The sequence below is a fragment of the Sceloporus undulatus genome, chromosome 3 (genome assembly GCF_019175285.1).
Source record: "Sceloporus undulatus isolate JIND9_A2432 ecotype Alabama chromosome 3, SceUnd_v1.1, whole genome shotgun sequence".
Taxonomy (NCBI): domain Eukaryota; kingdom Metazoa; phylum Chordata; class Lepidosauria; order Squamata; family Phrynosomatidae; genus Sceloporus; species Sceloporus undulatus.
In genome coordinates this window covers 271,403,596-271,475,507 of record NC_056524.1, presented here as the reverse complement: position 1 = coordinate 271,475,507, position 71,912 = coordinate 271,403,596, and the positions used below count along the sequence as shown (strand labels likewise).

At 43.7% G+C, this 71,912-nt stretch overlaps 2 protein-coding genes and 1 non-coding gene across 3 annotated transcripts; 2 read left to right on the top strand and 1 right to left on the bottom strand.

Moving 5' to 3' along the window:
* The first annotated feature begins 9,309 nt into the window (after window positions 1-9,309).
* Window positions 9,310-19,472, top strand: NCL (nucleolin). Its single transcript, XM_042459454.1, has 14 exons — window positions 9,310-9,457; window positions 10,915-11,185; window positions 12,308-12,448; window positions 12,883-13,059; window positions 13,295-13,381; window positions 14,409-14,538; window positions 15,240-15,376; window positions 15,721-15,844; window positions 17,320-17,465; window positions 17,693-17,819; window positions 17,970-18,121; window positions 18,211-18,337; window positions 18,661-18,878; window positions 18,988-19,472. The coding sequence occupies exons 1-14, from the start codon at window positions 9,374-9,376 to the stop codon at window positions 19,074-19,076; spliced, it is 2,010 nt and encodes a 669-aa protein (XP_042315388.1). The 5' UTR covers window positions 9,310-9,373; the 3' UTR covers window positions 19,077-19,472.
* LOC121927454 lies at window positions 12,731-12,795 on the top strand. Its single transcript, XR_006103220.1, has one exon. It is a non-coding gene; the product is annotated as a small nucleolar RNA SNORD82 (small nucleolar RNA).
* Window positions 19,473-38,094: 18,622 nt separating the features above from the next.
* On the bottom strand, window positions 38,095-65,887 carry B3GNT7 (UDP-GlcNAc:betaGal beta-1,3-N-acetylglucosaminyltransferase 7). The gene is made up of 2 exons (XM_042459300.1): window positions 65,788-65,887; window positions 38,095-41,890 (listed from the first exon to the last, which is right to left on the bottom strand). The coding sequence occupies exons 1-2, from the start codon at window positions 65,796-65,798 to the stop codon at window positions 40,699-40,701; spliced, it is 1,203 nt and encodes a 400-aa protein (XP_042315234.1). The 5' UTR covers window positions 65,799-65,887; the 3' UTR covers window positions 38,095-40,698.
* Window positions 65,888-71,912: the final 6,025 nt, after the last annotated feature.

Here is a 71,912-nt window from a genome sequence, read left to right as displayed (position 1 = left end):
AATCATAGAGTTGGAAGAGACCCAAGGGCCATCCAGTCTAACCCCCTTCTGCCAATGCAGGAAACCAATCAAAGCATCCCCATTAACAGACGTCCACAAGCCTCTGTTTAAAGACCTCTAAGGAAGGATACTACACAACACTCTGAGGAAGGAGTGTGTTCCACTGTCGAAAGCTTACTTCCAATTGCTGCAAATCTGAGCTCAAATTCAGAAGAAATGTGCATTTATCTCAGTGGGACGGGGTGGCATTTTGCCCTTCTCAATAGGCAGTAGAAACAAACTGCAACAGCCTGTTCCTAGTGTTTGTGTCATTATTAATTTTGCCATCATGGCCACACTCTGATGTCACTTGGCTGCACATGTCCCAGGTTTTCAACCCTTCAAGGCCAGCTGACAGCAGATTCTCTAACCACCCCTTAGCTGGCCAAAAAGTAAAAGGTGAATGGCCACTCATGGAAACCTCCAGGAAGGACCAAGCACTATATAAACCTTTAAACAGGTTACAGAAGGCTACCTTTAATCATTGGGTAGCCATGGCGGACCCCAAGAACAGAAGAGGTAGGGGTCTGAAATGCCTTAGTTGTCCACTCTTTGTTGTTGTTTGCTATCAAAATCTTTTCCAGTGTATGGTGACCCTAAGGAATTTATCACACAGGTTTATCCCATGCAGAAACTGGATTTAAAATGGGAAAATCCCCGCAAAAGCAGGGTTGTTCTCACATGACACCATGCATTAATGCAAAAGTGGGCAGATTTTCACACGATACCGGGAGCATTGACATAATAAACCAGCATTAACTCACACAGAGTGGACAAAATCAGCTGCTTTTTATTACTTTCAGGATGTCCCCGAAAGTAAAAGCAGCCATATTTGTTCTACTTTCTCTGTTGGGTTATTTTTGGTGTTAATGCTCAATGACCCTGAGAGTCTGAAAATGATCCTGCTTTTGTGGGATTTTCCCGGGGTTTAGATCCCGTTCTGCACTTAGTCTCCAGTGTGAGAAACTCCTAAGGCTAACCTACAGCCTGCATGACTGAGTGTTGGACTTATAATTATATTATTATTATTATCATTATTATTGATGTTATTATTTTAGCCCCATAAATTTGCATGGCACTTTACAAGGCATCATCAAAACAGCATATAATCGGCCAACGGAATACAATCTAAAAGTCATAAAAATAAACTATGCAAAATAAGCAGTTATGTAATTAAAATACAAAAACTGTTTTTAAACTTTGGTCTATTTTATGTATTTTTATACGGGATGTAGAGGTTTGTAATTGTTTGTGAATTTCACTGAGATTTTAAATGTTTCATCTGTGAGCTGCCTTGGGTCCCTCTGGGAGAAAGGCGGCAAATAAATAAAACAGATAATACGCAGAGTAAAATCAAATTATAAAACAATATAAACAGAGTAATGAATGCTTCTGAGAACAAGTCTTTAATGCTGAATTCAAAGCTAGCAGAGAAGAGAAATCCACTAGCTTTGATGACTGGTGCAAAACAGACCTGGCCCCAGAACAAACTCCAACTCCCAAAATTCCATAGCCTTGAGCCAGGGCAGTTAAAGCGGTGCCAAACTGGGTTATTCTCCAGTGTGGATGCAACCAAAGAGAACAACAAAAGCAGTCGCATGGGAATAGTGCCGCTTTTCCCTATGCGTATGAAGACAGTTGTGAGTGCTATGGAGACCTGACTTATTGTTTTTTGCTGTACTTTAATGCCATTGCCCCTTGGAGAGGAGGAGATGAAAACAAGGCATGTTTGGTGTAGTGGTTTGAATGCTGGACTATGACTCTGGAGACTGGGTTTCAATTCCCAGCTGGGCCATGAAACTTTGGGCAAGTCACACCTCTCTCAGCCTCAGGGGAAGACAATGGCAAGCCTCTTCTCACAAATCTTAACCAAAACTCCACAATAGGCTTGGCTTGGGGTCACCATAACTCAGAAACGACTGGAAGGCACACAAAAACAACAACAACAATCAGTAAGTGATAAGGGGGATAGAAATTCAGTCCCAAGACACTGAGGACTGAACCTCTCCGTACCAGTTTATGCTGAAAAAGAAATAACTTTGAGACAGTTTCAGCAAGCCAAATTGGTATTTGTATGTGTTGTGTGTGTGTGTGTGATTATGTTCCGACCTATGGAGGGCACCCCAAAATGGTGAAAGGACTGGAAACGGCCGTCCAAACTACAGTGATGTGAACCTTTTTGCAGACCGAGTGCCCCCAACTGCCAACCAAACTCCACTTATTTATTGCAAAGTGCCACGTCCCTCTGGCTTTCTAGTAAGAAACTCTGGCAAACTCTGTGCTGGGGTGTCATCATGCGTGCCCACAGAAAGGCTCTCCTGAGTGCCACACTGGCACCCTGCCATAGAAGTTCACCACCACTGCCCTACGAGGAGCAACCTAGGGAGCTGGGTAGGCTTAGCCTGGAGAAGAGAAGGTTAAGGGGTGATATGATAGCCCGGTTAAATATGAAGGGGTGACACTGAGGGATGGATAAAGCTGTTTCTGCTGCCCCAGAGAATAGACCCAAAGCAATGGAGGCAACCGACAGGAAAAAGGATTCCAGCCAACATTAGGAGGAACTCTGAGATGTAAGGGCGTTTGACAGTGGAAAAACCTTCCTTGGAGATTTTGGTGGAGTCTCCTCTTGGAGGTCTTTAAGCAAGGCTGGATGGCCACTGTCAATGGGGGAGCTTTGATTGAAGGTCCTGCATGGCAGAAGAAGGGGTTGGACGGGATCAGGGCCCTTGCGGTCTCTCCAACTTTATGATTCGTGATTCTAAATGGCTCTCTTAAGATTTAGTTACAGGCAGGACAACTTTAGAGCCAAAACGTGCCGGTGTTTTTGGCCTGCCCACCACATCTGGGCTTCCTTCCTGGACCTTCAACAACAACAACAACAACAACAATAATATTTTATTTCTATAACCGCTATTCTAGCGATCACAGCAGTGTACATCAAAGAGTAAGACAATTAAAACATCAGCATGACAATAATACAAAGTAACAATTAAAACAGTAAAAACTAACAACACCATAACAAGTGGCTGTGTAGAATGGAAACACAAAAACATTGCCAAGGGGAAGAGAATGACCACAAGGCTCACGGGGGGGAAAGCTGGCGGAACAAAAAAATCTTCAAGTTCTCTTGAAAGCATCGAGGGAGGTGGAAGACGGAGCTCATTGGGAGGGAGTTCCAGAGCTGAGGGGCGGAAATAGAGAAAAGCCAATGAAAGTAAGTTGGCCAACAGATGGGCAAAAAAGTTCCCAGTCTGTTGGATTAGCCTCAATGTGGCATCCTCAAATATTTAAACAGGGCTATCATGATCACCTCTTAACCTTCTCTTCTCCAAGACTAACATCCCCAGCTCCCTAAAGCATTCCTTATAAGGCTTTTATGGCTTCCAGACCCCTGCAACCTCCTTTGGACGCCCGTCAGCTTATCTCAACACCTTTTGAATTGTGGCCCCAGAACTGAATGTAATTCAACCTTTTTATAACACTGAAGGAAACCACCAACCAATGGCACCCACTAAGGAAGAAGCGAAGCCAACTTGAAATGTGGCAGAAAAGCACATTCAATCCCGTGGCCTAAGGTTCCCCAGCCCCCGCTCTTCTGCCCTTATCTTTCAACACAATTCACAACCTGAGTTACTCAGACACTCCACTCAGCCAAAAATAAAAGCAAAAGGAAGTAAGTGGGAAAGAAAAAAGAAATGCGGCAGCACTTGAAGCCTCACTGTTTTTATTTTTGCACAAGCTCCATGAAACATAACCCACTTCCTGTAGTGGCATATAAGCAGTGGGTTTACATCCATGAAAGCATGTGAAAATAAAAGCCAGTTAAGACTTCAAGGCAATGCTACGTTGCTTTTTTAGCCCCTTTTCCTTCTTTTAATGCTTCAACAACACAGCTACTCCGTTGAATCAACCCAGCCATATTTAAGATCGGCATTCAGCATACCAACACATCAGGGTGGGTTTTATGGAGCATGAGTGTTTTAGTTATGTCTTTGGTCATAGAATGTAATTTTATAAGTGTTTTAGATGATTTTTAACTGTTTTAGGGTTTACTGAATGTTTGTGTAACATGGTTTTTTTGTCTGAGAGCCGCCTTGGGTCCCTTCTGGCAGAAATTCAGCACACAAATGAAATGAACAAGTGGCTGTTGTTGCAGGAAGGGATTAGGGCCCATCCTACATTTCATCCCTTCTGTCCAGGAGGAATTTCAGTGTCCTCCATGTTGAGCATGCGCTAAGAAGCAGAATTAAATTTACATTAGTGTTTCGAGCTTGTAATTTGCCATGCCACTCCGTTTTTTTCTGAATGTCCTTCATTTGAGCATGACTAAGAAGAGTGGATTTATATTTATATGAGTGTTTTTAGCTTTTGCCACATCCACTTTTTTTCCTCGAACCGCCTCCATTTGTGGGGGCCTTGCCTTCTTTCTTGGTTAAAGGCCATCTGGCCACCCTACCCTTCCCCCCATAAGGGTTTCATGCCTTTCTCTTTGATTCCCAAACTGTCGCTCCTACGAATGGTTTGAACTTGAACTCCCAGAATCCCCAACAAAGCTGGGCCAGAGTCAGGGATCGGGACCTTGAGTCCAAAGCACCTGGAGGCCCAAAAGGAGAGCCACTGCAGTTTAAGGCAACCCTGCAACTTGCCTCCCATGAAACCCACCAGCCATGCTTCCCTTGTTTTTGTTATGAGCCTCCTTCCTTCCAGAGCAGAGGCCCTGCTCCCAGGCAAATTGAAGTGAGGTCCAACTAAAAAACGCAGAACAACCACTGGAGGCCGCTTTAAACTGCCGGCTCAGTGCAGGGAATCGGGAATGCAGCAGCATCCAAAGAATAGCCGTGTTAGTCTGCAGAATCACTTTGTAGAGAGCTCTTGCAGCACCTTTGAGACTGACCCAAGAAAGAAGTTGGCAGCAGGAGCTTTCCTAGTAGATTTCAGTCCTACTTCCTTCCAAATGCATTTAGCTCCGCGTGCCAACTTCTTTCTTTAAACACTGGAAATATAGTTTACTACTCCCACTTTTAACTCTTGTCTGGCTCAAGGGAGATGGAATCTGGGAGTTGGAGTTTGTTGTGGGGCCCAGAGAGGAGTCTGCTCCGCTCTCTGGGCCACAACAAACCCAACTCCAGAATTCCATAGCCCTTGAGCCAGACAAAGAGTAAAGTGGTGACAACAAACGGGTTATTCCTGCATCCGTGTTTGGGACTCGAGCAGCAGCCATTAGGCGATGCCCGACTTCAGGGCCATAAAATGGTCAGGACACGTGGTTGCAGCGCCAGGTGCTCCCTTCCTCCTTCGGCCTCTTCCGCCCCGTCGGCGTTGACCAATCACAGACCGCGGATCTCCCAACCCTGCCCTCTATTGGCTAGTTGCTCTTCGTCCCCCCTCTCGCTGCAGGAGCGCGTTCCCATTGGTCGGGGCCGGGCCAGCCTTCGCGTTCGGAGAGCGCCTGTCCATCTTGGGCGAATGGGCGGGGCCAAGGGGCCGACGAGCTTCTGATTGAGGCGGATCTCAGCGTGGGGCGTGAGGTAGAGTTAAGCGAGCCCGCGACCTCGCTCCTTTTCGGCTCAGGCAGAGACCCGAGCGAGGCGCGTGTGACGGGCGTTTTCTTTATTTTCCCTACTCTCCACATCCGGACAACTCCGCCGCCGCCATCAGGGTGAAGCTGAGCCAAGGTGAGGCTCGAGGCCTAGTCCGAGAAAGAAAGCCTTGCTTTCCTTTCCTTTTTTTTTTCTCCTTTTTTCCTTAAAAGGATTTTTAAAGCCTGTGCGCATGCGCGGCAGTTTCTAACCCCCCCCCCCTTTCCTTCTCCTCTGCTGTGAGGAGACTGGAACGAGCGGCGGTCAAGGCTTCCCTTTCCTTCTTTCTTTCCTCACACATATTCGGCCTTTATTATGGGCTCGCTTTGGGAACCGCGCATGCGCGGTTGGGGATAGAAGCTCGACGGTTTCTAGGCCCCCCTCCGTCCACGTTCTCTTTAGAAGCAAAGGGCGGTCGATGGGAGCGAGGGGGGTTTCTAGGTGCCCCCTTTTCGATCTCGGCGGCGCGCGCATCGTCTTTTTTCTCTTTCTCCGTTTCGATACGCGCATGCGCGTGACGTCACTCGGAGAGAAACGGAGGGAGGGAGGGAAAACCGTTGGTTGTCGTCGGCCGTGCGCGCGTTCTTTTTACTTCCTCTGAGGGCAACCACGTGACCCCGGCCGCGTGAGGCCGACTAGGGAAGCCCACGTGGGAGGGGCGGAAGTGGGCCCCACGTGGGAGATGGCGCGTGTGCCACCTTTCTTTCTTTCGCGGCAGCATTGGAGGGAGAGACTGGGGCCGAGGGTCTTGGGCGTGGGCCCAAGCCACTCTCTCACAAGAGCCACCCGGGGAGCTCATGGGCGAAGCGAAAGGCGCAATGGCTTCTTCCTAAGGCAAGAGGCTACAAACCGAAACAGGAGGTTAGATGCTCCAGTCCTAGTCAAGATGTTATGCTGGGAAGGACCTCATTGAGAGGCTCCTTGGGCCAGGTGGCGGTGGGGATTGGTTGAGGGACCCCTCTTCTGCAGCCCAGTCTGCCTCCATTCCAAGGAGGTCGCAGGCCGCTTTGTGGGCAGGAGAAAGAACAGTGGATTCCTCAGGAAGCCTCCCTGGTTTTGCATGAGGCCCATGGAGCTTCAATAAAGGGCATTGTGCGTTTTCGGTTGGCCAATAAGAACAAGGTATGACTGCTGGGGTTTTTAGTTTGCCCATTGAACAGTTGCACCCCAGCCTGGCATCCTTCCATAGGTTGCTAAAATGAGTTCCCAGCTGTGAAGCCAAAGAGTGGATACAGGCGCATTGATGTGGAGGAAGAAGGGACCTTCTCTGGCTGAGGAGGCTGCCTGGCACAGCTCCTGCCCAGCAAAGGGCTTGCAGACAGAGGCTTGCGTCTAGGCCAGTGGTTCCCAACCTTTGGGCCCCCAGATGTTTGGACTTTCAATTCCCAGAAGTCCTGTCAGTAGGCTCATTGTTCAGGAATTCTGGGAGTTGAATCTAAATCTAGGGGTCCAAAGGTCGAGACCTGCGTCCGTAGGGCCTCTTGTTCCGGCGCTCTCACCGCCTGGCCTTGAGGGAAGTCCCGCCCTCCTGCCCTCTCGCCTCATGGCGAAAGGGGCTCTCCTGCTTCTGCCCAGCACTGCATTGACCCACTGACCTCCTGGATTAGTTAAAGGGGCAGGAGTCCCCTGGGCCAGGCCTTACAGAGACCGCAAGGGCCCGATATCCAGTCCAACCCCGTTCTGCCATGCAAGAATCAGAATCAAAGCACCCAAACAGATGGCCATCAGCCGCTGTTTAAAGATCTCTAAGCTGGCGATTGGCTTTCCTGCAGAGGAAAGCAGTTTGCCCTGTTTCCATCGCCCAACTTCCTCCGTTAAAACACAAAATGGGCCACCTTTGTCAAATGCAGGTCTTCCCCAGTGTGTGGTTTATACACTCTTTTGCTACCTCTTGAAATGTTGGCAGACTAACATAAGGCAGGGAGGAGTCTGGTGCCCACAATAATGCATGTAATCATTAAATGTCCATTACGTATCCTGCAGTGGTAATTTGCGTGGGTGGCCCGCAAAGGTACCAAAGGCACCAGATCTCATATTATCTTTGATGCTAAGCAGGGCCAGCCCTGGGTTAATACTTGGATGAGAGGCCGTCAATGGAACCAAGTGCTGAAAGCTCTATTTGAGAGGCAGGAGCTGGCAAACCCACCTCTGGGGATCCGTGCCTAAGAAAACCCTGTGAAATTCATGAGGTTGACGGGAGGCTTGAAGATATCAAGCTCCTTGCAGTGGGTTTTCACACTTTCAGTTGTTTTGTGATGCTAAGGGCAAAGCAGAATGCTGGGGGGGGGGTCAGGGGCAGCTAAGCACCCAGACGGTACTTCTTGGGGATGGATCGCAACTGAGATTTGTGTAAGAAAAGCCTAAAGTGAAGTCAGAGGCTTTCATGGCTGGCATCCAAGTTTTCTGTGGGTTTTTCGGGCTATTTGGCCATATTCGAGAAAGTTTTATCCTGACAAAAAGCCTAAAGGTTTGGGTGATGCAGACGCATCGCTTTACAATGTGGCCAATGAGAATGAAGTAGTAAAATGTGCTTCCTTTTCAGCGACTGGAGGTAGAGAAGCTGTCTGCTGGTCCCATTTCATGAAATCTTTACAAATCTGTTTTTCCTCCGCACAAGAACCATGTGGAAATTGAGTCCAATAAAAAAATGTTTCAGGTGTCTTTCAGTGAATCTTCACAGGCGTTCCTTCTGTTGGTTTGTGATCCTAAGGACCAAGCAACAGTGCTGGGGGGGGGGTCTCATGTTGGGCAGCTAGGCACCCAGGTGTTGGCACTTGTGTGGGGTTGAGAGGTCTGAAGTGAAACCTAAATAAATGATGTGGGGTGATGCAGACACATGTGCTTTACAGTCGTGGCCCATTCAAATGAATACTGCAAGTGTGGCTTTCTGTCCAGTGGGCTGGAGGTAGAGAAGCCATCAGACTAGTTCCATTTCTTAAAATCTTGTCATTCAGCCCCCCCCACACACACACACAATTATTTAAACATTTATTGTCTCTTGATCCACCAGGAATCCAAAGCAATGTTCATTCATATGTTTGTGTTAGTAACTGATGGAGGACCTGCAAATTGGGGGGGGGGAGGGCGACTTACAGCCGTAAACAAATCCCACTCATCTGCTCAGTCACTGGAGTTAGGGTTACAGGCCCCCCATGAATGTGGAAAACCGCAAATAACAAAACACTATGTTTACCTGAGAGAACACCTCTCTGGAATCGTCAGGTTATTCCATGTGGACTTTTGGTTAAAGTTGACCATAGAGTTGTGTTGGAGGGCCTAGATATTCCTAGAGAGAACGTATTTATAAAATCTGAATAATCACATCCTCAAAAGTCAGAGCCGCAGATGTGGAGGGGGGGGGGCGAATGTATTCTTGCTAACTGGAATCGATGGCAAATAGTTGTCATTTACTTTCAAGATTATTTTGTTGGTACTTTACAGTGTGTTTGAAATTGACGAGGAGCCAGATAACACAATTTCTCCTTTGTCCTTAAATCCTAGCAAGGTACATCTACTACAGTTCTGTCTCTAAAAGGGCTTGAAAGTTGCAAAGTGAATGACATGTATGTGTATGTACGCAAAACTATTTTCAGAGTTGTGTTGCAGAGTTAGAAATAGTTTGACCAAACTGCAGCTCTATCCTTGCTATCAGGATTCCTTCCTTAACCATAGCACAATGAGCACTGCCAAAAGCATATGCCTTACGTGTGGTTTTTATCCCCTAGAACGTTAAAACTCAGCCGAAACAGAAAAAAATGGCTCCCCTTCCTGCAAAGGAAGTCGATGACAGTGAAGAAGAAGACGACTCTTCTGAAGAGGATGAGAGCAGTGAGGAAGAGGTCAGAATTGTTTACTTAACTGTTTGTACTTTAGTTACTGTAAGCCAGTTTTATATTTAATAGCATAACTGCTGTTGGCACAGGAGCAGCAAGAGCTTGTGTGGGGTAGGAGTTTGAATTTTGAAGGACTCTGGGAGACCAGGGTTCAGTTACCTGCTGAGCTGAGGAAACCCACTGGCCACCCTGGGACAAGCCTCAGCCGCAGAAGATGGCAGTGGCAAACCTCCACTGAATAAATCTTGTCAAGAAAGCCCTATGTAGGGTTGCAATATGTTGTCTTGAATCACAACAAAAATATGAAACGGTGTCTTGAGTGCATCATTGTGACCAGTGATTTCTGTAAAATATCCACACAAGTAGCATGGATACTTCTAACCATGATCCAAAACACTGCAGAAATAATCCAGTTTGAGATTGCTTTAACTTCTCTGACTCAGTGTTAGGGAATCGAATCCTGGGAATTGTAGTTTATTGTGGCACCAGAGCTCTCTGGCAGAGAAGGCTCAATGTTTCACAAAACGACAGTTCCCAGAATTCCCTAGCATTGAGCCAGGGCATTTCAAGCAGTCTCAAACTTAATTATTTGTGCAGTGTGTATTTTAGACATATGCTAGCAGAGGACCCCGCCACCACCCATAAAACAGGGAGGCATAAATGAAAATGTGAACCATGTATGAAGCTGGTTTATGCAAACAATTTCCCATACAGATCAGCCACCATTACCTCACTCATGTGACACATTTAGTCTTGTTATTGGCATAAGAGGGGGTTTAAACATAAAAGTGAATGCCTAAAGCCATTTTGGCTCCCCACTATTCAGATTTGACACTGAAAGTGTGTAGGACCCTAGTAGGAATAATTCCTGTTTCTCAGGATGGATTGTAACAGGGCTGGGGGAATACATGTTGTTGTAGCTGTTGCTGGACTATAGTTTCCATCAGCTGTAGCAACAGCTAATGATGAGGGACGATGGTTATTACAGTCCAACAATATCTGCAGGACCACACATTTTCACCACTAGCCATAAAATAAAGGCAGGCTGAAGCTTGAAGATTGTCATCATTGTTAGGCTGGAAATGGGTCACATGTATGAAAGTGTGGATAGAATTGCTCATGTGCAGAAAAATCATGTTTAGGGAGATGGAAAAAAGAAAGATCCCAGGAGAAGCAAGATGGACTATTGGCAAAAAGAAAGATTTCCCAATAAATTTGTCATATTAAACATCATACTCATTACTTGGTCTTTTCATCTAATGATGCTTTGCAACAGAATTTGGTATTTATGCTATACAACAAAAAACTAGTATGTGAGGATCTTAAGTCCTAAGTATGCTTCCTCAGAAACAGATTCTGCTGTTTTGGCTCAGACAAGGAGACATGGATTGCCTCTGTATTCTCCATTTTCCTACTTGATCACGTTTGCTTACTGTAAATAGTAATAAATTCTCTTTCTGCAGATGATTCCTCAGAAGAAAGCAGTCACCCCGGCAAAAGTAGCAGCAGTTACACCCAACAAAAAGGCAGCAACTCCTGGCAAGAAAGCAACGCCTACCCCAGCCAAAAAGGCAGTTGTTATTCCAGCAAAGAAAGGAGCTGTTACTCCAGCAAAGAAGACTCCAGTCCCTGCCAAAGGAGCAAAAAATGGAAAAAACGCCAAGAAAGAGGAAAGTGAAGATGAGGAAGAGGATGAAGATGATGATGAGGAGGAGGAAGATAGTGAGGAGGAAGGTGAGTTGGGTTGGGTAGCCAGTACAGTTGTGTGCACTCAAAATAGAGTTGGAAGAGACCCCAAGAAGGGCCCTGATCCAGTCCAACCCTATTCTGCCATGCAGGAAACCTCAATCAAAGCATTCCCAACAGATGGCCATCCAGCCTCTGTTTAAAGACCTCTAAGGAAGGAGACTCCACTACACTCCGAGGGAGTTTGTTCCACTGCCAAACAGCCCTTACTGTCAGGAAGTTCCTCCTAATGTTGAGCTGGAATCTCTTTTCCTGCAGCTTGCATCCATTGTTCCGGGTCCTGTTCTCTGGAGCAGCAGAAAACAAGCTTGATCCCTCCTCAACATGACATCCATTCAAGTATTTAAACAGGGCTATCATATCACCTCTTAACCTTCTCTTCTCCAGGCTAAACATCCCCAGCTCCCTAAGTCATTCCTCATAGGGCATGGTTTCCAGACCCTTCACCATTTTTGTCGCCCTCCTTTGGACACAGTCCAGTTTCTCAATGTCCTTTTTGAATTGTGGTGCCCAGAACTGGGCACAATATTCCAGGTAGGGCCTGACCAAAGCAGAATAGAGTGGCACTATTACTTCCCTTGATCAGACACTATACTTCTATTGATGCAGCCTAGAATTATATTGGCCTTGTTAGCTGCCGCACTGCACTGTTGACTCATGTTTAACTTGTAGTCTACTTGGACTTCAAGATCGCTTTCACATGTATTTTCATTCAGCCAGGGGTCACCCATCCTATATCTGTGCATTTCATTTTTCCACCCTAAGTGCAGTACCTTACATTTCTGATTCATTTTGAAACCTCGGCTTTTGGAGTAGAAAACAGTTAACTCATAGCTAGAATGCTTGGCAGAAGTGAATGTTTCTGAAATTTATGTAAGGGGCTCTGTGCTGGATTGGAGGGGTCTTCCCCTCTCCAAACTCTTCTCTGGAGAAACCACATTTATGTCTCTTGATAGTCCTCAAATGGGTGATGGGGTCTGTGAGGCCCATCATATTTCATTACCTACAGATTTTCAAAATGAGCAAGAAGGGATGCAGTAGGCATTTTAGATGTAGCCACTCCAATACTAGTTTGCTAATAAACAGTGGTGCATTTTTCATTTGCTACAGATGAATCTGAGGAGGAGCCTGCTGTACCAATAAAAAAACCTGCCAAAAAACCTGTGGCTACTGTGGTTGCCAAAGCAGCCAAGCAAGAGTCTGAAGACGAGGAGGATGACGATGAAGAGGAGGATGACGATGAAGAGGATGGTAAGTCAGCATCATGCCAAGAGAAATGCATAGGAACCTAAGCCTTAGGTCTTAACATTTTAAAAAATAAAAACACTGGGCTGAAAAAGCAGAACCTGCACTTCAAAAGTGGTGTGGTCTCGTAGGCACTCTTTGCTGGTGTAGGACCGGACATACAAAATAGGGCCTCATGAGTTCATAGCATGTTTTAACCCAAGGGTATGTCCAAATCCTGTGAAGATTTTAGAACTGCTCTGGGAAGGAGCTATACGGGGAGACATTGCTGACACAAATGTGTAGAACAACACAAATGATGATTATTGGGACTTAATACTGATCTGTGATGTCTCTAATATGAGCTGATGTGTTGGGCCCCATAGCCAGTTTAACCATTGGTCACCTGGGGCTGTAGGTTGTGAACAGTGTGTCAGATGATGGTCTTATTGTTGCTTCAGAGTCAGATGATGAACCCATGGACACTACACCAGCAAAAGGAAAGAAAGCTGTGCTTACAAAACCTACACCCAAAAAGGTTACGCCAGCAAAGGTTGCCAAGGAAGAGTCTGAGGATGAGGAAGATGATGATGAGGATGAAGACGATGAAGAAGAGGAAGAAGAAGAAGAGGAAGAAGGTGAGTTGGACGTGGCTACCCCTTCCTGTCTCAGGTTACAGTTAAACATCGGTACTCATCCTTGGTCCTAATGCTGGAAATGATGATTTCTCGCTGAGCTGATGTGATATAAATCACAGATGAACACATCCAAAGATAGTCAAGTCCTGATCCAGCTGCCCCCTCCTGGCATTCTCTGTGTCTTCCCTGGGGGCATTTTTCTGACCTTTTTTGTTTTATTTTTTCTTCTACACAGAAAATGTGCAAGAAATGCCTGGGAAACGAAAGAAGGAGATGGCAATGCAAAAAGGCACTCCAGATGCCAAGAAAAAGAAAACAGAAGGTGAATAGCCCTTGAGAGAGCCACATATTTTCCTTTTAATTTTTAAAAAATTCAGGATTGTAACCAAATAACTATTTTGTCAACATAGGAATTATCTCAAAGCTTTCACATCTTCTTTGCCCCACAATTGAATTCAGATCACCCTGCAAGTATGTGTAGAAATTATCTAGATTTCAGCATTCCACAAAATTGCTAACACAGTCCGGAGTCCTTAGGATGTGGCTTTGCAGATAGGAAGAGACCAGTTCTTGGGGATAAGAGTACAAATCTAGTTTCCACTTCAACCATCTGTGTAGAACAGTTAGACTGAAGCATGAACATGTCAAAATTGGGAATTAAGAGTTGTGGCAGAGGGAAATTAGTGGGACAGTTAGATTCAGGTAGCAGATGTGGTTCAAGGGCAATGGTGTCTATCTATGGGATTATAGGAAGAACACATCACATATATGTCCACAAGAATGTAGAAGGTCCTCACAAGTGGTATTGGTAGCAATAGGTCAGGTGGAGATCTCCATGTTTGATGCCATAGTGGTGGCATAAGTAGAAATCCTCACATATTTTGTAGGCAGTAGGCTCTTTATTGGGAATTCAGCAGGGTCACTCTGCTCCAGTGATCCTTGCTAAATATGTTCTCACAACACATGTTTATGAAGGGTATTTGCCAGCCCTTTCTAAAAGGTGCTGTCACTTTGTGTGTGTCCCTTCAAATTGTCTGTCAACCTATGGCAATGAACACTCATAGATGGTTTTACCAGTTCCATTCTCTGAAACACAGAGGGAAGATTGAGGCCAAATGAGTTGTAAAAAAGGTAGGTAGCAAAAGGCTGAAGCAGGTTCTATCCCTGTTATAAAGCTGAAGGAATTGCACTGCACCCCTCCAGACACTGTTTCTTTCATCTGGGAAGTGTGACATTCATAAATAGGCAAGTTAGGACAAGTGTTGACTGAAAGCAATACCAGAGGCTTTTCCCAAACCTTCAGTCATTTGAGTTGTTGGCATAGCTCAAATCTTCTTCTAAATTTCTAGAACCTGCCTTCTCCCTCTTCTTGGGCAATCTGAACTCAAACAAGGATTTTGAAGAACTGAAGTCGGCAATCAGGGATTTCTTTGCCAAAAAGGACCTTGAAGTCCAAGATGTCAGAATTGGCAACTCAAAGTAAGAACCTTCCTTTTTCAGTTGGATGTGATAGGCAGTGTTTTGGGTTTTTTAAAACATAGTTCTGCTGATTACAAGAGACAAATTCTTGGTGATTGTTTTTTGTGGGCTTTTTGGGCTCTGTGGCCATGTTCTAGAAGAGTTTCTTCCTGACGTTTCGCCAGCATCTGTGGCTGGCATCTTCAGAGAATCAATCTGTAGCTTTTTGGTACTGGGAAAACTGTTTTGAAGAATAGGTTGTGTAACTTTGCTTTAAAGGGAAACATATTGAACAAGAGTCCATTGAAATTACAGATACATGGAGACCAATGGGGGCTTGGGCTAGAGTGTGGATTATAATGTTAAAATGCTTCCCCTTCATCTTTTAAAGAAAATATGGTCCTCCCTCTATTTTCGCAGACTTCAAGTCCGTGGTCTTGGTCTTTTGCGGGGAGGGTTAAAATGGCATGCGTGCCCATTCAAGCCAACGGGGCTTGAATGTGCGAATTTCTATTTTTGCAGGGGGGGAGTAGAACGGATCTCTCACAAAAATGGAGAAATAACTTTATGTGGTTGTGTAGTTTAGCTCTTTAATCCAACAAACTTATCCATTGTAAGCTGTTCCTTTAAGTGAATCATGTATATTCCCCTTGACTAGAATTTGTGGCATTTATTTTGAGATGAGGGTTGGACTTCCAAACAATTCTCTCTTGGTGTTTCAGGAAGTTTGGCTATGCAGATTTCTCCTCAGAAGCTGAACGGGAGAAAGCACTGAAATTCAATGGAAAGAAGTTAATGGGCTTGGAAATAAAACTGGAAAAGGCAAAAACTAGAGAGAGCATTCAAGAGAATAAGAAAGGTGAGTTAACAATGCAATCCAAGTCTTACTGGGTACAGTTACTTCCAGGGAAGTATGTATTGCCAGAGGAGGGAAAGTGCCAGTCTCCAGATGTTGTTGGACTGTGACTCCCAGCATTCCTCACCACTGGTTGTGCTGGCAGGGTCTCAAGGGAGCTTGTTACCTAGTACAGGATAAGTGTTTTTAGAGCCTCTGTTCCTTTCCTAAAGCTGGAGGGCTTGAAAATATTACCTGTAGATCATTTTTATTGATAAGAGTTCAGTGGTGCGGCTTTCCAGAAATGCACCATTGATTTTTAAAAGCCCTGAATGTTCACAGAACTTGTAAATTTCTTCCCCTTGTAGAAAGAGATGCAAGAACTATTTTTGTGAAGAACCTTCCATACAATGTAACCCAGGAAGAACTGAAAGAAGAATTTGACACCGCTTTGGAGGTCAGACTGCTGTCCAAGGATGGAAGTAGTAAAGGGTCAGTAGCTAAATCAAATGTATTGTGCATTACCCTTGTTGAAATCAGCAGTGTTGTCAAACTTTTCTTTAGTAAGCCTATGTTTGCATATTAGACCATTTCGTTTCGGGAGAGGAATCTTAAATGTTCTGACCCTTAGCCCTAAGATACTTTGACTGAAATCCTGTTACCTGCACAGAGCCAAGGATAAAATAGCTGTGCTGTTACAACAAACGGAGTATGAAGTGAGGTACTGAAATTATTCTGGATGAAAAATGTGAGTGTGGATCATATTTTCCTTGAACCAGAGGATGGTATCCTAGGAGAGGAACCCTTATTTTAAGGACCACTTATCTTAGATTAGCTAATTATCATTAATAAAGAAGAGTTGTTCTATACATACCCTAGCGCAAGGTTGGAGAAAGTGTAGTGGATACAACCTCTCAGTATCCAAAAAAATTGAACAATATTTTTGGCCCCCACCACACTCTCCAGAGGGCTTGCAGGAAAAATTTGCCATGTTTTTGGTCCTCCTTGGGCCATTTTAGGCCCCTAGGAGGGTTTTTTTTTTTTCTTTCAGGAAGTGAACTGGAAGTCTTGGTCACTTCCTGTTGTTAAAGAAAAGACTTCTTGCTCTAAAACCAGACTAAGCCAAAAATATAGCTAAATTGCCTGAACTCCCTTAGAAAGCATTTGACACTGGGAGGGCCAACAGATTTGAATCTTTGCTTCCACTGGGCTGCAGCCCCCTCTAATATCCCCAGCAGGGCATCTCAGCCCCTAGGGCCTGAACATCATTTCCTCTACTCTAGATAAATGGATTTGGAGGGAATTGATGGCAATGTAGTAGCCTTGGGAAGAATGTGTGGGTTTAAAGTAGGATAGATGGAGACTTGGATTGCAGGCACTGCAGGGCTGGAAAATGGCTTCAGTGCCCTCTGGATGTTTTTCACACCCTTGGCCTCAAACATACTTTAATACACACTTCTAAGTAGGGAAAAGACTTTCCGTTTTTGAGCATGCTAAACAAAACCTTTAATCAATCTTTCTCTGAAAGACTGTATCTCCCTATCAAGCCAGCCCAAGTGTTAAGATCAGCAGGGGAGGGCTTTATCTCAGTCCCACAACCTTCGCAGGTAAATAAATAAAGAGAGAGCCTTCTTTGTGGCTGCTCCCAGACTGGAGCTCCCTTCCACAGGAGGTTAGGCTGGCTCCCTCCTTTCTTCTCTCTTTTTGCCAGCAGCTGAAGACATTTTTATTTAGGCAGGCATTTGGGGGAGTGAATTTCTGTTGTGCTGTAAATGCTGTATGGTTTTTACTGGTTTTAACTATATTTTTGACTTAAAAGTTTTAATATTGATAATGTTTAATTATTTTTTTAACTTTTGTAATCCATGTTTTTACTTGAGTCTTTTTAAATTATTGTAACCTGCCTTAAATCTCAATTGTGGGAGAAATCCTTGAAATAAATTTGAAATAAATTCTCCCTTGGCCAGGATTGCCTACATTGAGTTTAAGACTGAGGCAGAAGCAGAGAAAGCAGTGGAGGAGAAACAAGGGATGGAGATTGGAGGCCGTGCCATTATGCTTGACTACACAGGCGAGAAGAGCCAGCAGGACTCCAGAAAAGGCAATAAGGGAGGTAAGACTGTGAGAAAGTTCAGTACTATACTCTTGTACACAAATACACCACAGCCAGTGCCTTTTTCTTCCCTCACATTGAATGGGAGTTAAGGATTGGCACTGCAAAAACTAATGTGTGAAAAGACTTTCTTTGAGAGAAGGGAAACAGAAGATTCACTGAAGGACACGCTGGAGTTGAAAAAGTTTGAGATCTTTTTTTAAACAAAAATGCTTTCTCTTGTTCAGGTGTAGAATCAAAGACTCTCGTTGTTAACAACCTCTCATATGATGCAACAGAAGATTCTCTTCAGGAAGTCTTTGAAAAGGCTGCAGCAATCAGGATTCCACAGAACAACCAGGGAAGGTGTAAAGGGTAAGTAGCCTGCTGAAGAGGCAAGGGGTGGAGATAAAGCAGCAAAAGATGATGGGCTTTCACCTCTGACTAGCCGTCAGTTCAGAATGGCAGAATTTGTTTTTGGATACCTAGGTATTCCCAACTTAACTCTAACATCTCTTTACATAGGTTTGCATTTGTAGATTTTGCCTCAATAGCGGATGCAAAAGAAGCACTGAATTCGTGCAACAACGCAGAGATAGAGGGTCGGACAATCAGACTAGAATACAGCACACAAGGCGGACAGAACAGAAGCTCAAACGCCAGAGGAGGATTTGGTCGTAAGTAACCTTTGGGTTCTTAACTAAAATTTGAGAGTGGGGGAAGTAATCCATCGCTTGCAGTGCTAACGTCTCTTTCCAACCCCTAGAACAAAGCAAAACACTGTTTGTGAAAGGCCTCTCTGAAGAAACCACAGAAGAGACCTTGAGAGAGTCCTTTGATGGCTCTATCGGTGCTAGAATTGTCACTGACAGAGACACTGGCTCATCCAAAGGGTATGTAGTAAACTATTCTGCTTCATCTAAGTAACCTACAGTAGCCTCTCTGCCCTTCTCAATGAGCTCCTTCCTGCTGTAAATCCAGTGGCAGGCTGTGGATTCGCACGAGAAGAAGAGTAAAACTCCCAACACTGACCTTATTCAGATGCTTCTCTCTCCTTCAGATGAGGAGTGGTCATTGCTGTGAAACAACTTGGCATGTTTCTTGCCTGTAAATCCCTGCCATATAGATAAGCCTGCAACCAGGTGTGTTGATGGCTATGCTTATGTTGAGCATAAGCATACGGATCATATCTTGAAACTGAACTCTCCCCTTCCAGGTTTGGTTTTGTGGACTTCAGTTCTGCAGAAGATGCCAAAGCGGCAAAAGAAGCCATGGAGGATGGCGAGATTGATGGAAACAAAGTGACACTTGACTTTGCCAAGCCAAAGGGTGATGGTTCTCGCGGCGGCGGCGGAGGCGGCTTTGGTCGTGGAGGCAGAGGCGGCCGAGGTGGCAGGGGAGGATTTGGCAGGGGAGGTGGCCGAGGATTTGGAGGTAAATGTGCCAGCAGGCCATGAGTAGATGAATGATGAACACACTAAAATCCCTTTTTGGGGTTGTGGTAGTTTCTAAATATTTCCCAAATCCATTTTCTTCATTGTAGGCAGAGGCGGTGGCTTCAGGGGAGGCAGAGGAGGAGGAGGAGGTGGTGACTACAAGCCGCAAGGAAAGAAGATAAAATTTGATGACTGAGTGGCTTGTTTTGCTCATATCTGAAAGGACTCTGGCAATGTTTTTTTAAATTCTGTCACCACAAAATCACAGAGCCTTCTGAGGACATTCCAAGATGCGTTGCAGTCTGCTAAGAAGTACTTGGAAAACTCCCTTTCGATGAGGAAACAGCCTTTCGACTGCCTGGCCATGCATATGAACTTTTTTTAAAAGCAACAACAAAATGTGGGAATTGACTTGTGTCAGTGCTTTGTCCTGAATTTATAATGTTTTACCCTATGTAAAAAAAATAATAACCTCCTTACACATTTCTGTAGGTTTTCTCCTTGTTCTTTTCCCCTTGCTGTAAAAATGCAAAATGTTTTATTGTTTGTGTCTCAGCATACTGTCTTGGACAGATTAAAGGGCCTAAACAGAGTCTTGTGTTTCTCTCCAGGTGCTAAGCATTTGGTCATAGCTTCCAGAAACATGACATCTTAGTAAAATGACATAAGGAATCAGCTGCAGCCATTAATATCCCTATCCATTGTGTTGAACCCCCATTGCCACATTTTTATTATCTTTTTGGTAGTACCTCCTTACATTATGCAGTGTGTGAAGAGGTCTGTCTGGAATGTCCCAAGTATTCAGTTGCATTGGATGATTCCCACTTCTAGTAATCCAAGATGGAAAAAATGCACACCATGCAGACATCTATATTCTACTTTTTCATTTGCCCTTTTCCTGAACAAAGAAGTGCAGAACATCATTGTCATAATTTGAGAAATGATACAAGAATGACCACCCGGATCTGAAAGTGTGTAAAGGCATCATAAGGAAAGAGATGGAAAGTTAATTTTATCTTCTATGATGTCTTACTAGTTTAGTTGTGATTATCATTTCTAATGCCTGTTCACTGAGTTTGGAAAGAGAGATTCATGGTCCTGGTAGAAATATGCAAGCAGTACAGAGACAGCCATGTTGGTCTGGAATATGCAAAGGGATCTTATCACTGGTGCCAATGGAGAGCAATGCTGCCCCTATTCAATCCTTCCATAGAGATGGTGTGAAGTTTGGGGAATGTGGTGCCATCCCAGCAGATAACCAGCTATGGGATGCAATCCTTGGCTTTTAAAACCAGATTTCAGATAAAAGGCTGTCAAAGCTGTTTTCTCCTGTTACTCCCCTGTTTGTTTTGCGAAGAACACAAAATTGCATCTTTATGAGAAGTTTCCCAAGGGGCTTTTAGCTTTGCTGAATGCTTCCTACTATGAGTTTTCAGAAGAGTAGAATGCCACTCAATTTACTACAGCTTTTTCACAATATTGCCAGGTTTAGGTTCAAAGATATTTGTTGTTGCTTTGTTTAAAAAAAAAGACTGGCATGCTGATACAGTTTGCCTTCTGTGGGCATGGATTCAAGTATCTAAGGCTTGAAAAAATGCCAAACAATATATAAATTCCCTTTGCTGGTATTTGGCTCCAGGACCAGCCAGTGGGCAGCAAAATCCCAGGATGCTCAAGTCCCATTAAGTACAAATGGGGTCCCTTATATAAAAGCAAAACCGAGGTTTGTTTTTTGGATATACAGTGGGCTGTTTTTATCCATGGATTTGTTATCCACAGATTCAGCCATCCAAAAGCAAACCTTGATTTTGTAGTTTTGTATGCCATTGTATTGAATGAGTCTTAACATCCACTGATTTTGGTATTCATGAGGGATCCTGGAACCAATCTGCAACTCAGACAGGGAAAAGTAAAGGCCAAATTCACAAATGGAATAAGAGAGGATGACTCAAGGTAAGTACATTTGCAACAAGGCCTACAAACTGGCTTTTCTGTTTTCAGGAAATTTGCATCTTGGGTTTACAGATGAGCAAAAGGAGTCCTAGCAGACTAATGTGCCTCGGGGCCAACTGAACTAGATTTTGTCGCTGTACCAGAATTGGCTAAGGACACAGCTGGCAAATACTAAAAAGCAGTACTGCAATTGTCGGCCTCCATAGTTCAAAAACAGTTGGTCTGGATGTGTATGTTTGCAGCGTCTGCCAAAAGTGTTGGACTGGCCCTGAATCATGAAATGCATGGGCAGGTCTTTGAGGCAGTTGCACACTTTCACCTTGACCTGTGTTGTGAAGACAAAAGTGGATGAGGAGACAATCCTCAATGCTCTAAGGAGATGGTAGGAAACGCAGGATATAGATGTAACAAGGACCATTTTGGTGACCCAAATTGTGGAAGGTCTGGAAACCACCAAGACCTATGAGGAGATACTAAGGAAGCTGGGGATATTTAGTCTGGAGAAGAGAGTTAACATGATACGATAGCCTTGTTCAAGTATTTGAAGCAGTGTCACTGAGTATGGCACAAACTTGTTTTCTGCTGCTCCAGAGAATATGACCCAGAACGATGGATGCAAACTACAGGGAAAGAGATTCCACCTGAACTATAGGAAGAACTTCCTGGCAGCAAGAGCTGTTTGAAAGTGGAACACACTCCTTCCTTGGAGTGTAGTAGAGTCTCCTTCCCTGGAGGTCTTTAGTAGAGTCTCCTTCCCTGGAGGCTGGATGGCCATCTAAGCAGATCATAAGACTCCTACTAGAGTTGGAAGGGATCCCAAGGGCCATCCAATCCAACCCTCATTCTGCTATGCAGGAAGACACAAAGCACCCTGTGTGACAGATGGCCATCCAGCCATCTCTAAAATACTGAAGACACGCAGAGGTAGCTGTGTTGGTCACTAGGCAAATCCATCAGTGATACCGTTATTGGCCAACCAAAATGCACAACATACTTCTTGATTTCTGTATTGTGAGATACTGCATTGCAGCTGCAACAGAGGAACCACAAAGAGTAGCCTGTGGACTGGGACTTCACCCAACATAAAACAATTTTTCTTCTTCTTAAATTTGGACTGAATTTGCATGTTTTACCTCTACACCACCAACATGTTCCTGATGCAAAAACACAAGACTTCTTGAGGAATCCATTGTTCTCTGCCTAGAAAGAGGCCTGTGGCCTCTTTGAAAGGGAGACATATAGCATTGCAAAAGAGGGGTCCCTGTTGAGATGCAAATGTCCTGGACTTTGACAATCTCCCTATCGCCACATGGCCAGAAGGAATAGGAGGCTGCCTGCAAAAGATATCTTCCCCAGCATACCATCTTTACTAAGGACTGAAACAATATGCAGGCATCTGACTATCATCTCCAATTGTGTTTCTTCTTCTTCTCCTGTTTGGTTAGTAACATCTTGCCTAATGAAGAAGCCCATGGAGGTTCGAAAGCTTGCAACAAATCTATTGTGTGTTTCGGTTGGCCAATGAAGGTATCACTGATGGATTTTTGTTTGGCCGTCTCTAAAATGTTGCTGATTTGCAAAATGTGCTTTTTTGCTTTTTCCTGTAGCTAACATACTGGAAGGGCAGTTGGTTCAAGTGAGCGATTCATTACCTAATGTCATGCAGACCCTTTCCTTAAAAACAAATACTGGTGCAAGTTTGCTGCAGCAAGATGGCTGAGGGGCCTTCATCTAGACGAGAGCCAGTGTGGAACGCTTGGATGGATGGGAAAAGACAGGCACACCCTTGAAGTTGTCCACTCCTGATGTTTGAAAAGTCTGAAGGCAGTCAGCTGTTATCACAATTACAAATGGATTGCAAGAGCTAAACCTAGCCCCAGTCCCCTGGCCACAGTGCAATGGAAAACAACACTCACCTATTGCAGTGCACATTATATCTTGCTGGTTTGCTTATTTGCTGACCCCCATATCTGCCTATAGAACCATAAGGCTTGGAAGAGATGCCAAGGGCCATCCAGTTCAACCCCTTTCTGTCATGCAGAAAGGCAATCAAAGCACTATAGACAGATAGCCATCCAGTCTCAGTTTAAAAACCTCAAAAGAAGGAGCCTCCGCCACACTTCTCTTTGGAGCGCTTGGAGTGTGTATTCTTGCATGCTTGCATGGCAGAATGGGGTTGGATTAGAAGGCCCTTGGAGTCTCTTCCAACAAGGTTCACCAGACACCCTCTATTTCCAGGACCTGACCTACATTTCAGTCTTTGTCCAGGAGGAGTCCCAGAATGTCCTCCATTTTGAGCATGACTAAAAAGCACAAATTTAGATGAGTGGCTTGAGCTTTGTAATATCCCCCACTTTCCCGGAATATCCTACATTTTGTGTTGGCTTGTCCTCCTTTGCGTTTACGTCATCTGGTCACCCGGCTTCCAACTCTGTGATTCTAGGTGCCAATTGTGAGCTACATTGGTCAACAGCAGCCTCGGTCAGTGTAAACAATTCCAACAATGTTGAAAAGCCAGTCTGGCATCGCGGTTTTGAGCCTTGGACTATGACTTGGAGAACAGGGTTCGAATCTGGGCTCAGCCATCTTAACCCAATTGGGTGACTTTGGGCATGTCACACTCTCAGCCTCAGAGCAAGGCCATGGCAAACCCCCTCCGAAGAAACTTGCAAAGAAAAACCCTGTGATAGATTTGCCATGGGCCTCATTCCCACTAGATTTTACACTGGATCGCAATTCGGTTTGAACCAGTTCAAACAAATCTGGTTCCCACTTAAATTACTGAAGCGATTCGGTGAGGGGCCATGCGCCAGACCCATTGAACACACATCTTTTTGACATTGATTTTTTCCACGTCTTTTTGGATAAATCAATTCTGCGCAAGTGTTACAAGCGGATCAGAATTGATTCAAATTTGCCCTTCAGCCACTGGAACCAAATCGTTTTTAATCGATTCATCGTGAGTGTGAACCATAAGTGGGTTATTTTGATGACATAAAATGTGATTGGGGCAAATGTAGTGGGAACCATGCTCCGATGTTGAATCAATCCATCAATTCGGATGGCACACCAATTTATCTGTAATTGGGAACGGGGCCATGGTGACACTATAAGTCAGAAGTCATTTGAACCTATGAAGAATGGCCAGAGAAGGAAACAAGAAGGCCTCAGTCTGTCGAAAGTCCAGCAGAAGAGCCTGGCTAGCCCCTTTTCCAACAAGGGCATGAACACCCAACAGTGCGATTTCAGCCATTTTGGGAGCTTTGACTTGAAGCTCTAGAGAGCAAATGGTAGAGAAGAGTGCAGTATCAGCAGTGGACACCAGATGGCAGCAACACACAAAGGAAGTTGGAGAAAGTGAGTTCTTTTCTGGCTGACTCTGGGCCCTTCTTCCTTCACTTGGCTTTTCTAATTGAGGGCATCATCACACAGCAATGCCAGGCTCCCCATCTTAGTGGAGGGAGGGCATAACAGAAAAGAGGAGACCCATCACGAGGTGCTCAGTGGATGAGTAATTAATTGTAAAAGCCCAGTCTGCTTCAGGCTGGAGATGCTCTCAAAGATAAGAATGTTTAGCCTGGAGAAGAGAAGGTTAAGAGGTGATATGATAGCCCTACTTAAATATTTGAAGGGATGTTACACTGAGGAGGGAGCAAGCTTGTTTTCTGCTGCTCCAGAGAACAGGATCCAGAATAACAGATCCAGAGGAATGGATGCAAACTCCAGGAAAAGAGATTCCACCTCAACATTAGGAAGAACTTCCTGACAGTAAGGGCTGTCCGACAGTGGAACACACTCCTTCCTCGGAGATTTTGGTGGAGTCTCCCTCCTTGGAGGTCTTTAAGCAGAGGCTGGATGGCCATCTGTCAATGGGGATGCTTTGATTGAGATTTCCTGCATGTCAGGGGGTGGGACTGGATGGCCCTTGTGATCTTTTCCAACTCTACGATTCTAAGCACCAGCATGGTATGATGGTGTGAGCCTGCATCAACACAGCAGAAATAACCTGGTTTGACATCACTTTGGAAATGGTACTTTGTTGTGAGACCAGCAGAACTCTCTGCTACCATTCCCAGAATTTCATAACATGGAGCCCTGGCAGTTTAAGTGGTGTCAAACTGGGTTATTTCTGCAGTGCGGATGCAGAAACCCCCTGATAGTGTCACATTTGTTGTTAGCTGCCCCAGAGTCAGTTCCGACTCATGGCAAGCCCAAGGATGAGACATCTCCAAGAATCCCTCTCCTATCTTTTCAGCCTTGCCCAGATCCTGCAATAAGCCCTTGCCCATAATAACCCCCTGACTGAGTCTCTCCATCTGGTTTGTGGTCTTCCTCTCTTTCTTCTCCTCTCGACCTTTCCTAGCATTATTGTTTTTCCTAGTGATCCTTGCCTTCTCATGATGTGGCCAAAGGACGAGGGTCTCAACTTGATTATCTTTGCTTCCAAGGAGAGCCCTGGTCTGATCTGTCCAAGAACCCATTTGTTTGTCTTCTTGGCCGTCCATGGTCTCCTAAGGACTCTTCTCCAGCCCCACATTTCAAAGGAGTTGGGTTTCTTTCTGTCCACTGTCCAGCTGTCACATCCGTACCTGGGGATGATGGGGAATGCAATGGCCTGGACAATTCTGACTTTAGTGATCAGTTGTATGTCTTTGCTCTTCAGTATCTTTTCCAGTTCTTTCATAGCTGCCCTTCCCATTCCTAGCCTTCTTCTTATTTCTTGACTGCACTCCCCATTCTGGTCAATGTTTGATCCTAGATATGGGAATTCTTTGACTATTTCAATTTCCTCATTGTCCAGATTGAATTTTTGTCTTTCTTCAGTGGTCATTATTTTTGTTTTTCTTTATCATCAGAGCTGCCTTTGCGCTTTCATCTTTGACCTGCCTTATTGTCTGTTCCAATTCCTGAATGTCTTCTGCTAATAGTATGGGGTCACTGTCCGCATCTCTTAGGCTTCCTCCTGTCTTTACTTCTCCTTTTTCTGATTCTAATTCTGCTTTTCTTATGATGTTTTCATCATAGAAGTTAAACAGGTAAGATAACAGGATGCAGCCTTGCCTGACCCTTTTGCCTATTGGGAACCACTCTGTTTCCCCAAATTCTCTTCTGATGGAGGCCTCTTGTCCTTGGGACAGGTTCCTCATCAGGACTATCAGATCTAGTGGTCTATGAAACACATGCTGATTCTTCTTTGAATTCTTTGGTGTGCTCCATTAGCCATCACGTGTTTGCAGTATGGTTCCTAGTGCCCCTTCCTTTCCTGAACCTCGCATGGACCTCTGGGATTTCTTTATCCATGTTTGGTTGGAATCTATGCTGCAGAATTTTGAGCATTATTTTGCTTGCATGTGAGATTAGTGCTGTTGTCCTATAGTTGCTGCAGCCTTTTGTATCTCCTTTCTTGTGGATTGATATGTATATAGAGTGTTTCCATTCTGTTGGCCACCGTCCATTAGCCATCACATGTTTGCAATGTGTCACCTTATGGTCACCATAAGTCAGAAACAACCTGAAGGAATACAACAACAAACAACAATCCCTGCTGGACAGTACTAAGTTACATGGGCCAGATGTCTCATGGGATATAAGGTAACATCCAAGACCTACCAGCCAGTGATACTTTTATTGGACCAACCAAAATGCACAATAGACACATTGCAAGCTTTTGAAGCTACACTGGCTTCTTCATCAGGCAATGTGTTAAAACCCATACAGGAGGGTGGGAATGAAGATGTTAGTCACAGACCTGCATTTTGCTCTTTTTCTTCTCAGTTCAGATGGTATGGGGATGTATCTCTTGTAGGCTGGCATCTTCTTCTGACCATGTGGCCACTGGGAGATTCTCAAAGTCCAGGAAATTTAACATGTGTTTGCAACACAAAAAGAGACTTCCTTTGCAATCCAAAAAACATCCAGGGGCAGCTGTGTTGGCCATATAGCAAATCCAATAACATCCAAAATCCAACAAACAGTGATACCTTTATTGGCCAACCAAAATGCACAATATAGATGTTGCAAGTTATCCAAGCTCCACTGGCTTCTTCATCTGCTGTGTCTCCATCCTTTGTGAGGCCAAAGGCCCCTTTGTTAGGCAGAGGACACTGAATTTCTCAAAAAGCCTTTTGCATCAGGAAAACTTTAGGTGCTATTGAGGTAGAATATGCCAATGCAGTCTCAATGTTGGGCAGGGGGGGGAGGTTTTACCTTTGCTGGAGACAGAAACCTCAAATAGGAAGGTCCCAGTCCACTGTCTCTCTCTCTAGGATTTGCTATATGGCCAACATGGCTACCTCTGGATGTTGAGGATACAAGGTAATTTGCTATGTTCCTTTCAGAGGCAGCAGAGCAGGGACTTAGCCGCAGCTCAGAAACATTACCTTTGGGGGATTATGAGCCCTAGAATCCCCCAGATGGATTGTACCAGCTAACAGTCCCAGCCTGCATAGTCAGTGGTGAATGATGGGAACTGCAATCCAACCATATATGGAATCATGGGGTTGGCTATGAGAGAGGCATTGGGGTCTCCTCTTCTAGAGGTCTTCAAAAAGAGGCTGGACAACTCCCTGTTGGGAATGCTTTAGTTGGAGATCTTGCATTGAGCAGAGAGTTGATGGTCGATGAGGTCCCTTCCCACTCTAGGTTCCACTGTTCAGTCAGGACTATCCCAGGCCCTGAGATTTCAGTATCAAAACTTGAAATTTAGGAAGGACCCCTCCTTGGGATGTCAACAGAGGCAGCTCTTGGAAAAGTTATGAAGCCAGGCACCTTAAGCATCCACCACAGTTGCGCAGAGGATGCCATTCAAACAAACAAACAAAAAAACAATGGCTGCACTCGCACTGCAGAAATAATCTGGTCTGGCCTTACTTTAACTGCCATGGCTCAGTGCTATGGGATCCTGGGAACTGTAGTTTGTTGCGGCACCAGTGTTGAAGGCCAAATATTTCATGAAACTACAATTCCCAGCATTCCGTAGCATTGAGCCATGTCAGATAAAGTGGTGTCAAACTGGATTATTTCTGCAGTGCAGATGCAGCCAATTGAAGAAAATGTACACATGCAAATTTTTCAAGGCAATGTTTTTGCTGAAGGGCATGAGGACCTGACTCCTTGCACCTGAATCTTCTGCTGTGTTGGGTGTCTCTTATTTATTTATTTAGGCATTTATATCCTGCCCTTCAGCCCTAATGGCTCTCAGGGCGGCTTACAATTATTGTTTTTAATCAGACAGTTCCCTGCCCTCAGGCTTACAATCTAAAAGACACGAAACAAAAGGAGAAGGGAATGATGGAGGGAAAGGGGATGAGGTCCAGTGGTTCTTCTCTCCCTCTGAGGCCTGGACCAAGGCAGATGGATTGGAGGGAGGGCTCTTCCTTCTTCCAGGCTAGTCCTGATGGAGCTGGACCTGCCTGGTGAAAGACATCACAATGTTTGTGTTGCTTTGGTATGTTTTTGGGTGGTGACTTGTTCTAACTTAATGGCTGGGTTCAAATTACTCGGTTACCTAAACAATCCTGAAGGTAAGAGCTGTTTGACAGTGGAATGGTTTTTTTTCCGAAGGTGGTGGACTTTCGTTGTTGGACGTTTGGATGGCCAGCTCTCAGGGATGTTTTAGCTGTGGATTGCTTGAAGCAGTTGGGATCCCACTATGGAGTTTATCACACGGGGGAGAAACTGGGATTTTAAACAGTGATTAACCCAAGAAAAATCACGCAATTGACACTAAAACGTGATTAAAATGGGATTAACACAAGAGCCATTATCTTGTAAATAACCAGGGAATAACCAATGCAAACAATTCTAGAATCACATTCAGAGGTAGCTGTGTTGGCCATTTAACAAATCCAAACAAAAATCCATCGGCGATGCCTTTATTGGCCAACCGAAAGGCACAATATACTGGTTGCAAGCTTTCGAAGTTCCATGGGCTTCTTCCTCAGGCAGTAAAAAATCCTGTGAATGAATTGCTATTGCTTCTTGCCTGGTTGTTCACAGGATAATGGCATTTTAATCATGTTTCGCCTCGACATCGTGTGAAAACCATTAACGCAATTGTGCAATAATAAATGGGTTATTCATGGGATAATATCACTTTGAACGCAACGTCGTGCGAAAACCATTAGCGCAATTGCGGGATTATCATGGGTTCATCACCATTTATACTTCCAATTGTCCCCTGTGTGATAAACTCCTAGGTAACTCTTAGAGTACCTCCCAACTTTAGTAACAGGTCTAACTAAAGAGGTTTAACTCATTTCTTCTGAATAAATGCCGTTGTGTAAGTAAGTAGTTGACACACTCTGAAAATCCCACAAATGGGTACTTTGGCTTGTCTTTCTCATACATTCCTTTGTTTCCATTCCTCAGAGGGAATGAACACAACCAAGGGACATTACCAGTCATTTATTTATTTATTATATTTTGTATCCTGTTTATCTCCCAAATTTGGGAGCTAAAGCGGCTTTCTTCCCAGCACCCAAGAAAAGTTAGTTTTCCTGATCACTGATTTTTCTACGGTTCCAAAATTATGTAGCGTGAAAGAGACCCTGGGAAAAATCAGTGATCAGGAAGACAAAATTTAATCCCAAAATTGCATGCTTTACAACCATCCTGATTTGCCTAGGGCAATTCCCATTAATCTGCTGTCATGCTACTTTTTTGGTGGTCTTTAAACTGTCCCAGTTTCTTTCTCTCTCATCCTCTGGCCTTCCTCCTTGGTCTTCAGCTTACTTCAATTGCTGCAAACTGAGTTAAATTGCAAAACTAGTTTGCAGTCCATTGACTCAGCAGAGAAAGGAGGCAGTGGACTCTTCGCCTTCCCAGCAAAAAGAAACTGCTGCAGCCTCTCTTAGCTTATCTAATTTTTGTTACTATGACTATTTTCTCAATGCTATAGAATTCTGGGATTTGTAGCTTTGATGGATACTTCGCTTTCCTTCTCTGAGAGCAAACTACAAATCCCAGGATCCCATAGGATGGAACCGCGACAATTAAAGCAGTGTCAAACTGCATTAATTTTGCAGTGTGGCAGCAGCCTGAGAGCAGATGGCTTGCCTTGGGTCACCCAACTGGTTTCTATGTCTGAGAGTAGGGCTTGAACCCAGATCTCGTCAAGTCCAGCACTCAAAGCACTACAGTACAATGGCTTCATTAGTCACTTTGCCCACCTTTTATTTTGATGCTTAAAATTTATTTCTAAATGCTCAGCCGACATTTTAAGTTACTGCAATTCCAGTGTGAGTTCCTGCATGGCAGAATGGGGCTGGGCTGGATGGCCCTTGAGGTTTCTTCCAACTCTATGATTCTAAATTTGGAGGATCAAGGAAATTTTCAAGGCACGGAGTGGCATTTGTTGTTGTTTCCAACTTATGGCAACCCTCTCATGGGATTTTCTTGGCAAGTGTCTCAGAAGGGAGTTTGCCATGGCCATCCTCTGAGGCTGAGAGAGCGTGCCTTGTACAGTTTTTTAATGTTCTGAAGCTGCTCTGAGTCCCAGTTCTGGGGAAAGAGTGGGATTCTAATAGTAATAATAATAATAATAATAATAATAATAATAATAATAATAATTGCCCACGGCCACCCAGAGGATTGCCAGTTGTGACTTGCCCGAGGTCATTCAGTGGACTGCCATTTGCCCAAGATTGTTGGGATTGCCATTCTTTATCATGGGCAGCTGGGTTGCCTCACCCTTGAGCTGGGATTCGAACCATGGGTTCCAGAGTCATAGTCTGACCCTGAAGCCACTACGCCATGCTGGCTCAGGGGTGCAGTATTTTTACCTAGGAGAGCAAAGCCTCCATTCCTCTACCCTGCTGTAGCTATTATACTCCTGGTTTACAGTGCTGCCCAGAAAGGTGCCAAGTTCAACACGGTTGCACCCTTCAATCTGGTGCCACTTCCTCCAACCCAAGTGGCCAGCAGTTTCAGTAGAGAGGACACCAAATTGCAGGGCAGGTGTGGTTGCGGTCCTTGCCCCACCACTCTTGTTTTTTCTCCTGTGGTTTTTCTTTTTTTATCTTATCAGTTTCATTGGCAAATGCTACGCAGTGTTTACTCTTTCTTCAGATTAGCCACCTTTATTTATTTAGATTTCTCTGCATGAAAAGAATCCTCTACTTGCCAGGTGTCAACCCAGAGATCTTTCCGGCCCCTTTTACGTAGTTGAAGGCAGCAAGAGAACATACAGGTTCTCCGCATCCGGCTATATATACATTTATTTGAAATAGTTTTTATTTATTAAGGAAAATACCAGGAGGAAATGATGATTCGGTCCAAGGCAGAAGTAAACCGCTGCAAGAGCGTGAATCCACTTCATTTAATTCTAGGACATTGTTAGAAACGCCTGTGATTCTGTAGGGCTCTCACGTCAGGGCACCAGGTCAGGACTATCCTAAACTCTGAGATTTCAATCCCCAAACTTGAGACCCTTCAGATGACCCCTTGCGATGCCATGGGCCTGGCTGACAGCATCAAGCAGGATGCACCCACCAAGTTTGCACAAGAGTGAGCCATTTGAATCCAAAACACCAGCTCGAAGAAACAAGGGAAATAGTTTACAGTGGGCCCATGGTATCTGCCAGGGTTTGGTTCCAGGACCCTGCCATGGACACCAAAATCCACGGATGCACAAATCCCATTAAATACAATGGCAGAGTAAAATGGCGTACCTTATATAAAATGGCAAAATCAAGGCTTGCTTTTCGGAATTTATCTATATATACAGTGGGACCTTGGTATCCACTGTGGTTTGCTTCCCCTCGTGGATACCAAAATCCGTGGATTTTGCTGACCCGCGTCTAGCCCACAAATGCAAATAAAATGACCACAACCAAGCATAACCAGTGACTACATCGTGTTTTCATTATTTCTTTTACACAAAACTTTATTAAGAAACCAAAATAGTAATAAATCCTATGGTATTGATTTGTACAGCTCCATTATGACAAAGCAACACAAGATCTCCATTCATACACACAAATGTTCAACAGCATCTACTATAAATAGACATTCAGATACACTGTGGGCATGTATAAATTAAAAGGAACAGAATACAGCATATGCACCTTCACATAAATAAGAGATTGCTGATGGATTCCACCGCAAGCGACGGTCGTTGGGCTCTGCCCTTATCGCAATATTTTGTCTGCCATTATAGTGAGAAGGGAAACTAGGCAGAAATGGGAAGCAGAAGTAACTTCTTGGAGAGGGAGGTAGCTGTTCCTTTCTCTCCTTCTCGGTCAAAAAATAACCTTCATAAACAATAAAAAGTTCACAGTAGATCAAAAGTCAAACTTCTGCAGACATAGGCCTCAATTGTATTCTTAGTCCCTGTAGACTCATTTAATCAATATAATTTACCTATATGTTAAGGTATCAATCAGCAATTGAATCAATGGGTCTACTTTCAGAGACCTCCTCCACAAGAGCTGAGAAATTAGAGGGAAATTCAATCCAAAAGTAGGGATGCTATATGACAAACATAGGGACACATTGTAAGATCTCAGACACGATTTTTTAAAAAATGGAAGCAATATACTGAGGACCTATGTTTTAAAAAATGAAAGGGGAAAGCTTTTGATAAGGGAAAAGTTTTAGAAAGTGAAATGGAAGCTGCTCTCAAAACATTTGGAAGGAATAAATAATCAGAAACAGACGACATACCAACGGCGATGGGTCAAACAATCCATCCAAATTCTTTTAAAAAGCAAATGTGGAAAACTAAGCTACGGTACATGGATTGGAAACACTCAATATGTATTTCCACCCCCAAGAAAAGAAACACCAGGAATTTTATTATTGGACCAAGGCATGCATATCCCATGCAATTAAGGAGATGCTCAAGATTCTGCAACAAAGACTTTTGCCATATGTGAAGTGAGCAATGCCAACTGTCCAAGCTTGGTTCAGGAAAGGAAGAAGTATGAAAGATCATAGTGCAGACATATGTTATCTAATGCAGCACACCAAAGAACATTAGAAGAAAATCAACCTGTGCTTTATTGATTTTAGCAAAATATTTGACTGTATAGATCATGGAAAACTATGGACTGACTCAAATAAATGCAGTGTGCCACAATCGTGAGATAGCATAATTCATTGGAGAAGACTTTCATACTTAGAAAACAGAAAAGTCAATTGAAGACTGAAGATGAATTGACTCAGTAAAGCATGCCATGCAAGACATAAAAAGGTGATTAGATGGCCTTGGCGATCTCTTATTCATAGGTTGGTCATAGTGCCAAGGCCAACGTGGCACCAACTAACAGCACCCTAAGTAGGAACTAATTGACAGAATTTAGGTCTGAGATTCTTGCAGTCGCGCATTCCAATATTTATGCAGCCCTTACTTGTAGCCAGCTTCGCCAGAGGGCAAAATAAATATGCCCATGCAACCAATTTAAGAAGGTGAGGGGAAGGATGCAGCAGCCCCAAAAGCCAATGCAATTCTAGACTGCATCAACAGGAGTGTAGTGTCTGATCGAGGGAATAGGCCCACTCTATTCTGCATTGGTCAGACCTCACCTGGAATCCTGCATCCAGTTCTGGGCACCACAATTCAAGAGGGATATTGACAACTTGGAGAATATCCAATGGATGGAAACCAAAATGGTGAAAGGTCTGGAAACCCTCAAGCCCTATAAGGGGAGACCTAGGGAACTGGATATGTGTTTCACCGAGGGAAAAGCTTAATAGTGACATGATAGCCATGTTTAAATATTCAAAGGGGTGCAATACGGAAGAAAGAACAAGCTTGTTTTCTGCTGCTCCAGAGATACGGAGCAATGGATTCAGATTGCAGAAAAAGCAGTTCCACCTAAACTTTAGGAAGAACTTCTTGACAGAGAAGATCTGTTGGACAGTGGAATATGCTGCTATCTCAGAGTGGTGTTTTCTTCTTTTGAGGTTTTTAAACAAAGGCTGGATGGCCATCTGTCCAGCATGTTTTGTCCGTCTTTCTGCATAGCAGAAACGGGTTGCAATAGATGGCCCCTTGAGGTCTCTTCCAACTCTTATGGTTCTATAGGCAGATATGGGGGTCAGCAAATAAGCAAAGCAGAAAGATATAATTTGCACTGCAATAGTTGAGTGTTGGTTGCCATTGCACTGTGGCCAGTGGAGTGGGGCAAAGTCTAGCTCTTGCAATCCATTTACAATTGGGATAGCAACTGGCTGTCTTCAAACCTCAGGAGTGGACAGCTTTAAGGGTGTGTGTCAAACCAGCCCCTATCTTTTCTCACTCATCCAACCATGCCCTTCCAATATGGCAGCTATGGGGGGGGAGCACACCCTTCCCAAATCATTAACATTTTAGAAGTTCTGTAATGCACGTTTCAGCTTTGAATTCTCCCTAGCACAATTTTTAAAAATAGAAGTGTCTCAAATCTTGCTCATCACACTTTAAGGATGTCATGCATTCATAACCTGCCTTCCCACATTCTTCCTTCATGTTGGTAACAATTCAGGCAACATTAGCTGGCACACTACTAGTCAGTTGACATTGTCATAAATTTGACTTACAATCTTGTCACTGTAGAATTCGGAGACATAGCTGAACATTGGTATGCAAACGAATCTTGTAGCACCTTTTTGAGACAAGGTAGAAGTTGTAGCATAAGCTTTTGTAGATGTCGGTCAAAAACACACTGCAGAAATAATCCAGTTTGAGACCACTTTAACTGCCCTGGCTCATTGCTAGGGAATTCTGGGAGCTGTAAGTTTTGTGAGACATTTAGCCAGATAAAGCACTCTGGGGCTCTGCAATGCATTCTGCAGAGAAAGATATTTTTGCAGTGTTTTGGACCTTGGTCTACTTCTTCAGCTGCATGGAATCTGGTCAAAGTTCCCTAATCACATTTCCAAATATGGTCCCATTGCCATGTTCATAAATGCCCCCCAAGCCCACCTTAAAATTCAGGCAGCTATACTTAGGGATGGAGTTGTGGTGTTGGCACGCAGGGTGCTGCAAGATGGCACATTTAGCCCCCTCCTGTCTTTGAGCTGCAATGTCAGGGCACAAGCAGGGACCCCAAAGGGTCTTGTCACAACTTCTCCCCACAACTAGCTGGTGGGATAGGGCTGGATATGTCATCTTTAAATGTTCTGCTTGCCAGCCTCGCACAACTCCATTCCTCAATGTGGCTGCCTGGCTTTTTGAGGATTGTGGCTATGTGACTGATGCAGATTCTCAGGTGATTACTTATCACTGAAGCCCCCTTGACTTAAATGGGAATGAACTAATGACAGTAAATACTTAGGGTAGGGTTTCATTGGGGCCAGTTGTGGATTGAATTCTTTTGGCTGAACCCCATTCAGAGCAAGGCTGCTCAGCTGTTGAACGAGGATCTGAACACATCAGTAAATCCCATAAATTGTATTTGACTAACAATTCAGGCCCATGTATCTTGGCGGTCTTCCCAGTCTGGTGTTTTCCACCATTAGCCCACCCTTGTACAAATGCCAGGATTTCATAGTGTGGAGCCATGGCCATTCAAGTGGTGTCAAACTGCATTATTTCTGCAGTGCAGATGCACCCTGCATCTTGGGACGGAGCTGGAAATAAGACTTGCTTTTTAGCAGCTTGTCACTTGACAAACAGGAACCCAGGCCATGAACAGAATTCAGGTAGGGACTTCCATACAGGTTTAGATGTCCCTTAAGCATGTGCATGGGCTTTTTGTAGTGCTGTGGAGGCTGGTATTCCTTTCCTCTCTGCACAGCATCCAAAGTCTTCCTTATTTATTGCAATACCAGTCCATGCTTCAAGGTGAGCAGGCAGCATCTAAGAAACGTCTGACAATTTCCACCTCCCAACTAGATTCAAAAAGTTTAGAGAAGTGCTGAGGCACATGCATGCACATAACCCAAGGATGGCTTCAAATCTTAGAGCTAATACCATTTTCCCTCTGGCAATGAGGAAGGATAGACAGAAGGTCTCCAATCCTGCCTGTTCACTTCAAAGCATAGAACGGCTGGGCAAGATAACTTTAGAGTAAATATGGCTCAATGCAGCCTTGGTTTGCACATATTTATGTGGTGCTCAGGGTGACCAGACATCCTAAAAGCAAAAGAGGACAAGGCACTGCAAAATGTAGGACACTCAAGAAAACTGTACTCATATAAATGTAAATTCATGCTTCTTAGTCATGCTTCGAATGGAGGACATTTTGAAATTCTTCCTGGACAGAAGGCTGAATGAAGGATGAAAAGGAGGGCATCTGGTCACCCTGACTATGCTGAGTGGTTGTTGACTTGAGGTCCATAAACTTTATTGCTTAGTCTCTCCTAAAATTGATTTGCTGAATTAATTGTAGGGAGGGGAGTCAACCTGTAAGCAAGCCTACTGATTCAAGAGTTATACATGTATTTTAACATAGAGTCAGCCCTTCATATCCATGGATTCTTTAACCATGGATCCAACTATCCACAGTTGGAAGATATTTTTAAATATATAAATTCCAAAAAAACACACCTTGATTTTGTCATTTTATATATGGGACCCCATTTTACTATATCACTGGATTTAATGGGCCATGAGCACCCATGGATTTTGATATCCATGAGGATCCTGGATCCAAATCCTAGCAGATACCAAGGGCATACTCTATATATTATATACTAAAGTTTATATTAAACTGGTGCAAGGTCTGGAAACCATGCATGAGGCATGGTTTGTTTAGCCTGGAAATGATATGATAGCCCTGTTTAAATATTTGAAGGGAAGTCATATTGCGGATGGAGCAAGCTTGTTTGCTGCTGCTCCAAAGAACAGGATATGGAGCAATGGATGCAAAGTACAGGAAAAGAGATTCCATCTAAACATTAGGAAGAGCTTTTCTGACAGTAAGAGCTGCTTGATAGTGGAAGATGCTGCCTTGGAAGGTGATGGAGTCTCCTTCTTTGGAGGTTTTTAAATAGGGTCTGGATGGCTATCAGTTGGGGATGTTTTGATTGTGTCTTCCTGCATGGCAGAATGGGGTTGGATTGGATGGCCCTTGGGGCCTTTTCCAACTCTGTGATTCTATGATACTATTAGGGTCAGCATTAAAATAACAAAGGCACCTGGGAACTACAGTGGCAGAGTAGACAGGACAATAATGCACAGTTCTCAGCTTTCAATTGTGATGCCCAGCATTCCTTCGTCTGGTGGCCATAAAAAAAGGAGAAGGTCGCAACACCATTATAAGAGAGCTGCATTTTACAAGTGGCTTGTGCAGCACAGAGCATCTGCCAGACGTTTTGAGAACCTCACCCTGAATGAAAACTCAGCTTTGTAACTCTGCTAATAATGCCCTTCTTGTGTGGAGGTTTTCGCTCAGAAACCATGTCCATACTGAAAGAATTCAACAAGGAAGCATTCCTGGGCTTTTGCCAGTCCCTTCCCGTCTGCTCTGTTGACTTTTGCACTTAGAAAGAGGGTTGTGTGTCTTTTTGCTTTTCAGTATAGCAGCAGAGCTAGGAGGCATCACATTTTTGGATAACTACTCCCAGAATCCCCTGCCAGCATGGTCCAAAGGTGCAGGGAGGACTTGCATGAACTTTGCAGAAGTGGGTAGGAATTTAAAAAAGAAAGAAAGCAGCTGTTCAGGGTCTTGGAAGGACCCACAAGGGCCATGTAGTCCAACCCCGATGTCCAAGGATACATGGCTAAACTACTCCTGTAAAAGATACTCATCCAATTTTAGGCCAGAGAAATCTCCTGAATTGGGTACCAGAGAGTTGCAAATGTAGCCATTGCTATTCCAAGCAGCTTGAGGACAGCTGATGTTTGGATGCCTATTATGGGGCACACATGTGCACACAAGAGAATACATGTGGATCTTGCTGGACTGCAAGTCCCACTCTAAACTGCAGATTTGTAATACATTTTGTCTTTTTCCCCACCCACTCCAACACTCATTTGCCTTAGGCATCTCTGATGTCCTAATAGTAACTGACTAAAATCGAGATCCCACAACAACACTAGCATCAGGAGGATGGCGAAGGAGGAGTGGAGTAACACAGACCTTCAGTTGCAGCCCTGTGTATGCAGGAAACAATACAAGAAACAGTGCTTGAGCTGGGAAAGAGTGGGATCCTATTCTTCTTGTTGTTGTTGGGTACCTTCACATTGTTTTTGGCTTATGACGCCCCTAAGGCGAACCTGTCATGGGGATTTCTTGGCAGGATTTGTTCTAAGGTTTGCCATTGCCTTTCCCTGAGGCTGGGACAAGGTGACTTGCCCAAAGTCACCTACTGGATTTAATGGCCGAGCTGGGAATCGAACCCTGGTCTCCAGAGTCATAGTCCAATGCTCAAACCTATATGCTGGTTCTCACGACTATATTTTATCCATTCCTTTTGTAGCAGTGTGTGTGCCTACTTGCGACAGTAAGGTAAACACCAACTGCCTACAGAATCCGTCACAAAGCAAAGAAGAGCAAAACGGAGCAAAGGGGAAAGAGTACATAAGCCTGCCTAACCAGTTACCTATCCCCAGTGTGTTTTAAAAAAGCATAAATCTAGTAGTTTGCAAAGGGATCTTGTAGCATCTTTAAGACTAACTGAGCAAAAGTTATTGTTGCAGCACAAGCTTTTGTAGACTTGGGGCTATGCAAACTGCTTGGATTGATGCACATTCGCACTGACTGTTAAATGTCTTCACTGTTCTCTGCAAGTTTGCATTTATTTGCGTCTCTTCATACTCTTTCTGCCAAAAATGTGCAGCCATCCAAATTCATGCAAAGGAAATGGACAGCCACATGTGCAATAATGCACATTGCTATGGATTTCTGCAGAGACTCTGGTTAAAAACTGTAAAGCCTTTTTCTGTGGAGTTTAAGGAGTTTTTCAGGGGCTCCCTGCAAAAAGCCTGACCTCCTGAAAATCGGGTGTGGCTGGATGCATTCTATTCGACTGGAATGAAGAGTATTTTAATTGTGTAGATCAGCCCTTGGTCTACTTCCTCCAGTGCAAGATATCGCAGACCAACTACACTATGTCTCTCTGAATTCTACCTCCATAAATCTATTCTTTCAGCCAGCCAAGTGGATTGTAAGAAAAGTGGAGACTCCTGAAAGAAAAGGGCATCTCTGGAGGCACCTTGGAAGATGCTTTCAAGAGATCTCTAGAAGGTTCAAAGCACTTTTTCTGTTTCCTTATGCAAGGCTTGCTTTTCCTGGTTGATTGATTTCATTTGTGCATGTTGTCAGTTTTAAATAAGAAGCCTGCGGAAACATGTTGGCCTGTTGTTTCTTGTACTATAGGACTCTATTCTTTCCATGTTACTTCTGCCTCTAGTACCAAATTTTCTGTTAAAGAAGTAATGCCCAAAGACACCAGTAAATCTACCCCTACAGTCTAATGGAGAAGCAATTAATCCGAGCGATTAAAATGAGAAGAGACCACAAGCTGGGCACAGATGGCATAGCATCTATATGAAATTATTCTCCTTTTTTATCTCAGTTTCTTTGGCAAAATTCAACAAAACTCAAATTAAATAGCCATTCATAGGTGAAACTGCCATTTCCCCAATCTGACACCCTCTAGCTGTGTCGGACTACAACTCCCACCACTTCAAAGGTCATGCTGTCTGGGGATTATGCAAGCCATTGTCCAAAACACCTAGAATAGCAGCCAATTAGAGGAAGTATATTCTGACCATTTTGGGCCTATTCTGACAATTTCCACCCTCTCTTTCACCCAAAGGAGCTAAAGTTACATTGCTACAGAAAAATGTAACAGAAACATAGTCCGGCACAACAACATACATTGTCCATTTAAAAAACAAAAATGATTTCAGTCTGCAGACAGGACAAGGGAAATCATAAATCTGGCTCAGCTAAGAGCGGGATGGATGAAGGAGATCAACTCGGCTAAAAAGGGATGGAAAAAAGGGATCTGTCCTATACAGAGTGCTATACACCCATGGTTCTCCATCTTTGGTCCTCTACACCCATAGTTCTCCATCTTTGGTCCTCTGTGTTTTGGACTTCAACTCCTAGGATCCCTCACTACTGGACATGCTGGGCTGAGGGTTCTGGGAGTCGAAGTCCAAAAGAGCTAGAGAACCAAAGGATGAGAAATACACACACACACACACACACACACACACACACACACACACACACAGAGCAGAGACAACAATGGAGGAAGGGGAGAAAAACAATAGTGAAGTCTTTGGCCAGATTATGCTGGTGGCTGTACCTTTTACACACTTGTGTATGCAAACTGTTCCCCTTCATCCTACAGCACAACATGCCGGCTTAAAGGTCATCATCTTACAACCTGGAACAACAACTGCCACAACCTCCGTTGTTCCAAGTCTTTTATGTAAACGCGCTGATGGAATGTCACACCCCACAACAGCAGACAGGATCTCAATCTCCGAGTGTTCATGCTTCAGTTTCTGCTGAACACCTCTCTCACACACAGACACACTCGTGTGGAAATAAATGCACACACACAAAGTATCTGAGCTTTGGGGCCAGCCCTCAGCTGAAAAATACACCACAGAAGAGCAACAACAACAAAAAGTGGGCCAATTTGCTCGGCTTCTTCCAGCTCACTGTAGTGACCATTCCTTCATGTAAAGAAAATGGGAGGCCAAATCTTCATGGCTTCTCCCAAGTGTCCAGTTCCCCACACTTGCCAGTCGCCCCTTTGCGATTTCATCCATCTTTGTCTCTTCTTCCAAAATCCCACCCAAAGAGGAACAAATAAAATACAGAGACAGCTTTCTAGAGCCTCTCTCCTCCAACAATGCCCCTGGTCCACGTGGTTTTTCTCCTCTCTTCCTCCACACTGGTGGAAGAAAGGTTCCGCGAGTTTTAATACCCCATTTCTTTCTCTTTTAAGTTTTCTCCTGGGACCTAGATGATGGGGGGCTAAAGGATCTGAAGTTTTCTGGAGCAGGTTAAGTTACTATGGACCAAATCCCACATGACCAGCAGCTCTGCCGGGAGGAGTTTATGAACCACCAACATGCTTTGGTAAAAACAAGGCTCCTTGTTCAGCTTGCTATTCTTGTTTTTCACAATGCCAAACGTCTTGAAGCCAGCATGTGCCACGGGCGTCACTTTGAGGACCTCTAAACACATGCCCAGGAACACATCGTCGATGGGATACAGCTCCAGGGTCTCCGAGGCTTTGTGAAGCTTCTTGGCCAGTGGGCCATCCATCACAAAACCCCCACCGCCAGCATAGGCCGGGTAGTTGCTCTTGTTGTACAGGGCGCTGGGAATGTAGTACTTGTTCTCCTTCTTGCGGATCGGTCGGGCTTTGAAGAGAACGTCGCCCACGAACAGGTTGCTTTTCTTCTGGTCCTGCAGGTACTCCACAATGTTGTTGGGGTTCACAAAGACATCGTCGTCCCCCTTGAAAACATACCGAACGTTGTCACAGTAGATGTTGAACCACTTGAGGAAATGGACTTCCTTGAGGGTGAGGTTGAAGAAACTGTCCAAGAAGTCCCACTGTAAGATGTCCTTGTAGATGTAGTTCTCATATTCCAGCAATTTTTGATAGTTGGCCCTCTCCTCTTCTTTGGAAGCAATGCCCAGAAGAAAGAGAGTCCGAATCTTCTTGCCGTCCAGCTCTTTCTCTTGACCCCAAGTCCTGCGGATGGCCTCCCGGCGGTCATGCTGCGTGATGATGGACTTCACCACTATCAGGAGGTAGATGTCTTCGCCGCATTTCTCTGGGTGATTGATGAGCATGGGGAAATACCGGCAATGGCGGTAGAGGAGGAATTGCCGGAAGTTGGGTTCCAGCCCTTTGAACCAATCGTCTTTGGTGAAATTCATGTTGGCCGTGCAGTTGATGGTGGTGATGTCCCATGAGGTCAGCTGCTTCTCCGTCACTTCCTCAGCCTTGGTCACGGGGTTCTCTTTCTTCCAGAAATTGTTGGCGGCAGAGATGACCCCGTCTCTCTTCTGGGCTTTTATGGGCTCCTGGGAAATAAGTTCCTTCGGTGGCTGGCCTTGAAAGAATTGCGTAGGAGTCATGCCTCGCTGCAACACCGTTACCGCAACCACCAATGCAAAGGAGAGGAGGACACTTTTGTAGACAGTCTTCTTCCTAGGAAAGGAGAAAAGGAAAAGAGATGTTACACAGACATGGGCAAGATGTGACCCCCAGGCTGCATTTGGGCCTTGGACCTCACATTTCTGTCCTTTGAAGACTCCCACAGTCCCCTCAAGCCAGAATGACCAGATATCATAACTCCAAGGGAAGACAAGGCACCACATGATGTAGGTATTCAAGAAAAAAGAATGCCAAAAACACTCATATAAATATAAATTGTTCCTTCTTAGACATGCTCGAACCGGAAGACATTTTGGAATTCATCCTGGACAGAAAGCTGAAATGAAGGACATGTTCTGGAAAAGGATGTATGGTCATTCTACCTAAACCAAGCATGCCCAAAAAAAAAAAAAAAAAAAAAAAACACCTTTTAAAATTTTTGGCACCATTTCTGGGCCAATTTTGCTCTAAAATTGCTGAGAAAGCTCCCTCAAAACACTTGAAATGCACCCCCAAAAGTACACCAGAACCTCATACTATCTTCAGTATTTCCAGTTTACTTCTGACATCACTCTCAAAATGGTGACAAGAATAGAGACACTTACAATTCCTGTTCCTGTCTGAAGAAGAAACCGTGCCTTATGAGGAAAGTCTTAGGGAGCTGGGTATGTTTACCCTGGAGAAGAGACAGACAAGATATGATATGATAGTCCTGTTTAAATATTTAAAGCAGGGGTAGGCAACCTGCGGCCTGCAGGCCGGATGCGGCCCGGCGAGGCCTTGGGGCTGGCCCCAGCCCGGTCCTGCCGCCAATTGCCGCCGGGGCCTTTGGCGTCTCACACAAGGGGCATGGTGGGGCAATTGTCTATAGAAGCCTCAGAAGCATGCATTTATCTTAACATTTTTTAAAAAATCAGCAAATTTTTTCACGTGTCCTCCATTTTTTATTTAAAAAGTGCCCTCCATTTGAAAATTTTGTCCTACATTTGTCCTGGTTTATTTATTTAATTAATTTTTTAAATTATTTAATTATTTGTTTTTTTGGCTTCGGCCCCCCCAGTTGTCTGAGGGACAGCAACCCAGCCCCCGGCTCAAAAGGGTTGCCTACCCCTGATTTAAAGGGATGTCATATTGACAAGAAAATGAACTTCAATAGGAAGAAATGTAAAATACTGCACTTAGGTAGGAAAAATGAAATGCATAGGTATAGGATGGCAGACACCTGGCTTAAGCAGACTACATCTGAAAAGGATCTAGGAGTCCAAGTAGACCACAAGTTTAACATGAGTCAACAGTGTGATGCGGCAGCTAAAAAGGCCAATGCAATTTTAGGTTGCATCAATAAAAGTATAGTGTCTAGATCAAGAGAAGTAATAGTGCCACTATATTCTGCTTTGGTCAGACCCCACCTGGAATAATCCTATGTCCAGTTCTGGGTGCCACAATTCAAAAAGGATGTTGAGAAACTGGAGCCATGTGTCCAAAGGAGGGCGACTAAAACGGTGAAGGGTCTAGAAACCATGTCTTATGAGGAGAGACTTAGGGAACCGGGTATGTTTAGTCTGGAAAAGAGACAGTTAAGAGGTGATATGATAGCCCTGTTTAAATATTTTAAGGGGTGTCACATTGAGGGTGGAGCAAGCTTGCTTTCTGCTGCTCCAGAGAACAGGACCTGTATCAATGGATTCAAGCTGCAGGAAAAGAGATTCCACCTAAAAATTAGGAGGAACTTACTGACAGTAAGGCCTGTTTGATGTTGAAAGACGTTCCCTTGGAGAAAAGCCTCCTCCTTTGGAGGTCTTAAAACAGAGGCTGGACAGCCATCTGTCAGGAGTGCTTTGACTGTGAGTTCCTGCATGGCAGAGGGTTGGACTGGGTGGCCCTTGGGGCCTCTCCCAACTCTGTGATTCTAAGGGCTGCAGAGGAAAATGAATATTTGGGCTTGTTGTGACCCATAGGAGGAGGTTTGGAGGAAGGGATTGATTCTTGGTCCATCCATGCAGTTGTCTACCCCTGATAATGCTCCATGCCACTAAGCCATAGTGATACCATATTAACATGGACCTATGTCTCTGGGTTGGATTTGGTAGACAGCCATAATCCAATGCCCAAACCACTATATGGCAGGGGGCTTGGTTTTGTGATCCTTTTCAACTCTACAATTCTATGATTCCATGTTGAGCTCTCCCAGGAATCACACAGGCTGCCTATAAGCTAGTCAATACACACTTACTTAAGAGTAAAGAGATTACTACACTACGACCAATTCCACAACAATCATGCTATTGGAAGATAGTGGAAGCATAGCACTACAGTGATCTATAGTTCCACACGATTGCAAAATCGCCCTATAACAACGAAATAAAAGTGGAACAAAAATGCAGTCACATTGTACATACAAAAGGCAATCATACTGCTGTATCATTAGTATATCGTGATTTGATGTTTCATGCATTATTAGGCTAATGTGCCATCTCCAACAAATATGATTCTGTCCCAAGCAGAACAAATTTAAAGTTTCGATGGCCTGTTACAAACGGGCCTTTAAGTACGGACTCAGCCCGTACTAGGGTTAGGAAGGGGCGGTGCTTCCGTACCCCCTAACACTAGTACAGACTGAGTCCGTACAAAATGGTGGCACCCCTTCCACATGGGGGCCGTCATGATGACGTCATGACCGTGCCACCTCTATACGGGACGTCGCGGATGTGACGTCGCTCCACGCGAGGGCGCTTAATGCGCCCTTTGTGCGGAGCAGGAAGGAGCTCCGTTTCGGAGCTCATTTCTGGTTTGCGTCGCTGGGCGCAGCCTTCAGACAGCTGCACCCAGCAACGCAAGGGAGAAAGGGGCCAAGTGGCCCCTTTCTCCTCCTCACCACTGCCGCGGGGTGTCCTTGGGGCTTGAAACCCCAAGGACACCCCTTTCCAGGCTGCGGGGAAGTGGCCTTTTGGCGCTTCCCCGCGGCCCGGAAAGCGGCAGATCGGGGCCTCAGTGGCTGCCGTTCTGACCACTGAGGCCCCAATACACCAGAGAAAGGCACGCCTACAGGCCACCCCAAAGGGGCAGTCTGTAACGCGCCAATATTTAACTATATGATACATATCCAGTTCAAATAAAATAGTACTGTACACCTCAAAATAAGACAGAAATCTACTCCGAAAATGATCCTAGCACAAAAAACTCTCCAGTATAGCACAAATGAAGCACTGCTGGTAAACCATTAATGGGTTTTCCTTGTTAATAAGAAGTTATGGGACAATTCCAGGTTATTCAAGAAAGTACTGGATGAGCACGACGTCGTATGAACATTTTCTCATGATGAAACTATAATGATGGGCACATCCTGTTTTTCACCTGTTTTATAACCCCATGTGATAATCTCCTAAGTGACACTGAACATATAGAAGGCACTTATGAGTTCACGTTGTTCTTGCAAGAATATTCATATTTAAAGAAGCTTCAGAGCTAATAGATGGGGAAATTAATTTCTCCCTGCAAGGAGGTGAAGCTAATAACAACCTGAATGCTAAAGTTGAGCACCTGCACCTTAAAAACATTTTCACCTGTCCAGAATCCACTAAAATAGTGACGAATGCACAACCTAGGTGGCATCTCCACTCTAGAAATAATGCAATTTGACACCATTTTAATTGCCATGGCTTAATGCTATGGAATCATAGTATTTGCAGTTTGTTGTGCCACAAAAGCTCTCTGAGAAGGCTAAATAGCTCAAAAAACTACAAATCCCAGAATTCCATAGCATTTCACCACTGCAGTTAAAGCGGTGTCAAACTGTGCTATTTCTGCAGGACAGATGCAGCCCATGAATTATGGATTTGTGACTGGTCGGTAGTACCAATCCTGATGTCTTCACCAGTTTAGGAGATACAGAGGGACAATGATAGTGCTGCAATCCCTACTTAGCCAACAGCAGGCACTGCAAGCAAAAAGGGTCTGTTCCCCATCAATTGGGATGCAACTGAGTAACTTTCTCCTCCATCTTTGTAGGAGCAATCTCCAGTGCAAGGGGAAATTGCAACAGGGGCCCTGCTTCTTCCCGTTGCAATGGAGATCCGCATTGCAACAGGGGGGATCATCAGGGAGCTGTGACTGAGTCAAGAGAATAAAGCTCTTTTTTATGTAGCGGCTGCTGCCTGATAAAAAGAAAAACTGGGATTGGGCTGGAAGACATGACATAACTATAGTGGTTAAGTACAATGGGCACTTGGTATCTGCTAGGGTTTGGTTCCAGGATTCCACATGGATACCAAAGTCCATGGATGCTCAAGTCCCATTCAATACGGTGAATTCAACAGTGTCCCTTATACAAGGGCAAAATCAAAGCCAGCTTTGTGGAATTTATATATTTTTAAAGTATTTCCAAGCTGTGGATGATTGAATCTGTGGATATGGAGGTCCAGTTGGAGCTGATAGAGAATTTCAGCCCTCCTTTGTACCTATGTAGATTTTATGGTCCTATAAACGTGTAGGGTTTTCTGAGCAGACAAGGTGGAGACTCACTCCAGAAAGTTTCAATGCCTCTGGAGCCAATGTGTGAAGTTTCAAAACAGTGGGCTCTTTATTGGGAATATTTTCCTGGTTAAGCTTATTCCTGAGCAGACTTGCACCTTGATGAAGCAGCAGAGAGGAGGATGGGGCATGTACAGAAAGCTTGGGAAATGTCCTGGGTGGGATGACACCTTCCAGAATCCCCAGAGTGCTGGCCATGCTGGCTGGGAGATTCTGACAGCTGTGGTCCAGAAAAGTATTTTTTCCAAGGCTAGGGAGGCAAACAAAAGTATGTTCCAACAAACTATCCCCATTTTGAGTCCGTCCAACTCAACCCAAGGGTCAAAAACAGTCTTTCCAGATGTGGTTGGCCAGGGACTCCCAGCTTTCCTCATCAATGATTGGGGATGCTAGGAGAAATGATGCAGTTTGATACCACTTTAATTGTCACAGCTGCATGCTATGCAACCCTAGGATCTGTAGTTTGTTATTAGCACCAGAACTCTGAGGGAGAAGGCTAAATATCTCAAAAATTGCAAATCCCAGAATTCTATAGCATTGAGCCACAGCAGTTTAAGCGGCGTCAAATTGCAATATTTCTACAATGCAGATGCAATAAAGAACAGGATGCAAGTGAGCATGTGCAGAGCATTTTTCCTCCCTCTGGAACCTATAAGACAGTGGTTCCTAAACTTTGGCACTCCAGGTGTTTTGGACTTCAACTCCCAGAAACCCCAGCCAGCTTGGCCAACGGTCTGGAATTCTGGAAGCTGAAGGCCAAAACATCCGGAGGACCAAAGTTTGGGAACCACTATTATAAGCACTAGGATTAGAAGGACATTATCCACAGTCAACTTTAAATTGCCATTTCCATGTAGATGTAGAGGTTTTACATTTAGAAATGAAGCCCATAGAGAAGAAAATTTCCATTGGAAACACCTACAGACACTTGGGCTGCGTCCGCACTGCAAAAATAACCCAGCTTGATGCCGCTTTAATTGCCACGGCTCTATCCTCTGGAATCCTGAGAACTGTGATTTCTGTGGCACCAGAGCTCTCTGACAGAGAAGGCTCCATGTCTCTCAAAATTACAAATCCTAGGATTCCAAAACAATGAGCCATGACAGGTAAAGTGATGTCAAACTGGATTATTTCTGCAGTGAGGATGCAGCCTTAGCGTCCCAAACTCTTGAATGAGACATTGCAAACTTTCTCTCCTTTCCTGCCGCATTAGCGGCAGGAAATTTATTCCATTTGCAAAGCTGAAAGTCCTACCCCGGCGGTGTCTCATTTCCGCTAGCTACCCCCACTGCGTCCCATTTCCAAATCCCTCCTTGCATTCCAGTCACCTGGTTTGGCTCCATCCTTTTGCAACCAGCAAAAAGAAAAACCAAAAAGAGAGAGAAGGCAGACAGCAGTCAGTTCTCTGTTTGTCGAAGGGGCCTTCCCTAAATAGAAGGTGGTCTGTTTGCAAGCCAACCATCCCAGCCTTGAGCTCTCCAAAACACATTGCCCCCTTCTCTGAAAAAGCCGAAATGAGGGAGGGAAAGTCTTCATCAGAGATTCTTTGATGCTCTTCTCAAACTGAACAAGGGCACAGTGTGGAGTCCGGATTAGAAGTCCATTTTGTGATGGGGAAATACCAAAATAAAACAGGGAGAAATTGAATTATCTCCATTTTCCCCCAAAGCCTCCCCCTCCAAAAAATGCAAAAAGATGCCACGGCAGAATATTTTCTTTTAGATTGATGAATAAATAGTTTAAGAGAAGGTTTTTTGTTGTTGTTGTGTGCCTTTAAGTTTTTTCCGACTTACGGCCAGGAAAACCCTCCTCTAGTCCCCAACAGACGGTCATCCAACCTTTGTTTAACAACCTGCAAAGGGGGAGACTCCATAACACTCCAAGGGAGGTTCTTCCACTGTCTGACAGCTCTTACTATCAGAAAGTTCCTTCTAACATTTAGATGAAATCACTTTTCCTGCAGTTTGAATCGATTGCTCCAGATCTTATTTTCTGGAGTCACACTGTTGGCTCATTTGGATTGACTTCGTATGTTTTACCTCTACACCACCGAAATGTTCCTGATGCAAAAACATGGAAACTTCTTGAGGAATGCATAGTTCTCTGCCTACAAAGAGGCCTGTGGCCTCACTAGAATGGAGACATATTGGATTGCAAATGAGGGGTCCCTTTTGAGATGCAAATACAGTAGACTTTAAATTCCCTGGACTTTGACAATCTCCCTATTGCTGCATGGCCAGGAGGAGGAGGACCCTACTTGCACAAAAGATATCCTCCCCATCATACCAGCTTTACTAAGGACTGAAAGAACATGAAGGCATCTGACTAACATCTCCAATCGCTCCCCCACCCCCTTGTTTGGTTTATAACATCTTGCCTGATGAAGAAGCCCATGGAGCTACAAAAGCTTGCAACAAGTATATTGTGCACTTTGGTTGGCCAGGCAAGGTATCACTGATGGATTTTTGTTTGCATTTGTTAAATGGCCAACACAGCTCCCCCAGCATGTTGGCTTATGTTCAACTTGTGGTCTACTTGGACTCTTAGATCCCTTTCACATGTAGTTTCGTTAAGCCAGGTGTCCCCCATCCTATATCTGTGCATTTTATTTTTCTGCCCTAAGTGCAGTACGTTACATTTCTCCGGATTGAAATTCAATTTGTTAGATTTGGCCCAGATTTGTAATCTTTTGAGGTCATTTTGAATTTTGATCCTGTCCTCTGGGGTGTTAGCTACTCCTCCTAATTTGGTGCAAATTTGCTAATCTGCAAATTTGATAAGCATGCCTTCTATTCTTTCATCCAGGTCACTGATAAAGATGCTGACTATCAAGGACAGAACCCTGTGGCACCTCCTTTGCATAAATGAGGGGAACATCCTATGCTATGAAATCCTATGCTATCTAAACCTGAGTTTTTCTGTTCAGGAAGAGTTCTAGTGTCTCACCAGACTAGAAATTCTAACACATGTGTGTCTATATGTGCCTTCAAGTCACCTGTTTAACTCATGGCATCCACATGAATTTTATTGGATTTTCTTAGGCAAGGAATCTCAGAGCTGGTTTTGCCAGCTTCTTCCTCTGAAATATATCCTGCAATACTTGGTTTTCGTCAGCAGTCTCCCATCCAAGTACTCACCAGGGCTAACCTTGCTTAGCTTCCAATATCCGACAAGGTCTTCGGGCGCCTTTATGGTATTTCAGCCTTACACTAAAGCATACATTCAGATTTTCACTCGCTCCCACCCTGTCCTCTTGGCCATTGCAACAAAAGAGACCCTTCCAAAACTGGAATTCAGCCCCCAACGCCCAAAAATGTTCCTTATCCTTGTTCTACAAGGAATGCGCTGAAGTAATGCAAAGCAGATACATATCTGAAGTTCAGCTAAAGCAGTTTATCACGTTGTCTTGAGGGGATGCAGAAGAGTTGTCCAGCTAGTTTTGCATTCCCCTCTAAAGTGGGAACCAAATATTCCTTCTCTCACAAGTTGTATCTTTGTAAACAGGAATGAGGATGCCAAAAAGTTATCCGATCTTATCGAGAACTGAATTCCCTCTGGTGCAATAGTAGCAAAGGGTGCAGTTCATGCCTTTGCAGAATGCCACTGATTTAACCTGGGAACTAAACTAGGATTTGGTTTCAGAGGGAGATTTACATGTTTTCCAGGAGCTGGCTGTCAAAAGATGTTAAAACTGATTTGCAAAGATACCTAAAAGTAGTAATTCCTTAATTTTAAAGAAGTAATTCCTTACTTTTTTTTTTTTACAAAGGTATCTAAAACAGTCAGATATTTATAATAATAGGTCAAGAAATGTGGCTTATTCCCTGGTAGGTGTGCTTAGCACTTCAGTGTTACCTAGTTTCTCAATACTAAACATCCCCTTCCCATATATATATATATATATATATATATATATAGAGAGAGAGAGAGAGAGAGAGACTTATACATATCTCTCTATGTATATGTAAGCATAAATGTTTGTCTAAACCAACGCTCATAAAGATACAGTGTGCCCTTCCCTTACGCGGGGGATCCATTTCAGACCCCCCATAATGGAAATACCACGTATGGTGGAGCCCCATTGAAAACAATGGAGTTCATGCCTGCAGTGTGGTATGGCGCGTGTGCCACAGGTGTATGCACCATTGCTTCTTCCAGTGCCTAGCTTTCAGCGTATGCTGAAAGCTGCGTATGGCGTGCCCACGTATGATGCGGGCACACTATATAGATATATAGATATACTCCCTCCCAGGAGTAAATAGATGCTGTTATGCGTTCAGTTTTTACAGAAGTAATTCCTTACTCTGCCATCCCCCCCGAAAGGTACCTAAAAGATAATAATCCACTGCAAAAAAGCTTGAGAAATTATTTTTTACAAGAAATTAGTTACAATTTGCCATTTTTTTCAAAGATACCTAAATAGTTACTTTTAGTTACTAAATACTTACCAAAGCAATTACAAATGCTGGCCTATGGGACACTACTTCCCCCTCTCTTCTGACCCACTTGACCATCGCTCCAGCATCCACAACAGACCACAAGCCAGCACTTGAACCACTATTTGTAAACGAAATATGAAGGTGACATAAAAGTTACAGCTCTGCTGCAAGAAGAATGAAGTTCTCTCTCTAAAGTTACACCTGGCATGCAAGGCATTCCTACTTTTGTATGTAGGGAAAGGAACTAATTATGGCTTAGGTCCACAATGTCTGAAACACCGTATCTTCTCCATTAGTCTGAGTTTGGACACTTTCATGGGAAGGTAGGTTTTGTAGATTTTTTAACTATACTGTGCTTTTAAACCATAGGCTGCTTTGAGTCCCAGTTTTGGGGGGAAAGTGGGATACAAATTAATAATAATAATAATAATAATAATAATAATTGTTTAATATGGTTGTAAACTCTTAAATCCATGCTTGGTTTTATTTAACTGCTTTTTCAGTCTTCTTCCACAGGCCTATCCATCCAACCCTGTTTAAAACCTATCTTTTAGCCTTAATGATGATTCTGTATAATTCCACTGTTATAAAACTCCTGTATCATGACAAACTAGTCTTAACTGATATTATTATTGTTGAGATGATGTATTTTAATGGATTTTATTCATCATAATTGTATGTTTTTATCAGGTTGTAACCCCGCTTTGATCCGGAAGGGAAAGGTGGGGAAATATAAATTATCATTATTATTAGTAAGTAGTAAGTAAGTAAAATTTTATTTATATACCGCCTTTCTCAGACCAAGGCAGTTTCCAACATTCCACATAACAATAAAATCACAAGAAATATAACATTAAAACCTTATACAATAAAAACAATAAAAACCACCATTCATGCCAGCTGACATGCTGACGAAGGGGGCGAGGAGAGAATACTTCAGGGGTCAGAGAGTCAGGGATAAGCCTGCTCAAATAGGAATGTTTTAACCCCTTCCTAAACTGAGTAAGGGAGGCGGCTGAGCGGAGCTCAAAGGGCAGCGCGTTCCAGAGGCTGGGGGCCGAGATGGAAAAGGCCCTCCTAGTAGTGGCAACTAATCTGGCCTCTGGAACCCTTAGCAATTGCTGCCCGGTTGATCTGAGTGTGCGGGGCGGATTGTACGGAGAGAGGCGGTCCTCTAAGTACCCTGGGCCCAAGCCATTTAGGGCTTTATAGGTAACAATCAACACCTTGTATTGCGCCTGGAAGCGAATAGGCAGCCAATGGAGGTCTTTTAAGACTGATGTTATATGGCTGGTTCTAGATGTATTAGTGACCAGCCTTGCTGCCATATTCTGTACTAATTGCAGCTTCCAGGTATGGTACAAGGGTTGCCCCATGTAGAGCGCATTGCAGAAATCCAAGCGAGAGGTTACCAGAGCATGTACCACCATTTCTAGGTCGCCCCGGCCCAGGTAGGGGTGCAGCTGGCGTATCAGCCGAAGCTGATAACAGGTGCTCCTGACCATCACACTCACCTGAGATGTAAGGTGAAGCGACAAGTCAAGGAGCACCCCCAAACTGCGTATCGAGTCCTTCACAGGAAGCGTGATCCCGTTTAGGACAGGTGGAATCACCACCATTCCTGGACCGGGGGAACCTATCACCAGTACTTCCATTTTCTCTGGATTCAAGCTGTGTCAGTTTTCCTTCATTCAGCCCATTACTGACTCCAGACAGGCCACGAGAGGAGAGATGCCATCCCCGGTCACTGCAATTATTATTATTATTATTATTATTATTATTATTATTATTATTATTATTATGATTGATTGAACTTTAGCTGTATTTTTAAAAACTCATGCTGGAAGGTGGCTTGACCCCTGCCCTGGGAGAAAAGGGGAATATTAAATGGACAGACATGAAACCCACTGGGTGACCTTGAGCAAGTCACACTCTCTCGGCCTCAGGAGAAAGCAATGGCAAACCTCCTCTGAACAAATCTGGCCAAGAAAACCCCATGATAAATTCGCCTTAGGATTTCCATACGTCAGAAATGACCTAAAGGCATGCAGCAACAAAAATAGCTCTTTGCAACTAGTAACTTGCATAGTGTTGCCCTGGGCTACAACTGCACCAAAGCATGCCCTTCAGAATTTCATAATTAGAAAGAGAACTAAACAACATCAGAAGTGGCAAAGATTATTAATGAGGAAGAAAAGACAAGCTAGGAGATGCTGCAGCACTTTGCTTTTGCCTGAGGCTCCTGGGAAGGGCAAGATCCTGCCCTCTCTTCTTCTCTTCCTGCTGAGATGAGTGAAGGCAAACCTCTTTTGAAACAAGCTGAGAACAAAAAAGGGATATATGGCAGAGGGAGAGAAAGTGGTACATTATAAAAGCAAATGAAAAAGTGGGACAAGAGAGGATTAAGCAGGACGGTCCCTGTCAAAACAGGACAATTGGAGCACATGCCAGAGATGAGGCCATCAAATAAATTGCTCTCTGAAACTTTCAAGGTCCAACACTGCATAGCAATTTGCACCACGAGTAGAATGCTTATTAAAATATGTTTCTTTGCACCACACAGAAATTATGAAAATATTTAATAGAGGATTAAGGCAGTCATAATTTCTGTGTGGTGCAAAGAAGCATATTTTAATAAATATTCTACTTCTACAGTGTTGGACCTTGAAAGTTGCAGGGAACAATTTGTTTGATGGATTTTTGTGGGTTTTTCGGGGTATGTGGCCATGTTCTAGAAGAGTTTATTCCTGACATTTCACCAGCAGCTGAGACTGGCATCTTCAGATGCCAGAAAAACCCACAAAAATCTATGGATGCCAGCCATGAAAGCCTTCAATTTCACACTTTATTTGATGGTCTCATCTCTGGCATATCTTCCAATTGTCTTGATTTGACAGGCAGAGACCTACTTAATCCTCTATTAAATATGTACATATTTGGTAGCTAAACTGTATCTATTAGGGATAACAAATGAAGAGATAAAGATATGCCTGCCATAGGGTTGCCAGAAGTCCGAAATGACTTGAGAGCACAAGGGAAAAGCAAGAGTCTGCTGTCTCCTCTACTCAGAGTTGATCAAGAGCAAACCATTTTTTCCACCTGGAACTCAGTTTGCAGCCATTTCAAGCAAGTTGAGGACCAAAGAGGGAAAGTGGGAGGAAGAGCGAGAGAAACTGGGACACTTTCACACCAGCTGGCAAAGTGGGACAGCAGTAGATGAATCAGTTGGAGGATAAGGAATTTGCCCATCCCTAATGCTCAACCTCTGAGCAAATGCAAGCCCTGTGATGGAGTACCAATAAAAGCACAATGGCTACATTAAACCAGGAGAAATTTGTGGGGGATAGGCCCAGTCTTTTCGTTCAAAATACACCTTCTCCTTTTGAACTGCAGCCTTTGCTATGCACTCTCTCCAGAGAAAGGATGCAGAAAAAGCCCTGTCCATGATGTGTTGCCCCAAGGCAGTAAAACCAGAACGACTGACTGGTTTGTTGAGATTTTGATAAGGGCCACGGGACCATGGGTTACCAAAGACATCATAACCGGGGAGGGAAAAATGGTACTAGTACACTACTTTGCTCATTGTAAAATCTGCAAAGAAACCAACCCAAGGGAAGGCAGCAATAACAGAGCAGGGAAGGGACGCATGAAAATGTCAAGGATGGAAAGAAGATTTTACTGGAACAATTCCTTCCCTTCGAAAGGGCGACAAAAGAGAACCATGAACACATTTTTATATGTGATGCTCTTTTTAAAAAAACAAACCATAAGGGTGAGAACCATAGCCATAAAAAAGGAAAACAAATCTCTTAAACCTTTTGCGATGCTTACAAAGGGATGCTAAGGATACACAAATGCTTCTCAATTTCAATAAAACCTAAGCAAATGTTTTTTAAAACCTGTGCAATGTAAATAAATGGAATGCAGGCTGCTATATTCTCTCTTTGTCACCAACTGATTGAAAGGTGATTTTTTATGTCAGTTTTTCCAGGTGGTTCACAATCACCAAAAGGAAGCCTTGTAGCTGTAGAATGATAGAAAACATGCCGGGGTAGCTGTTGGCCGCGTAACAAATCCAAACAAAAATCCATCTGTGATACCTTTATTGGCCAACCAAAATGCACAATATACTTAATGCAAGCTTTCAAAGCTCCATGGGCTTCTTCATCAGGCAAGATGTTACAAACCAAACAGGAGGGGGGGGGGGGAACAATTGGAGATATTAGACAGATGCCTGCATGTTGTTTCAGTCCTTAGTAAAGATGGTATGTTGGGAAGGATATCTTTTACAGGCAGGTTCCTGCTCCTTCTGGCCATGCTGCAATAGGGAGATTGTCAAAGTCCAGGAAATCTGCATCTCACCAGGGACCCCTCTTTTGCAATGCTATATGTCTACAGTCCAGTGAGGTCACAGGCCTCTTTGTAAGCAGAGAACAATGAATTCCTCAAGAAGTCTCCATGTTTTTGCATCAGGAACATTTTGGTGGTGTAGAGGTAAAACATGTGAATTCAGTCAAAATTTAAGAAGAAGAAAAATTGTTTTACCTTGGTTGGAGATCCCAGTCTATAGGTCACTTTCCATGATTCCCCTGTTGCAGCTACAATGTGGTATCTCACAATACAGAAAACATGCAGGGGTAGCTGTGTTGGCCATTTAACAAATGCAAACAAAAATCCATCAGCACGACCTTTATTGGCCAACCAAAATGCACAATATATTGGTTGCAAGCTTTCGAAACTCCATGGGTATCATAGACTAGGAAGAGACCTCAAGGGCCTTCCAGTTCATCTTCCTGCCATGCATTATTCCCATTTATTATTTGTTACAGTCGCCATCCTTCTCCTTCCTGCTTTACCTTTACAACAACCCTGTCAGGTAGCTCAGGCTGAGAGGAAATTACTGGTCCACGTTTATTCAGTCAGTTATCCACTGAGTGGCAATTTCAGCCTCACTTTCCAGAGTCCCAAATCCAACATCCAAACCACAAAATGGCACATTGGCCAAGAAGGCAGTAAATCCACTCCATGTTTGAGTCCAAACTTTAACAGGGGTATCAAAGCTGCTGTTGGGACCTATCCCCCAAATAGGTTCCACACGTTGGACATCCCTTTGCAACATGCCGCAAACACTGGGTCTCCTCCATCCTTCTTATGAGCCTTCCATTTGGGAACTGGTGGGTAAGCCATTGCAGGAGGAGGATGGTGGATTGTTATTGTTGCTAACTGACCCAAATCGAACCCAATTACTGGCAACCCTGTGAATGAGACCCCCCCAAGACCCCCTTGTCCCCCACAACTCTGCTTAGGTCCTGTAAATTCATACCCGTGACCTCCTAGCCAACTTGACATGTGGTCTTCCTCTCTTTTTCCTGCCCTCCACCTTCCCCAGCATCACTGTCAATTTTCTAATGGTTCATGCCTTCTCAGGATGTGGCCAAAGTAGGAAAGCCTCAATTTCAATCATCTTGGCTTCCAGGAAGAGTTCGGTCTTGATCTGTTCAAGAACCCATTTGTTTGTCTTTTGGCCATCCATGGTGTCCTCAGCACTATTCTCAATGCCACATCTCAAATGGATTTATTTTCTTCTGATCCACTTTTTTCACTGTCCACCTCTCGTATCCACACATGGTGATGGCGAATACAGTGGGCCCTTGCTATCTGCCTGCTGGGGTTTGGTTCCAGGATCCCCAGTGGGTACCAAAATCCATGGATACGCAAGTCCCATTCAATACAATGGCACAGTAACATGCTGTCCCTTCTATAATATGGCAAAATCAAGGTTTGCTGTTAGGAATTCATACCTTTTTTCAATATTTTCAAGCCATGGAAAAAGAATCCGTGGATATGGAGGGCTGACTGTACAATGGATTGGACGATTCTAACTTTAATGCTCAGTTGTATATCTTTACTCCTTAGGTCTCAACCTCGAACTGATAATGGACATTTCACATCAGGCAATGATGCCCCAACCGTTTTTTGGTAAGGGAACTCATGAACGTTTAAGACACCATTGATAATGCTGGGCAAAGTGGAAGGTGGTCAGAAAAGAGGAAAACAGCACTGCAAGGGGATGGATCCAGTCAAGGATGCCAATGGTTGTCCTGAATTTGCAGGATATAAAAAGGGCAACTAATGGTTTGGTCAAGCAGCAGGGAAAGGGCAAGACCACTACATACTACAAATCCCAGGATTCCACAGCATGGAGCCATGGAGTTACAATGGTTTCAAATTGGATTAATTCTGCAGTGTGGAAGCAGCCTCTCTCTTGTCCCATCCCTCTTTATCTGCCTTTGGATTGCCCATCCGAACCCTGTTCATAGGCTCAGAGTGGATCGTTCAGTCAAATCCCTGCCAGTGCAGGAATTCTTAATGTTTAAAAATCTGCAATGAATGAGAGCCCACCATCTTTCAAGGGAGTCATTTAAATAGTCAAACAAGCTCTTACTATCAGGGCTAACAGACACAAATGCTGCAATCCAACCCATAGAATAAATATCCCATAGAATAAATTTATCCCATAGAATAAATATCACACACAAGAATACACTGTGCAAAACTGTGTATGTTACGTTATGCCAGCCCTATGCAACTTCCATCCAGCATAGAAACACTACAGAACAACCGTCAATGACAGGGTGACAATGTGCAACACAACCACAACATACACTGTCATTTTATGCACAACTCTGGTTCCACCACTGTCAATAGAATGCATCTCTTGTGCCATGGCACATAATTCACTGGCATATGAAGCGTCACTTTGTTGTTGCGTGCCTTCAAGTCATTTCCAACTTATGGTTAAGGTGAACCTATCATGGGGTTTTCTTGGCATGTTTTTTCAGAGGGGGGTTGTCATTGCCATCTTCTGAGGCTGGGAGTGTGACTCTACCAAGGTCACCCAGGGGGTTTGGAGGCCAGTCAAAGCCTTACAGTGAAAAAGGAGGACAGTTTGAGTCTGTTTTAGATGTTTTTCTTGATGGCTCCCCAAGCAAAAGGCCTAAATTAAAATGCACCTACATGCTGGTTTACGCAGGTACGCAGTGAGGCTTTCATAGAACCATAAAGTTGGAAGGAGCCCCAAGGGCCATCCAGTCCAAACCGCTGAAATGGAGGAATACACAGTCAAAGCACCCAAACAGATGGCCATCCAGCTTCTATTCTGAAATCTCCTAAGAAGGAGACTCGGTGTGATCCCCAGAACTGGATGCAATATTCCAGGTGAGGCCTGACCAAAGCAGAAAAGAGTGGCAGTATTACTTCTCTTGATCTAGATACTATACTTCTGTTGATGCAGCCTAGAATCATATTGACATTTTTAGCCCCAGCATCACACCGTTGACTCATGTTCAACTTCTGGTCCAATAGGATTCCTAGATTCCTTTCACATGTAGTCTAGTTAAGCCAGGTGTTCCTTATGGTTGCCCACTGCGGCAAGCTGAATGTTAGGCTTGATGACTTTTTGGCCTCATCCATCAGCACCATTCCTATGAATCACAGAGCTGGAAGAGACCCCAAGAGCCATGCAGTCCAGCCCACTGCCATGCAGGAATACACCATCAAAGCACCCCTGATCGATGGCCATCCAACCTCTGCTTAAAAACCTCTAAAGACAGAGACCAGGGGCAGCGTGTTCCACTGTTGAACACCTCTTACTGTCAGGAAGTTCCTCCTAATGTTGAGCTGGAATCTTTTTTCTTGTAGCTTGAATCCATTGCTCTGTATTCTATTCTCTGGAGCAGCAGAAAACAAGCTTGCTCCTTCAGACATCCCTTCAAATATTTAAATAGGGCTATCATATCACCTCTTAACTGTCTCTTCTCCAGGCTAAACATCCCCAGCTCTCTAAGTCTCTCCTCATAACGCACAGTTTCCAGACCTTTCACCATTTTGATCACCCTCCTCTGGACACACTCCAAAATTTCTCAACATCCTTCTTGAACTGTGGTGCCTAGAACTGGACACAGGATTATTCCAGGTGAGGTCTGACTAAAGCAGAATAGAGTGGTACTATTGCAACTCTCAATCCAGACACTACATTCCTATTGATACAGCCTAGGATCATATTGGCTTCTTTTAGTTGCCACATTACACTGTTGGCTCATGTTCAGCTTGTGGTCCATGCAAACTCCCAAATCCTTTTCACACAAACTGTTATCAAGCCAGGAGTCACTCATCCTATACCTGAGCATTTCAATTTTACTGCCCAGATGTAGTATCCTATATTTCTCCCTATTAAAATTCATTTTGTTAGTTCTGGCCCAACTCTTAAGGTCACTTTGAATTTTACCCCTATCATGCCGTCGCCCCAGCACAGTTTGCCAGAGTTTGTTACTAGAAAGCCAGAGGGACATGGCACTTTGCAGTAAATAAGTGGGTTTTGGGTTGCAATTTGGGCACTCGGCCTCAAAAAGGTTCACCATCACTGCTCTGGGCCATTAGCTCTACTCCTCCTAATTTGGTGACATCTGCAAATCTGACCAATGCCTCCCCCACCCCCAGCCTAGAAATGTTCTTTTGGACAACAACTCCCAGAATCCTCCAGCCAGCATGGCCAACTGGAATTCTGGGAGTTGTAGTCCAAAAACTTAACATTTCTAGGTTCTGTCCTTTTCTCATGAGCCGATCACTGTCTCAAGCAAGAGTGGGGACAGCATCGCACTCCAGATGTTGTTGGACTATAGCTCCCATCCTCTTTAGCCTGGATAGCTAAGAATGCTGGGAGTTGCAGTCTTGAAAAAATCTGTACTGCCATCACTTTGTTCATCCCTGACCTAAAGGGAGATGCCTGTAACCATTGTATATGAGGAATATTAAAACAGAGAGACTCTTGTAAATGTCTGCACTGCCCTGAAGTACAGGATGCCTATGAAAGGTCTGGTTTTAAAACTAACAGAATCCTTGCCAACATTTGAAAATACTGTCTTTTTGGAGAGAACAATAAATAAATGTATGCTTCATCCACAAAGAAAAAAATATTAATGAGGGCAGCAGCAGCATCCTGGAGTCGGCCCCAATGAAAACCAGCATTTTGTTTTAGCTGAGAGGTGCAGAACAAAAAATTCCTCTCATCTCAACATACAACCATGCTGGCTGGGGATGATGGGAACTGGAGTCTCTCAACTTTTGAGTAATTAGAGGTCTCCCACACTTACTTTGGCAGGATTGTCTCCAGTAGTCCAAGCCTGCATCCGCACTGCAGAACTAATCCAGTTTGGGACTGCTTTAACTGCCCTGGCTCAGTGCTATGATATTCTGGGAACTCTAGTTCGTTGGGGCACCAGAGCTCTGATAGAGAAGGCTAAATGTTTCACAAAATTACAGTTCCCAGAATTCCATAGCAATGAGCCATGGTGGTTAAAGTGGTGTCAAAATGGATTATTTTTGCAGCACAGATTCAGCCATAGTGGTAGAAGTGGCATCTCCTGCAACATATCATGTCAAATCTCTCTATATATATAGAATCATAGAGTTGGAAGAGACCACAAGGGCCATCCAGTCCAACCCCTGCCATGCAGGAACTCACAATCAATAGAATTGGAAGCACACACCAATTTGTTTCTAATACCAGGGACAAACACCTGCATTGTAGCATGAGCAAAATTGTCTAAGGCCCAAAACACCCTGCAGAAATAATCCACCTTGAGACCGCTTTAAAGCCCCCCCCCCCCCCGGTTCAATGCTGGGGAATTCTGAGAACTGTAGTTTTGTAAGACATTAAGCCTTCTTGTCAGAGAGCTCTGGTGCCACAACAAACTAGTTCCCAGGATTCCCTAGCACTGAGCCAGAGCAATTAAAGCAATCTCAATGTGGATTATTTCTGCAGTGTGTTCTGGAACTAACCCTGAGCATATTTGGAAGGATGTGTGATACTATGAGGAATATGCACTTTGCATATAGTCAGAGGCATTCACTGAGCTGCACCATCCAGGGCTGAGCATGGCATTTGGAAAAGGTGGAATTCTGATTCATTGTAAACCATGGAGGTTTTAAAACCCCAACCCTGGAAAGAGCTCCCAAAGTACTGACCTTCTGCGTCGCTTTCCTTTCAATAAAAACTCTATTGAATTTTCCTTTCCTTCTAGAGTGAGTTCTCCATCCCTGCAAGGCATTCCCAACCCTTCAGGATGTTTCCAACCCTAAGGTAACACTAATAAAGGGTTTCCTTGGCAAGATTTGTCCAGAGGGGGTTTGCTACTGCCTTCCTCTGAGGCTGAGAGAGTGTGACTTGCCCAAGGTTGCCCAGTGGGTTTCATGGCCGAGCCAGAAATTGAACCCAGGTCTCCAGAGTCGAACAAACACTCTGTCCACGCTGGCTCTCCCTTCTTTGCAATGGCCATCTCTTATTTGAAGAAACTCACATATTATTTATTTATTTTTTAAAAATTAAAACTTTCCCAAAAAGTTCATAGCCCACTTTTTAATCTGATGTTTGCAGACTCTTGGGACCAAAACACACTGCAGAAATAATCCAGTTTGAGACTGCTTTAACTTCCCTGGCTCAATGCTAGGGGATTCTAGGAACTAGTTTTCTGAGACATTTAGCCAAACAGAGCACTCTGGGGACACAATAAACTACAATTCCCAGAATTCCCTAGCACTAACCCAGGGCAATTAAAGCAGATTATTTCTTTAGTGTGTTTTGGACCTTGGTTAAAGCAATAGTTCTGAAGTTCAATGAATGGCTCTTTCGGAGAGCTGGGGGTTTCCACTTCAGATGAACCATTTAAAAAAGAATTTCAAATCAGATTCCTAGTAAGTATGCAAACAAATGAAATTATTTCCGTGTTCGGAAAAGCCACTTTGACAGGTGAAGAAAAGACTCCCAATTGTTTGATAATCCTCCTCGGTTAGAGCGAAAAACACAAGGCATTATAACCAGACTTTATATATAATCAGGGTTCGGACAAATACAGAGAGGTGCATGTAAGAAAAATAAATAATAATATAATAATCAATAGTTATTATTATTATTATTATTATTATTATTATTATTATTATTATTATTATTATTTATAGTCCGCCCAATCACAAGGAATCCAGGCTGGTTACAACAGTAAAAATAAAGAAAATACAATACAATAAATAAATAAAATACAATAAAATTAAAGAGAGCGAAGTGAGTACATTCACAGTTAGGCCTGATGGAAGTTGGGCCTCTCTTTTTCACTCCCTCTCAGGTCTGATGATGATGTCCTGGAGGGAGGGCTCTTCTTCTTGAGGCAAGGATTTTATTTTAACTAATTTTAATTTAATTCTTCTCATTAAATTTAAGAGAAGAATTGGTGGACAGAGTGACATAAGTCACAGTAAATGGGGAGTAGAACTAGGTAGGGAAGGCCTGCCGGAGGAGATCCGTCTTAAGAGCCTTCTTAAAGGCTGTAAGAGTAGAAATGTCACGGATCTCCTTCGGCAGGTCATTCCATGTCTTCGGAGCTGCGATGGAAAAGGCCCTCTGGGTGACTGAACTTAGCCTAGATTTTATTGGCTGAAGTAGATTCTTCCCCTTCGAGGACCTTAGAGTGCGGGACGGACAGTATGGAAGTAGGCGATCTCTTAAGTATTCTGGACCCAAGCCATGTAGGGCTTTGAAGGTAATCACCAACACCTTGTACCTTGCCCGGAAACTAATTGGCAGCCAGTGAAGGGATTTCAAAACCGGTGTTATGCGATCGGTACGACGAGAACCTGTAATTAACCTGGCTGCCATATTTTGTACAAGTTGAAGAAATGCATCCACACTGCAGAAATAATCTGGTTTGATACCACTTTAACTGGCAAGGCTCAATGCCATGGAATTCTGGGGTGTGTAGTTGGTTACAGCACTAGAGTGGAGCCCTGGATCCAAATCCTTGTTCAGCTATGGAAACTCACTGGAGACCCTGGGGCAAGACACACTCTCTCAGCCTAAGGCTGCATCTGCACTGCAGAAATCATGCCGTTTGACACCGATTTAAGTGCCACAACTTTTGAACCTCGGGATGTGTAATTCTGAAAGACATTAGCCTTCTCCGTCAGACAGCTCTGGTGCCACCGCAAACTACACATCCCAGAATTCCATAGCATTGAGCCTTGGCATAGCATTGGCAGTTAAAGGTCCAAAACACACTGCAGAAATAATCCATCTTGAGACCACTTTAACTGCCCTGGCTCAGTGCTAGCGAAAAAAGAAAGAAGTTAGGTAACGAATGGTAAAAGTAATATATTCTATAACAAGGGTATCAACAATGTTTGTTTAAATGTTCAATTTATGTTAAAAACAAGTTGTAGTTGCATCCTCTAAGTGTGCATTTTAGGTTCTTTATGCAAGACAAAGGTCCCAAACAGACAGGCCAAAATAAAGCTGCTTCAGGTCACTTTGGAGGTATGCTGTTTAAATGCTGCATGCGTCCTAAGAGGCCAGAAGCCACACCAAAGCCATGCTCCAGTCCTAAGGATGGAAGCGCAACTTTGGCGCAGCTTCTGGCCTCTTAAGATGTGTGTATCATTTAAACAGTGTACATTCAAAGTGACCCAAAGCAGCTTTATTTTGGCCTGTCTCTTTGGGCCCAAAGTTTGCATGATATACCTTTGTTTTTAATGGAAACTGAACATTGAATAAATATTGCTGATATCCTTGTTATAGAATATCATTTCTGCAGTGTGTTTTGGATCAAAGTGGTATCAAACCGGGTTATTTTCGCAGTGCGAATGCAACTCAATGCCATGCGCGGGAAGTTACCTTAAGACTTTCTGCAAGGAAGAAAAGAAAGGAAACCTCAGATGGAAGTACATGAAACGAAACTTTAAAACTTCTGTATGAAGGAGATAAGGAGCTGCAACCAGAGTTTGTAACCCAGGTGCTCCAAAGCTTAGTCACTGGCTCATATCCTACAAAAACCTCCCCTGTGGCACATTAGTCATTTCCTGACAGACAGACAGACAAAATGCGCTTTCACACAAAGACAAAGTACCCAACTGACCTCCTGGTCTTCCTTCCAAAGTATTGCAGAGGAGCAGAGCTGGGCAATATTTTCCTTTTCAAAAAATTATTAGGAATGATGAGAGGAAGGCTTTCTCTGCATCCACATTCAAAAATAATCCGGTTTGATTCCGCTTTAACTGCCATGGCTCCATACTATGGAATCCTGGGATTTGTAGTTTTCTGCGGCCCCAGAGCTCTCTGACAGAGAAGGTTAAACATCTCACAAAACTACACATCCCAAGATTCCATAGCACTGAGCCCTGGCAATTAAATCGGTGTCAAACAGGCATTATTTCTGCAACGTAACATTTTAAGATGTCGTGTTTTTAACTTTCTAAAACTGTCTTTCTATACTTTGTATTTATTATATATATAATATTATATATCATACTACCACAAATTACACAGAAATTATGCACAAGTTAATATTTATAATATTATATATTTTACTACCCCAAATTATCCAGTTGAGTTCCCCGCATTATGCTTTATATGTATTGTTTTAACTTCGATCCTTTTAAATTTTGTAAGCCGCCTTGAGTCCTTACACCAGGTTGAAGGTGGGATATAAATAAATAAAATAATAATTAATAATAATAATAATAATAACCAAAAAATTGGACATACAAGGTTGCAGTTGGAAGGCAACTAATAATTGCAAATCATGCAACTGGACAGAAAACTCAAATAGCAAATAATCGCTAAAATTACAGGAATTGTGAATAGTTACGGATGCTTGATTTTGACTTTGCAGATTCTACATCAATCTAAAACATATTTTCTTTTGCAAAAGCTAATAGCATAGCTACCATAGAGAGGCAGCATGGTTTGAGCATTGGTCTCTGGAGACCAGGGTTTGAATCCCCACTCAGCTATGAAGACACTTGATAAATGGGATATTTGGGGTTTGTTTTTAGAATCGCTGCAGACAGACCTTGGGAAATGTGCCTTGTTTTGAACTCTGGCCCTTCCAATATTGGACTACAAATCCCAGTGACCATGCTGGCTGATTCTGGGAGTCATAGTCCCCCAAAATAACTTTGCCCCCCACCAAGCTGTATAGGAAACACAGCCTTTCCTAACCTGGTACTCCCCAGATATGTTGGACTACAACTCCCATCAGCCATAACTTTTTATCCTCAAATTTGAGTTAAACTGGAGAATCCGCACCAGGACAAAGCATGCTCAGGCAGTGGGAGAAGTACAAGTAACTTTTCCAAAATGATGGATGCAGCTGAACTAGGTTTTGAAAGTAACTTTTCCAAGCTGTCGGAAGAGGCAGGCAATGCAGGTGGTCCTTTGGGGGCAAACTTTATGACAAAGAAATCCCATCAATTGCAGAATGAAATCTTGCACTTGGTTTGGATGAAGCCCCCCCCCCCAAAAAAAAATAATAGGGTTCAAGGCAAAGTTTGGAAAAGTTACTTTTGGGGGGATATCACTCCTAGACACTCAGCCACTAGATCTAATCCAATGGGTTAAATCCCCCAAAAGTCGGTTTACTGACTCCATTGCTAAACAGTGACACAGAGGTAAATCCGAAGGGCTCAATGGGTCTACTCTGGTTGGAAAAGGAAACACCTTTCAGGGCCAGGGTTTCCAAACTCTGAAATAACAAAAAAAAGAAAACTGCAACCTTAAGAGGTAAATCCCAAGGGCTCAATGGGTCTACTCTGGTAGGAAAGTACAACAGCATTGAGGGCCAGACTTTTCCAAACTCAGAAACAGACAGGAGCAGAGAAATGAGAGTTGCGACCTAAGTAGGTAAATCTCAAGATCCCAATGGGTCTACTCTGATAGGAAAGAACAGTAGCATTCAGGGCCAGGCTTTTTCCAAACTCAGAAATGGACAGAAGCAGAGAAATAGAGCTGCGGCATCCTACGGAGGAGGTAAATCCCAAGGTCTCAGTAGGTCTACTCTAGTAGGAAAGAACAATAGCATTCAGGGCCAGGCTTTTCCAAACTCTGCAACCAGAGAGCTCTCCAAAAATGCAGAGCTGGGGAGACCAAAGCGCACTCACCACTGGAACATGCTGGATCCCCCCCAGAAGCAGCCCGGGATCGCCTTGCTTGGCGCTCGCCTTCAGCTTCAGGACCCAGAGTCTGATGCTCCTCTCTTTCTTACCTGGAGCCCTTTGAGCCTCTCTTTGCGGAGGCAGCCAGCGCTGGTCCCTTGGCCCCGCCCCCTCCATTAACATAAGGCGTGGCCTCTGCCTCCTCATTTGCATAGCGTGCATCTCTTCTTCTCAGAGGCTCATCATTCATCTCAATGGGCAGAAGCCTAGTCAAGATTTCCTTTCTAGCAAAACACAAAGAACGAAGCAGCTGAGCTCAGTCTGCATTTAGCTCCTGGCTCCAACCTTAACTGAGGCTGCATCTGCAATGCAACTTTAATGCAGTTTGATACCACTTTAACTGCCTGGGCTCCATGCAGTAGAATCTTGGGATTTGTAGTTTTGTGAGATATTCGGAGAGGGCAAACTACAAATCCCAGTACAGTATACCATAAGATGGAGCAATGGCAGTTCAAGGCGTCTCAAATTGGATTACCTCTACAGTGTAGATGCATCCCCTGCATCCTATGATTCAAGCTGCATCTGCACTGCAGAATAAATGCAGTTTGACACTGCTTTAAATGCCATGATTCCATGCAATGGAATTCTAGCATTTGTAGTTTTGTGAGATGTTTAGCCTTCTCTGTCAGAGGACAAACTACAAATCCCAGGATACCATAGGATGGAGCTATGGCAGTTAAAGCGGTGTCAAACTGCTTTAATTCTGCAGTGTAGATGCATTCTTCGGCATTAGAAAGGGAATAAACTCCTTAATGGCAATGCTAGTCTCTCGGATCTTTGGCCTGGTTGTGTTACTTTTACTCCGGTCACCATTTCGGTGAGGGATACAGAGCTGGACCCCCTGGGAGGGAGGCATTTTGTAACTGGCACCACTCTTTGTCACTTTAGTTGTCTGGGATTTCCCCATTGCCACATGGACTACAAAGCCCATCATGCAGTTGTTGCCAGTGGTCAGAGGAGCCTTGATTTAAATGCTTTGGCATATGATCCATGCACTAGGCTTATCAGGGTTGTTGTTGTGTGCCTTCTGGTTGTTTCAAATTTATGGCAAGTGTTTTCAGAGGCAGTTTGCCATTGCCATCACCTGAGGCTGAGAGAGTGTGACTTGCCCAAGGTCACATAGTGGGCTTCCATGGCCGAGCTGGGATTCGAACCCTGGCCTCCACGACTCAAACTACCATGCCACACTGGCTCCTGGGCCCTCACTCTACAGTTTTCATCCTGATCTATATCTAGGATTCCCAATCCTCTGGAACTAGCCTCTCTTCTCTGGTTCGCAGGGCATAAGGAAGGAATCTCAAGGCAAGAGCATTGACTTGAAAAGTGTATGTGTGTGCATTCCTTCGTTGTTAAAGTTGGTCCTTTTTGTTTGGATGGCGGACTCTGTGCAACTGATGCATCTTTAAGCATCATGCTTAATGACCTTTTGGGGGCCTTTCCCTTGCACTTCCGTAACTTCCCCTGGGGCTGCCCCTATGGCACCACAAGCATTTGATGCTAGATCTCACTTTCTGATGCTGAAATCTCAGAGCCTGGGAGAGTCTTGACCTTCCTAAGCTGTTGCCACAATGCAGAATTAATTCATTCTGATGTCACAGACAGACAGTGTGCATAGCGGTTTGAGTGTCAGACTCAACTCTGGAGACTAGGGTTCAATTCTCAGCTTGGCCATGAAAGCCACTGGGTGACTTTGGGCAACTGACATGCTCTCAGCCTCAGAGGATGGCAATGGCAAACCTCCTCTAAACAAATCTAGCAAAGAAAACCCCATGATAGTTTCGCCTTAGGGCTGCCATAAGTTGCAAACGACTAGAAGGCAACAACCCTGGTTTCTGCTATTCCATGTGAACATGGCCGAAATGCAATCTAAAAATGCAAAATTCATCACATAGGTGATAAACCTAGTGCATGCATAATATACCAAAGCATTTCCAAGCTCTAAAATCAGGATGGTTTGTAAAAGACACTGCCTGCCAGGAGTCTCCAAATGATTGCTATCGAATCACCACTTATTGTTATTGAAAAGTCCTTGGAATCAAGAGCATCTGAAATGCTTTCTTTCCACCCCCAGTGCAGGTAAGAGATCTAACTACACAGCTTGAGGAATCCAGTCACATTCCACAATTTGCATCCGAGCTGCAGAAATAATCTGGTTTAAGACCACTTTAGCCACCGTGGCACCATGCTATAGGATTCTGGGAATGGTAGTTTATTGCGGCACCAGAGTGGAGCCACAACGTGGGGAATTCTAGGAGTTGTCGTCTCCTCCATGTTGCCTGCCAACTTATGGTGACCCTGTGAATTTCATAAGGGTTTTAAGGAATACCCCTTAAATGAGGGCCTTGTTCCCACTACAAAATAAATCATTTTTGGCGTTGAATTGATGACATGAGTTAGCACTGAATAGACGTTCACACTATTCGAGCCTTTGATTTACCCACCCGATTCAGTTTAATCCACTTCGCATTCACATTCAGCGATGGATTGATTTAACATGGGAGTTTATCACATGAAGAAGATGGGGAGTTTATTCCATGAATATCCTGGGGAAATCACGTAATTACGTGAAATGATTTCACACGATGTTGCACAAAACCTGCCATTAAAGTGGTCACAAAGAAGCATTAACGCACATCTTTTTACTTTCAGGATTTCAGCGATAACCCCCGATTTCTCCCGTATGATAAGGTCTCTTCCAGCGCTCTGATTTTATGAAAAGCAATTTAAAAAGTGGTACCCCAGGCTTAGTAGGGACTGTCCCTGACAAAGTGGGGCAGTTGGAGGGTACGGTGGCTCTCCGGGAAAGTTTCAATGGGACCTTCTTCTTTAAAAAAAAAAAAAACATGCCAAAGGAATGGCACACCGCTAGGTTTGCTCAAAATCAAGAAGCCTTATCATGCTCTAAGAATAACTTTACTTTGTGCCTCCAAGGAAGGAGACCGACTCTATGAATAAAGTGTATGCTTCCACCTGTTTTGCTCAATGAGTCTCAAAGGTGCTACGAGATCCCTTTGCATTATAAGAATTTTATCACCCAAACCAGGAAATAGATCCTTCACGATTAGCCCTAGAACGACATTTATGAGTTGGGTGACGCAGCAGAGCATATGAACTCACTGTCAGTAGCCCTCGGCAAGACCAGAAACTTACCACCAAGACATTTTCCCACAGCAGTTCTCATAGATTTTTCTCAAGATGTTACTAAAAGCAAAAAAAGGATTATCCAGAAATCCTTTTCTTGGATTGAACAACAGGCATTAAAAAAATCATCAATACAAAGGAGCAAACTTTCCCTGAACAAATCTTGCCAAGGAAACAGGGTCACCATAAACCAGAAATGACTTGACAACACACAATGCACGCACACCCACAATGCAATCCAACTTACTTAAGAAATAATGCAGCTTGACACCACTTTAACTGCCTTGGTTCCGTCCTACACAGTCCTGGGATTTGTAGTTTTATAACCCACCAGCACTCTTGGGCAGAGAAGACTGAAGACCTTGTAAACCTACAAATCTCAGGGTTCCATAGGATGGAGCTACTGCACTTAACGTGGCATCAAACTGTATTATTTCTACAGTGCAGATGCACCCTAAATTCAGTGCAACTTATTTCTGAGCAGAAATGCGTCAGATTACCCTTTAAGTAGTGATCTTTTTTCTGACCCAGCAGGGCTCTTCTTCATACTCCAAATTGGTCATCCGACATATTGAGGGGTACATTCCCTGCCTCCTGAGGGGCAGTACCCTAAAACCCCTTAATATTTTAACAAAATCACCATCCCAACAGCATTCGGCAGAAAACCGCTCCAGTAACACACCAGCACAATCCTGGTTGAACCAGACTTTCTTGATCTGTTTGACTCTCAGGTTTCAATCTGGTTTCTGTTTCCAAACAGAAACTGCTCTGGTCACTCTGGGAACTGTCTAATTAATAAGATTGTATGTACAGCGCTGTGTACATTTACAGCGCTTTATAAATAAATAAATAAATAAATAAATAAATAAAAATAAATAAATAATAATAATAATACCAGGGCCACCATGAAAGGGACCAAGGAGTGCAGACCAATGCAGTGCTAGTTGGTACCCATTAGGACTGGTAGGGTAAGATGGCCACTGGAAGATGAAGACAGGTATCCGACATTATAAGACAACCAGTGAAATTTTGTCTGGCCTTATTATTGTTATCAGTCTTCAGCAAAGCCAATGGTTATCTAAAACACATGAGCCTCATCATATTCCTAATCTCTGCATCTAGAACTAAAATTGCAAGATGCTGGAAGACGGGGAATTTGTTACTTGAAAACTGGTGGAGAAAGGTCTGGGACACACGGTTGTCGGAAAAACTTTCCTATTCCTTCTAGAACAGATCCGGACCAAAAAAAAACAAAACCCCACACACACACTAGTTTATCACACTGGGGCTAATTCTGGCATTAAAGAGAGATTAAAGCACATTTAAAGCATCCCACAAATAAAGCAAAAATTGCAGGGATGAATATCACATGCAATTGCACAAATAAACAAATAAAGCGATATTGGAAATGCATTGTCACTGAAATCCCAAAAGTAAAAAGATGCACATTAATGCTTCTTTGTGACTACTTTAATGGCAGATTTCATGCGATGCCGTGTGAAATCATTTTGGGTAATTACATGATTTTTCTGGGATATTCATGGGATAAACTCCTGATCAACTTCATGTGATAAACATAATAAATTCTTTGAAGATTGGTCTGTTTTTATTGATTATGTCAATAACAATATACATTATTTTGTTCCAGCTTTGCACCAAGCTGGTTTTTTGGAAGGACAACTTGGACACTGACCATCCGGCTGTGGCAAAATGATCTATGATTTCCCTTTCTAAATCTTTTTACAACTTGGAAAGAATGTATGGATTTTTTTTTTTGCTCATTCCCAAGGTCTTTTATTCTATTGTTTATAAATTGGTTATTTGATAAAACTTAATTTAAAAAATTAAAAAATAATACCCTTATGGTATTATGATGACCCCATGAATTTCAGAAGGTTTTCTTAAGCAAAGAATGCTCAGAGCCTTCCTCTGAAACATAGACTACAGCACCTGAGATTCCTTGGCGTTCTCCTATACAAGTACTGTACTAAACAGGGCTGACCCATACAAGACCAAACAGGATCTGGTATGTTTAGGGTTTGTTCTTGTTGTATGCCTTCAAGCCATTTCTGATTTATGGTGACCCTAAGGCCATAAGTGGCTTTAGAGGTTTTCTCGTCAAGATTTGTTCAAGGAAGGTTTGCCATTGCCTTTCCTTGAGGCTGAGAGTAAGTACCTTGCCCAAGGTCACCCAGTGGGTTTCATGGCTGAGCTGAGAATCAAACTCTGGTCTCCAGAGTCATAACTCAGCCGCACTCAAACCACTGTGCCATGATGGATCTGGTGCCTTTTGGGTATTGTGGCTCTAATACTAGTCACTTGTTATTTCTCTGTTTCTTTATCTTTTCCACACCTATTTAAGCATCACCTTGTTCCTGATTAAAGCCTATATTTCCAACTACGCAACAACCTGTTTCCCACATCACTTTTTTTTTCCTGCTGCACTAAACAAATCCAGTTGCACATTCAGATAACATCAAGGACACCATAGTTCTCTTGGTACAACCTAGAAATGCAATTAATCAATCCATGCATAAACCAGTGTAGATGATCCGAGATTTGGATGGCATGAAATGAAACGATGGTTATCAAACGGGTAATCCCATTTACTTAAGGCTTAAGTCCCCGAAGAATGTTAGGGGCTGGTTGTTACTTCATCCAAATCAGATTCTCTTTCTCCGTTCTGCCCCTGGCTCTTTCTTTCGCTTTCTTTGAAGAGCTTATCCTAGATTATTGTTTTAATAGCATGCATACTTTTGTGGGCGTCGAATTACCCAACAGAGAGAAGTGGGAAGTGGGTTGTTGGCTTAGCAGCTGGACTTCAGGGCTCAGATCTGGGGCCCTGTAGTTGAGAAACTTCAAATTACTATCCAGTGAGTACCGGGTTATGAAAGGACAACAGCAAACAGGCTCAGTATCAATACACAGGC

Bases quoted from the DNA above. Each gene is read 5' to 3' on its own strand.
- NCL (XM_042459454.1), top strand. From the start codon at position 9,374: ATGGCTCCCCTTCCTGCAAAGGAAGTCGATGACAGTGAAGAAGAAGAC. The intron at 13,060-13,294 runs GTGAGTTGGACG...TCTTCTACACAG, and splicing joins AGAAGAAGAAGAGGAAGAAG to AAAATGTGCAAGAAATGCCT. The intron at 13,382-14,408 runs GTGAATAGCCCT...CTAAATTTCTAG, and splicing joins CAAGAAAAAGAAAACAGAAG to AACCTGCCTTCTCCCTCTTC.